General features: G+C 40.1%; 1 long non-coding RNA gene and 1 pseudogene across 8 annotated transcripts; one reads left to right on the plus strand and one right to left on the minus strand.

The window, feature by feature from the left end:
* Window positions 1-32,074: 32,074 nt before the first annotated feature.
* LOC113281869 lies at window positions 32,075-35,906 on the minus strand. Of its 8 annotated transcripts, XR_003326376.1 has the most exons (5): window positions 35,618-35,906; window positions 33,942-35,450; window positions 33,754-33,798; window positions 32,608-32,651; window positions 32,075-32,434 (listed from the first exon to the last, which is right to left on the minus strand). It is a non-coding gene; the product is annotated as an uncharacterized LOC113281869 (long non-coding RNA). The 8 variants fall into 8 exon arrangements; XR_003326373.1 differs by having other exon boundaries at window positions 32,608-34,810; window positions 35,266-35,450; XR_003326377.1 differs by having other exon boundaries at window positions 32,608-33,798; window positions 34,014-35,450.
* A 15,869-nt stretch (window positions 35,907-51,775) lies between these two features.
* On the plus strand, window positions 51,776-51,875 carry LOC113284801 (annotated as a pseudogene).
* The last annotated feature ends 20,214 nt before the right edge of the window (window positions 51,876-72,089 follow it).

The raw sequence follows: 72,089 nt of genomic DNA on the forward strand, positions 1-72,089 counted from the left end.
ACCGCAGTGACCACCGGCGCGCCCACTAGTGTCCTAGTCGATCGAGTTCCATTACATCGGACATAAGTGCTTTAAACGCCAACCCCCAAATATGGGTAATCACGCTGTAGAAAATAGCTCGAACGAGCCGAGACTGTTAAGAAGAGTCTCAAAACGCATCACGACCGACCAACTTTTCCAGCCTAGTTGGACGGCTTAGATCTTCCCACAAACGATTAAAGAAGCATCAACATGATCATTAGCGGCCCTGCTATCCCCTTGAACAACTGACTCGACGGCGGCAACCTATAGGGCGCTAAATCGATCACCCAAACTCGAGCAGGCACGCTGCATTCAAAACCCTATTTGGGTTGTGGCAGTTTACAAATGTGGCAAATCAATCGTGTCCGTCCAACTTTACCGGCTTAGTTAGACGACTTGGATCGTATCTCGAGCAACCAAAGAAGTGCCGACGTGTTCACCGTTGGCCCAACTTCTCCCTTGGTCGATCGACCTCTCCATGGAAAAACCAGATCATACTAAATCGTTTTCCCAAAGTAGCTTGGATGCGGCTGCTCTTAAACCCTAATCGGTGTTTGCGACAACGCATTACTGCCGCAAATAAATCATGGCCGTCCATCTTCACCAGCCTAGTTGGATGGCCCAGATCCAATTTTAGACAACCAACAAGATGTTAACGTATTCACCGTTGACCCAACTCCATCGTTGGTCGATCGACTTGCTCATAGCAAACTTGGAACACATAGAATCGTTCACCCAAAGTAGGGCGAACGCGCAAATTTTGAAATACTAATTGGCGTTTGCGGATGTATGTCACTGCCGCAAATCGATCTCGACTACTCCTCTTCGCTAGCTGATTTGAGTGGCTTAGATTTAATCCTAAACGACCCCAAAGATGTCAACGTGATCACTGTGGAACCACCTTTACACGTGATTGACTGGCCTACGCAAACTAGGGCTCAATGCCTCGAAATGCTCACTCAACAGGGGGTTGGCCGATCGGCACCTAAACCCTAAAATTGCATCAAACGGCGTTAAACAACTGCCGCAAATGATCACGACCACCCAACTTCGCCAGCCTAGTTGGATGGTATAGATCTGTTTTTAGTAAACAAGCAAAGCAACATTGTGAAGACCGGCCATCCTTCTTCCATATGAGGCGATCATCCAAGTAATGGTGGGCCCCTAGAGTCACCAAACTATTACCCAAAGGTGGTCGATCACGCTTCTACTTTTAAGACGCTTATTCGCGACTTATTCAATCAAGCTCAAAAACAATGATGCTTCATACACATCGATTAATTTGAGCTGCTTTACATGCGTCGAATACATACATATTTTAAACAACTTAGTTGTTTCACCTAATAGCACCATGCTATTCTCAGCGGCAGGTCCCACGACTTGACCCTTTCATTCGAGACATCAAACATGTCACAAACTGGGGGATGCTTACTGGGGTATTGGTCTGGCGGTTTACTTCGTGCAGCGTGCAACGCGCTCATTACGAGAACGTGTTAGGAAAAGACGGACGGTTAACAATGATGGATTAGTGGATGAAGGCGCGATCACGCAATGTTCACCACCTCTTACACAAACCACTTAACTTTCTCCACTTCCTACGAGATCAGGGTTGTGCTCAAATGACTTGTATAAATAGGTTTTCAACCTATTCAAATAAAAAACAAGTGTTATAAACACAAGTAGCCAGAAACCATTTTCTGATACCCAATTCATAAACAACCACACCTTCATTCAACACTGTGATCTCAAACACCTTATTCGCTTCCCTCCCTAAGATCAACCCTTCTCCTTCCCCTTGTGACCGAATTGAATCTGGAACGGATATTTCTTGGTTTAGGCCAGAGTCTTACAGATTGATTTCTCGAACCCAAAAGCATTCCCGTGCAGTGCATTTGTTTAGGGTTTAGATTCGTTTCTCATTCAACACACCCCAAATTACCAAAAACAGCAGAATCAGTTTTTACCCATAAACACCTAGTGACGAAAGTCATGACAAGTTTCAATCACTTTGAAAATTGCTTACTTTGACGAAAAATAGTTTGTGAATAACAACTATAGAATATCAACATCCTCTAAGAATGTTTCAATGATTGAAATGAGAGTTTAGATTATATAACCATTGGCGGATATAAGAATTGTATCGGAAACACATATATGTATAAGTCCTTATTCCTTGAACCGAAGTTTACGAACTTTGTTGATCAAGAGAACCGGTATGTGGTGTGATCCAAGTCCGCGAACTGGCAGAAGTTCTCGTACCGAGAATTCTTCTGGAGTTTGTGAACTCCGTCCGGGAACTCAAGTCCGCGAACTTGAGTAGGTTATATCTAAAAAAGATGTTTGTGAACTTATTCTTATATAAACTAAGGAATGCAAATTGCAAACCGTGGCTATATAGTTCATGAACCGATTCGAGTGAATCAAATCATTTTTGCTTCGGTTGTGTCTTGTGTAGTTACATAAGATTTCCTTGCAATTGAACAACTCTCTAACTAGTTCATTTGAGTCACTTGAACTAGTTATGGTGAAGATGAATATGGTTGATATGAAAGTGATCATATGGATAACCATTTGGTTGACTATTGTTGAACCAACAAATGTACAATTTTGGGTACGGTTACACAAGCCTAGAAACGTGCATTTCATTTGTGTGTAACAAGCTAGTTTTCGATCTAACGGTTGAAAGATATTAGATCGAATCTAATCAGTTTTTCATCTAACGGTGAATATTGAATGCTTTTTTACCAAGCTAACATTGATTGCAAACCCTGATTTAAAAGACTATATAAGGGAGAACTCTAACAACTAGGAAACCTATTCCCCACACCTTCTGTGTGATAGTAGTTGTGCTAAGCTAGAGTCGATTATCCTTTAACCTTTGGTTTCTTCTTTTAAACCAGGTTAACGACTTAAAGACTTCATTGGGATTGTGAAGCCAGACCGATACTACTTTCTCGTAGTTGTGTGATCTGATCTTGCTGTTTCTATCGTACGAGTACAATTTTAATAATTGGCTTGAGATTGATATCTCCGATAGGCAAGATATAAAAGTAATCACAAACACTTCGTCTCATCGTTTGTGATTCCGCAATATCTTTTTACGTTGCGTCTATTAAGATTATTGTGAGGTGATTGATAATACTAGGCTGTTCTTCGGGAATATAAGTCCGGTTTATCAGTTGGTTCCTGTTCACCTTGATTTATCAAAAGACGGAACAAAACTCATAGGTATATTCGTGGTAGACGGATTTATCTATTACCGTAGACTTTTCTGTGTGATACAGATTTGTTTATTAAAGTCTTCGACTTTGGGTCGTAGCAACTCTTAGTTGTGGGTGAGATCAGCTAAGGGAATCAAGTACGTAGTATCCTGCTGGGATCAGAGACGTATGAGCATAACTGTACCTTGGATCAGTGTGAGATTGGTTGGGGTTCAACTACAGTCCATACCGAAGTTAATTTGGAGTAGGCTAGTGTCTGTAGCGGCTTAATACAGTGTGTGTTCAATCTGGACTAGGTCCCGGGGTTTTTCTGCATTTGCGGTTTCCTCGTTAACAAAATTCTAGTGTCTGTGTTATTTCTTTTCCGCATTTTATTTTGTTATATAATTGAAATATCACAGGTTGTGTATTGTTCAGTTGATAAGCACGTAAGTACTATATTTTATACCCATATTTATATTAGTTAGGACCCGACATTTTGGCTAATGACACTCTTTTCGTGCTTTTGTAGAAAGTATAAACGAATTCAATTAACGGGAGAATAAATGATTAACTTGGAAGAATAATAGCTTTTGCGACAAATACTACTAATGTTGCAGTTCATAGCACCAACTTGGGCTGCTTTGCTGTTTTGCTGGAGTTGGCCGCTGCCTCGGTCCGGTTGAGATGCAAAAGAAATTGATTTGTTTTATGAATGTTCACCTGCACTTGAACTCCACTAGTGAGTAGTGGACATACATATATACTGTTGTGTTGGCAAGAGATTTTATAAAGAAAGCAGCAGCAGACGCGTGCCCATCTACACCATATCCTAATAAGAACAAAAGGCAAGAATATTCATTTCTACTCAAGAGAAAAGGAGTTGTGCGTTGGTTGGATATGTTTTGAGGGTACTCAGTGCTACGTCCGCAGAGGTAGAAAGAAGTTTGCTGCCAGAGTTTCGACTTGCAAGTACAGGCCAAACACGGAGCTAGTAGTGCGAGTTTGAGATGGATGTGGGTTGTATATCAAGGTCGTGAGACCAGTGAAGACACAAAGATGGACTGGATGAAGGATGATGTTCATGGATGCCGAAATTCCTTCTCCTAGCCAATTTGAGTTCACATCTTTCTACAATTGATGATTCAGTCACATGGGTGATTGCAGTAATGGTGATGCTTTTCTATACCTCGAATCGGTTATATCTGAGATGGTGCGAGATGGGGACTAGGTGCTATAACCTAGTGCGAGAAGAACTAGATGGCTGTAAACGACGGGTTTGAGAAGAATTTGAAGGGTCGGAAGCTAAGAACATACAGAGTCAGTGGAGGCGTCTCGATTGCCACAGTGGGATTTCTGTGAAACTGATGTTGGCTGCCGTAGTGGAAGCACAGATGAGTGTTTGCTCGATGGGTTTGTTCGGTGATGAAGAACTTCAGATGACCAGAGATTCAGACGTTCATGAAACAGTAGTTGGCTGAAGTTGAGTGCTGCTGCCAGGGTTGATCGTGTGCGAGAGGATAAAGGTTAACTGGTCAGAGATGCTCGGCGTGGTTATTAGCTGAATGGGTTTTGCCTAATTGCAGCAACGAGTTAACTGGTGTTGGTTATGATGGTCGTATGGGCAGAGTTTAGATCGAGCGAATAGAGATGGCAGTAAACATTTCTTCAAGGCCGGTGGATGCCAAGACTTGGTCGAAACAGGAAGAAAAAAGGCAGTGAATGATGATGATGTTCACTGCAACAACAATGAAAAATGGAGGTGCAGTAGTGATTTCTATGTGGGGCTGTGTATTCAATCGGTGGAGGAAAGTTCTGAAGGAATGGAAGAGGCTTAGATGGTCATGGAATATTAGTTAGCGGAGATGGAGGGCTGGTAGTCGCTGGTGCTTGGATAATTAGGGAATATAACCGGAATTGGTGGTAGGCAGTCGCAGGAAGGTGCGTACAAGGTTAGAACTTGATGACCGGTGTTTTGGGTACGTTGGGTACTGTTAGTATTTGGACTGGGCCTTGGCAGTTATGGCTAGGTCTTATATATATCGGACTACAGCAACACCTATATAGCTTAACAGATAGAAGAACAGGAGGGGAGGCCGGTGACAGAGGCTAGAGGAGCCGCAAATTGGAGAAAGAGAGAAGGTGGGCGGCTGTGGAGGAGTTCTTAGAACACAAGAACAAGAGACGACGAAGGCGATATGGTTTTATCCTTCCTCTTTTGTTATCATTTTTGATGCGTTTTAAGAAACCCTTTGATATGTTCTAATCCTTTTGTAGTTAGGGTTTTATGGAGAAAACTACTTCTAGCATTAAGATCATTTGAATCGATTTTGAATAATTTGGTATTAGGCTATATGAATTGAATTTCGAAATCCAATAATTATGGTTTATTGATGTTACAAAGAATACATGTTGTTGCCTCACCGGCTTTGTACGACACAATAGTCTAAGTTCATTAATTCATGTAGGTTACAATTTTATGTGTTAGTATTTGATAATCTATGCTTAGGTTGATTCTTTTGATGGTTATGCTTAGACGAAGCAAATAATAATTGTGAATCTATAAATTATGTTTTCGATAATTCTCTCGTCATTATAATTTGATAGGTCATGCTTAGAAATTTGATGGGCTATACTTAGGAGATGCGAGTTTATGATCGAAAATTATATCAATAATATGTGTTGCAATAGAACAAAGCTATAAACACATTTTTGGAATTAGAGTTCTTTTCGGTGCATAACTATAAATAGTAGTGGAATTCATATACCCTAGTTACAGACTCCTTCTCATTGTGTTTTAATCTTAGTTTATTTTGTTTCGTTCTTTTTAAATCCTTAATTCTAAAAATCCAAAAACATCATTGTCGGTTAATTTATTAGAGATATTGGTTATAGTATTTCCACCGCTCCTCGTGGGAACGACCCGTACTTGTCTCTGTCTACTAGTAAGACTCCGTGCGATTGCGGTTTATATAAATAGGTATTCTCTGGATCCTATCATCAATTAATTAGAAAATCCGACCTTTTGGTTGTTGATTTAAATTGATTGACACTTGGATATTGGTCTTTGGTACCATCTAAGTTATATCTCTAGTATTTGATAAAGACTCGCAGATTTCTATTTGCTTGAGTATATATCAAATCGAGAGATTGAGATATAAACTCTTTGATATACTTTTTATCTAGATTGAGTATGACTGTCTAGTTGATTCTCTAGAAAGTATATTGGAGTTTGTTCATACAGATTGGTAAGCGAAATATTGGGTGTGGTTGTTGTACCCCCGCTTTTTCAATATCATTAAGCGCAAGTTCACATAGAACTCTCCCCCGTTGTGTTGTCATCCTCTCGCCAAACAAAAGAACAACAACAAGGACCAACCTTTACCAGAGAAAGGTTAAAAATCGGTTTTAACTAATGCGATGCAAAAGTTGAACCCCGAAATACATATGCTTTTATGCTAAACCAAAAACGATTCAACATATTGTGATTTTTTCACATGTTAGTTTCAATTGGAACCCCTTATGATCCTTTGATAAATCCTACCAACATGGGTTAGAACTTAATCCTGCTAACCCAAAAGTCACCCAAACCATAAGGGTTCACACCATATGAGATCGAATATTAAGGTTATGAAAATTGAAATCAAACATCCCATAACATACACAGCAATAATATAAAGCATTCAAGCACAAGTTATGTAATCGAAAACTATCACAAGAAAAATTATAAAATAATAATTTTATTCATAAATAAGATAGTTTTATTCAAAATAGACCTTATACAATTATTGAAAGAAACCAAAAACTGGTGTCTATTTTCCTGGGACTTAATTAGTACCCTTCATGATCATGGGATCTCTTTCGCTTGATAGGAGTAATTTTACGAATTCCCTGGAGAGATCCTTGATTGAAGAATAATTCTTCAACCTTGTGGAAGTTGGGTTCCTCTTCGTTTACTCTTTTAGTGAGCAAAGATAATTGCTTGAGAAGGTGAGCTTGAAAAAGTAATGATTTCTCAAGACTTCGTTTCACTAATAAAACTTCCAACTTCGTTTCAGCATAGGTTCGAGCCATCTTGTGAAACTCTTTTTCATAATCGATCATACACGGAGTATGATTCGTATCCATGTAGGATGAAGTTCCATTTCCTTTAAAAATATGAAGTCCGAAAGGATCACCGACCATCTTTTCAGCATACCTTTCTGAGACCCTTGCAGAAAGATTTGCATGGTAATCAATATTGTTCATGATTCTTTGTTCCAGATAGATAAAAAGAAATCTCAACGACTACCGAAACTTTAAATACCAAAAGTTTCCAAAAACTTGTTCATCGTTTATGGAAAAAAAACAAATATTCTTTCTTAATATGGAATAATCGAAATTTATCAACACTAAGATTTTAAGGAAGTGCAATCCCTGTAATTATTTTCGTAAATCTTGCAAGTTTTACACAATTGTGCAATTGACACTGGACTCATCAAACATATGTTTGAGCACATGATGAGCCAATGTGTTTCTCAACAGATACTAGGTATCCAGTTGAGACAGATTACTCTTTACATGAGTAAGAGAGAAACTCCCCTTATCTGTTCTCTTAAGAACTTTATCCCTTTTGGTGGACAATCCAAACTTATCATAGAAATGACTATCATCAAGGTATTTAGGTATTACCTTATGTGTTGATGATATGGAGAGATTTTCACTCTTCTGTCTGTTTAGCTCCATTGTCTTCTTTTGGATGCACTTCCAAATGTTTCTAGTCTTCAGATCTTCTTTCTTTCCGCGATGAAGGGACTTTGTTGAATTTTTCAAACTAAGGAGATCAGTCTTGTTTAGGATGTTTCTTGAAGACGATTTCAAAATACATTCTTGACCAGAAAATGAATGAGACAATAGTTGACGTTTTTTAATAACATGTCCCTTGATTCCACAATGATAGCATCGTCTTTGAAGATGTTTAACACTATGGTGTGAGTTGTTTATCTTGGAATTCTCCGAGAATATCAATGCACTTCTAGGTGATGAAACTTTCTTTCGAGAGTTTTTAATACCATTTTTCTTTCTTTTTGAGGGAAACATTAGATCAGAAATATTGGAATTTTCCAAGGAGGATGTTTCCGACTGCTTTGCTGATATTAAAGAATGCATTTCATCTTTAAAGACACTTGACATGTTCTATGACAGTCCTTAGGTCAGAGTCATATGAGTTTTTTAAAGCATTATACTCATTGCAGCTGTTTTTCTCAAGATCTCAGTCTTCTTTTCTTGATCAATGCTTTTCTTTAGCTTTGATTCTAAGGAATGAATCCTTGAGGTAGACACGGTCTTGAGAGAGTCAAAATCAGCGTTAAGAGTTGTTAGATCACGATTGAGTTTATCATTTTCAGCTTTCATATGATATAAGTCTTCAAGGAGCTTTCCTTCCCTTTTTAGTGCAAGAGTGAGTTCTGTTGCACATGAGAGTAATTCTTTACTTAGTTCATCTAACTGAGAACTTCTTATATTCACATAATTATCTTCTTCTTTATCCTCATGAAGTGATTCAGAATCTGAATCCTTGATTGTGAATACAGGACTTAGCTTAACTTCTTTTTGAGAATATGAGGACATATTTTCAGAAGAGTAGGTAGAACTTGTAGAAGATGCCCCTTCTAAGCATTTGCTAAAGTTAAACCCATAAAGAGTTTTGCTCAAATCTTGTGATACGTTAACTGAGTCTTTCTTCATAAGTTTAGCCTTGCTTTTCTTATTTTGACTCATATCTTATAGGTTGGATCACACCAAACACAAATTGTTACATCTTTTCGTGTTTGCCTGCTCTGATACCAATTGAAAAGACGAGGGTACTCAAATATACCTCAATCTAAAACTTTTCCACCTATAAGTCTTTTCTCCGAAAGTGATTGTCTATGGATTGAGTCGAGACAATACAACTAATCGGTTCACACTTCGTGTGATCGTATATGGATACGAGATCGAGACAATACGACAAAAAGATAACTTGTGTGATTGACTATGGATACAAGATCGAGACAATACAACAACGAAGTATGATTACTTGATAATAGGTTCAGACTAAACCAAACACTATAGGATTGCTATTAAGTAATTAGGAATTAATGTTTGTGTATTTTACTTCTAATTATAATAAGACAATTATAATTGCGGAAATAGAAAAGTAAAAGACACAGCAAGATTTTTTTTACGAGGAAACCGCAAATGCAGAAAAACCCCGGGACCTTGTCCAGAATTGAATACTCTCAGAATTAAGCCGCTATACAAAATCTAAACCAAATTCGTATAGTTGAGACCAAGCAACTAAACCTATAGTTCACCTAGTTCCCTCAGTATCCCTGCGCCTCCAACTTGTAATAAGTCACACACTTGGAACAATTCCTTTGGTTCGTATTCCAAACAGTAAAGGAACAACAAATATGTTCGGTATCAACTCTTTTCAGCGTGATATGAGTTTTACAAAAGGCTCTTCCGTTTATCCCAATAAACTCCTTTGTCGGGTTCTTAGATCAACCAATTTAACAACTACCGAAGTAATTGTTTAGACTATGCAATCAATACTTGAAAAGACGAGGGTACCCAAATACACCACAATCTTTTTATTTGATCACAACCTATTCAATTTCTACCGTGTATAAACCTCTTGGAGATACAATCACTTAAGGAATATTTAAACACAATGTCCACTTGAAATAGGGTTAGTCCTGACTGGCCTAACAAAGTGAGAATATCAAATTCAAGTGGATAAATCCAATACACTTTGTGTGACCGTCTATGGATATGAAATCGAGACAATACTACAACAAAGTGTTCGCTTGATAACCGAAATCTTATAAGATTAATATCAAGTACCTAGTTAACTTACAAGTGCGTTTACTTTAATTATAATATAAAAACAATTATAATGCGGAAATAAAGTAAAGCACACACACCAGAATTTTGTTAACGAGAAAACCGCAAATGCAGAAAAACCACGGGACCTAGTCCAGTTTTGAATACTCAATGAATTAAGACGTCACAGAAAGTAAACCTGCAACTTCGTGTAGACAATGCTAAGTAAACTAAAATCCTAGTTACTCAGCTTCAGCAGTATTCTTGTTTTGATAATATCTAGCAGAACCGAAGTTCTCAATAGATATTTGATACTAGGTATCCTAGAAGAACATGCGTTCTCTTTAGGACTAAATCTAATATATCTTCTTAGTGGTTCTCACCAAATTTTTATACCAATCTTTCAACTGGAAGGACAAGATTCCTTTGGATCGTATTCCAAACAGTAAAGGATAAACTGTTTGATAACAAAACTCACTTTATAATCACAATACCGAAATATAGGATATAAGCACAGTTAAGGATCTTCTATTTTTAATACCTGTTAGCAGATCCGAAGCTCCTTGATTACAAGATCAAACAAGACAATGATTACCGAAATAATCAGTCTTGATTACAAGGTTTATGATGAAATCACTAACTACTTGTTGATCTAAAAAGGGTTATGTTTATTGAAAATAAACAACCTCTTAATCCCGGAAAATAAAGTCACAGAAATTTACACCAAGATCAAAACAAAAGTCTTCAAATCTTCAAAGTCTTCAACCTTCGATTTAATCTTCAAAGTAACAACCTGCATCAACAAACTTGATTCCTTATTGATTTTTCGCACAAAATGGAGCCTGTTAACAATGGAAAATCAATGAATCTATCTTACGGATCTAGAAAAACTTAGATTCGTAGAAACATCAAATCTTTGATCTAGTTTGAGTGAGCCTTATATCAGAAGAGAAGGTTCTCAAGAATAAACAAACTAGGTGCAATCAAAGATTCGACAACCGTTAGTCAATTAAATCAATAACCGAGAACTACAATAAAAATGCAATCATCTAGTTTCCCACCAACGGTACTCGTAGAGATTCTCAATCCCAAAGAAGTCTTTAAAGCGAGTGGTCATAAGAGATTTCGCCTTATTAGGTTACTTTCCTCTCCGAATAGGCGGCTCCACCAGTAACAACACAACTAGGTAATTTTGCTGGCTCTGAGGATTAGTTTGCTCGAAATGCAAACTTCAATATTTATAGACCAAGGAAGTTTGGACACCAAGGAATTTCCAAAACCGAAAATATTCTCAAGATATGCAATATATTACCAAATTCGGTTTCCATAATTCCTAGAAATGCTCTGTCCAAAATATTGACCGAAATCTCTTTGGAAAATCTTTAACTAGTAAATGCACATTACTAATTTTTATTTTCCAAATATAAAATTAAAACCCTTAATTAAAAGATTCTCAATTTATTTTCGATCCGGGATTCTCCTTTAACTATATATTAAGGAATATCTTTGAACAAAAAAAGATAAGCGTTACTGCACATGTTCAAAGTATGTCGACATCTTTACTTTGTAAGTCCTTTTTCATACTTACAATCTTGGAACCGATTTGCCACACTTCCAAACAAGTTTAGAATTGGTTCATCTGACTTCCAAGAACTATGTGATTGATTATCCTATCAAATCACCAAACATGGGTTTAACGGTTCTACCAAAACAAGTTTCGGTTCTACCTCCATGTGGGTACTAGAATTAGTCACACTAGTTACCAAAACTTGGTTGACTAGGTACTAGGATCGGTTCCCACATATATATGGTATCTAACTTGTATTTGGTGCACATATCCATAGGATCAGTTCCCAATGTCTAAAAACGTGTTGCACGTGTTCATAGGATCGGTTCCCAATAACTAGAAACTTGTTGCACCTCTTACAAGGATCGATTCCCCTTTTGTGATCGGTTGCACCTCTTACAAGGATAGGTTCCCCTTTGCCTAGAGTTGGTCATACCAATTACAGCAAATCGATCATACCATCTCAGATGATTACTTAAGAACGGTTTCACTAATAAAAGTCATACCAATACAAAAGTAAGGCCTTGTGAATAGTTTTACCAAGAACATAAGAAAGTCATGAGTGGTTATACTAAACACACATATTGGTAATTCAAAAAGATTTGCAATGAATAACAATACCAATAAGCCTAGCGATTTCCCTTTCGATTCATAACACAAGTTTATGAATTGTATTTCTTTTAAACAAATGTAAAAACATTGTTTCCTAGGACGAAATATTCACCACATACCCATACATAATCAAAATAGCATTCATACGATTATGTCGATGTCTTATATACGAAGTTCAAAAGATAAGCGTTATACATCGTATTGTATTCCTTAATACTACGTCTAACTAGAGTATCGCATGTTATGTTTTCAATCTAAAAGATTTGAAAGACACAAGATATAAAAGGAACAAGTCAATTCGTAGTTACTAACCTCAAGCTGAAGGAAAATGTCTTTGTTGTTTTCAATCCATCTTCAGATCTTTGTGAGTAACTGGAGCTCAATACTTCTATCGTTTCTAGTCTAACCTATCGAAGTTGACTCTAGTTTACTTATTAAGCGACTCGAGTTTTGGAACTAAATATGACAAACAAACTTGACATACCAACGCTTGGTAGGTTCAACCGAGCAGTGCTCTAACAATCTCCCCCTTTGTCAATTTAGTGTCAGAACTCTATTTCATATGGAGATAAACGAATTACAAAAATAACTCATACTAATCTGCATGTATTCAAAAATAATGTTGTTGACATTATAATAACAAAGAAAATACTCCCCCTAAAGGTGAGATAGGTAGATTTTCAATCCGTACGTCTTTGTTATTCCCTTTGTAGTTAAGATAACCACAAGTATCAATATGATATGTTACTCCCCCTTAGTCTATGCCTTACTCTTTTCGTTAGATAAACGTTTAAGCACCATTGTCCTTTCCTTAGTGATACCAAATCAATACCAATATCACTTGTTTACTCCATATATTTCCCCCCCTTTTTGTCACAAAATGACAAAGGTACGAACAAATAAAGGACAAACCGAAAGGATCTTACAAATCAAAAGACTTGCAAAACCTATAAGAGTTAGGCACGAGGGTTCCACACACCATTTTAGATAACCAATATCAAAACCGAAACTACAAAGTAATTTTGTTTTGATATGTTACCAAAGAAACAATTTCCCGAAGCAACTTTCCTTAATAGTTTAGCAAATCAAAAATCGACTAAGCACCTTAGTTCTTTTGCTAAACTGATTGTACAAATACAATCGCTTGTTCGATAAGACCAAAATAAAGATCAGAATTAACTCTATTTTTCTCATTAGGCTCTAATTATTCGCATCAATAACTTAGACCTTTCACTTTTAAACAAGACAATTACTAGGTTAGTTAACTAGCATTTCTTGTTAAGGTATTCGATTAGACTTGAATAACCGAAACCTTCACTTTGATAAGTCTAACTAAGATCAGAATTAATTTAGTTTCTCTTATCCAGAATCCAATTGGACCAAACAATTGATCCCGAGAACCCTTTTTATTAAGCCATAAACAATCCGTACAAACCAAACAAATCAATTTTCATAATTATTTTATCCCAACCGGAAGTAATTGAAACAATCATAGACATTATAGCACCGCAATTTCACCGAAATTTTGTAAGCCTAAACGATTGATACCATACAATAAAGAAAGATAACAATAGTTTTTCTTAACCGGAAACAATTGAATCACACACACATACATACACAAGTAATGTAATATATTAATTGTACCGAAATTTTATTAAGCAAAAGCAAAATATAAACAATAAAATCAGGCTTTTCTTAAACAGGAAAACGATTAACTAACAATTTCGTTACCTCAAATTTCGCATCCTCTTTTCCTCATTGTTTTGTCATTCTTTCGCAAGGACATAATAACATAAAAAGCAACCTTTACCAGAGAAAGGTTGAAATGATTTTAACTATTACGTGCCAATAGTAATAAGCTAATACTAAAAACTCATATGTATACTATATACACAACTTATGAGAAATAAATTGACAATAGTATAATCGTGACTCGTATATGAGATTAATTGTCATCATCCTTTTATGATTATTTGATTAAGAAACCCAGTAGGTTAGATATGAAATATGCTAAATCAAAAGTCACAAAATCATAAAAAGGTAACTAGTATGAGACCTAATATCTCATATAACGATGAAAAGACGGAGCTACATTCATTTGATCAAGAACATTTAGCACAATATTCTCAATGTCATGAGTATTGAAACTTATCATTCAAGTGTCACCATTGTGCCTATATTTTGATACCTCCCTAGTTGTCTTTAGAGAAGGCTTTGAACTCCATTTAAAAATGGGTTTTACAGGAGCAACTTTGTTCTTCCTATTATTTTCTCCTGAAATCTTTGACGAATAGCATTAGGGTAACTGAAATGTTGAAAATTCCGAGAATTAACCTTTTTCCAATTTGGAACATCAGATCTTGTATTTACAAAGTTATTTCTCCTTTTATTGTTTAAGCGATAATGAGAAAACTTTGTAGAAGCCTGATAAACAAACTTTGAACTATCATTACAATAATTCTTTTGCTCATTTTTAGGACAATGATGACCTGATTTAGCACGACAAGAATTATTGACTTCAGCCAATTTTGCGGAAACGCGTGCATATATGGCTTTCTCATTCCTTTTACGGAATCTGCACCGCCTTTCCAAGTGTCCTTTATTTCCACAATAAGAGCAATGCTTAGTAACACACGAAACATGAGGCTTAGTGTTACCTTTTTGTGGATTCTCTTTCATTGGAGTTTGACGGATTTTACGTTTTCCGTCTTTTGCTAAAGATGAAGGTGCTACAGATTTTTATTTTATGGAAGAGCAATCTTTTGTGGCAACTTTTGAAGCAATTTCTGCAGTAGAGTCTTTAGGCTCAAAGTTTGTTTACCTTTGTAGCCCAATCCTCGCGTGTCACGAGGAACTCTAGTTGACTTCAATATTGAGTCAAGTTGTTTTGTGCTACTGTTGATGGTGGTTTTTAGCTCAGGGTTAAATTTGTAAAATATTGCATCTGATGTGACGTCACTCTGCGAGGAAACGAAGCCATGAGTGTCAATCTCTCCACTGGCACATTTATTGAGTCGTTCAATATATTTACATGAAATTATCCAAACTGGCGCATGTAGCAACAATCCCAGATGCTCTATAAATTTCGGCGCCTTACCTATATTTCTTATTAATATAAGACTCACTGAGTACTTTTCCTGTGCTATGTTCCCCGGCAGAATCCTTAATATCAGTATGGCATGACGGATTTGTGTTCACTAGCAACAGAGTAGCCCGGATTTCCAAGTACCAAGGTTAAGGCCCTTGCACGAAATACTCGGTCATAAAGCAAAGAATAACGGAGCCGCGGAGTAGGAGCAGCAATGAGAGGGAGCGTGGACACGCCATAGGCTAGCCGACGCCACTTGGACACGCCCCATGCTACCTAACCGACCCTTATTCCTTTGTCGACCAATCAGGTCACTTTAAACTCGCCACACGTCCATGAGTTGTGGCTGGGCCCATATTGCCGACCCTACTCCCATCGACCAAACAGATCGCATTAAACCTGCCACGCGCACCAAAAGGGTGGCCACGCCCATGCTTGGCCGCCCCCTACTTTCATCGACCAATCAGGTTGCATTAAACTCGTCACACACACATAAGTTGTGGCTGGTCCCATACTTGCCGGCCCCATTTCCCATCGACCAATCAGGTCGCTCTAAAGCCGCCACACTCACACCAGAAGTATAGCCATGCCCATACTTGCCGGACCTATTTCCCACCGACCAATCAGGTCGCTTTAAACTTGCCACACTTACACCAAAAGTGTGGCCACGCCCGTGTTTTGGTCGGCCCTCACTTTCGACCAATCAGGTTGCTCAAAACCTGCCACAATATTAAAATAGAGATGTAAAAATTGGCTTCCCAAAAGTTGCGCCAATGCACTAACTAACATGCCAAACGTGCAATCCCAACATGCCAGACATGCCACTTTGCCACAAAAGCATGCCGAACATGGAAACATACCATAAATAGTGCACTTACGTGCCAACCCATCTTCTGTCTGTGGCCAACGCCATAACAGACTTCAATGTGGTTATCCTAACCAGAAACACGACCCCCCATGGACGAAACCCTAATTTCCAGTCGTGGTGCAAATTATGCCGCTTCAGGCCCACAACATGCCACGAGCCGTGTGAGACCCAGGAAACCCTAAAAAAGACGCCATATCATAGCCGCCCGTGGTAATCCTTACTCATGTGGCCGTTTCCACATGATGGTCTGGCTATGGTTCCTTTGGCATGGTTATGGAACCATTTGCACAAAATGCCGATACGCCACGACCACATGCCACAACCACATGCCACATGCCGCATGTACTAATCAGGGCTTTGGCACGCAAAACCCTAATTTACGAAAAGTTGCTACGCCAACCAATCCAAGTAAAATTTTCCAGAGCATTGGGATTGATGTGGCAACAGGGCCAATGTTGTCGGAGCCATATTTTGGTCTAACACCAATATGCCAAAACAGTTGCCACGGCTACGCCACTGGCATGCCGCTATGCCATGGCTACGCCAGACGCCATTATGCCAATGGCGCGACTTTGTTATACGACAAGATATGGCCATAATCAATGGCCATCCTTCCTCATGAGACGCAATCTCAGCCATCTAAGTCTGCCACCGAAATGACAGACTTGTGGCAAGTTTCAGACGACCAGCCGCTTAAATCTCATGGCCATGGCTACGCCAGGAGCCACTTATACCACCATGCCACTGGCATGCAAGAGCTATACCAGTCATGCCGCAGTGCCACTGGCATACACCAAAAACGCCACTGTGCCATTACCAGGCGCCAACAGAAGGTAGCCATAATCAACGGCTACCCTTCCTCATGAGATGCAATCTCAGCCATCCAAGTTCGCCACCGAACTGACAGACTTGTGGCAAGTTTTAGGAGACCAGCCAAGACGTGCCTAATAGCATCACATGCTATTTTCATGCGACAAGACTACCTGCTACACGTTTTCCACGAAAACGCTCGAGACATCATACATGTCACAAACTGGGGGATACTCATCGGGTATTGGTCTAGCGGTTTACAGCGTGTGGCGTGCAATACGCCCGTTATAAGAAAGCGTCATGAAGCGGGACAATTAGTGGCGGCAAGAAGTAACGGATGCAAACGGATCCACTTCTTTCATCATGGAAGCATGGGTTTCTAACGGTTATACGTTACTCCACTCTTCCATCACCCAATCGTTCCCACTTCCTACGAGACCAAGGTACGTTTCAATATGACTTGTATAAATATGCTTCACGTATTTCCACAAAACAACAAGTTTTTTGGTCGGCAACAACATAGTATCCAGAAATCACCAAGAACTGATAAGCTTTTCACTCGGCAAGCCAGTTCCACTTTCTGATACAAGTCATAAAACAAGCCACATCTTCTGAAGTAACCATTCTGTTCTCAACACTCTCTTCGCTTCCCTCCCTAATACCAACCCTTCTCCTTCACTTTGTGACCGAAGCAAGCTTGGAACGACCATTTCTTGGTTTAGGCCAGGATTGTACAGATTGATCTCTCGAATCAAAAGTACTCCCGTGCAGTGCATTGTCTACGGTTTAGATTCGTTTCTCATCCACACACCCGAATTTACCAAAACCGGCAGAAACAGTTTTCACCCACGAACAATTGGCGACCATAATGGGAGATTAAATCTCTCGTTTGCAAATTCAATTCCCGATTTCATTTCCATCCCAATTGGTCTTAGGACAAATTCAAACCCATTTTAAATTTCCTAAAGTTCGCAAGATGATTGATCTTAGGAATGGTTCAGAAACTCTCAATCCTAATTTTACTTATCCTAGTACCGAAAATACTCCACATGTTATCCCTGAATCCATTCTTTCATTCAAAACCATTATCGAGGCTATGGAATCTCGATAATTAACAATTATTCATGATTTGACGAAAATCCTGAATGATATTGTCGGGAATCAAGCTACTATTGTCAAGACGCATGATGGAGTATTTACGCTTCTGAAAGCACTCACGGATCAACTGTCAAAGGAACCAACGCGTATTCCATCTGGAGGAAACGCCATCAACCATTCATTTTGGATCAATGCTGATGGTCATAGTCCTTTTTCCAAGATTCCTATTCCTACTCCTAGTGAGGAGGACGAAGCCTATGGTCACGCTGAATAGAAAGGTATCCACCAAGCTAACTTGTCTGCTCATGGAGATCAAAAGATGTTTCCTCAAGATCAGAAAAAAGACTCGTGGGATTTATCACGTTCTCATCAGAGTCCTCGCAATTAAAAGGTGATTTTATTATGTGCGCCTGGAAAATATCAATTCGCATATTGCATCAGAAGCTGCTAAGAGATCCGTTGCTGCTTTACTCAGTCGATCCAAAACGTTCCAGAATGAAGAAGCTCGTCAAGACGTTCAGGAAAGCAGGCATATTTCTAATAAAATATCCAACCTCCAGTCAATCGCTAATAAAGGAAGAAAGAGAAAAACTCCAGCAGCGGAACAAAAACCCAAACGTGTGGTACTAACGCATCAAACGGCTTCACCCCGGAAGGTCCCATCTAAGATTCCTATGCAACAACAAGAAACTGGAGATGCTGCTCCAAACTTCCCGCTTCCGATCGAGAAAGTAATTGATCTCCTGGAAGTATGGATTCAAGACGATGCCATCAAACTACCTCATGTTAGGCGCATACCAACTGAAGAAAAAAGGGAAAATCCCAAGTATTGCAATTACCACAGGTTCGTAAATCATCCTACCAGTGAATGCAATGCTCTGAAGCGCATCGTCCAAGAAAAGATAGATTCAGAGGAATTGCTCCTGGGGACTGGAGATCCTACGTTTTTTCGTGGATCGACATAAAGATGTTACACAGACAATAAAGGATGACTGGGGACTTCTTGCGGCCAGGATTGCGTCACATAATAAACTTGGATTTGCAACCTGAAAATTCAGTTTTGTGGAGAGACCCCTAAGAGAATAGAGTATGTGGCTGTATCGGACGAGAGAAAAAAGGGAATGACCAAAACCATGGTGTTACATCCTCTACCACCGACACCAGCAATACCAGAAGCATCCCCTCTGACGTGACGCCTCTTATTACCAGAGCCAGAAGCCGCTTCGCTTCAATTTCTCTCCAGAAGCCGCTCCGCTTCAATGTTTCGCTCCAGAAGCCGCTTCAACATTCTCTCGAGAAGCCGCTCCGCTTCAATGTTTCGCTCCAAAAACCGCTTCAATATTCTCTCCAGAAGTCTCCACTCTCCCTGTCAGGGATCGTGATCACAACCAACCAAGGTTCGTAGTTGTAGATGGGGAAAAATGATTTGCTGGTTTTTACGGAATTGAGGAGACGACCGTGCGGAGGAGACTCCTTGAACCGAGCGAAATGTTCAACCTCACACACATGCACTGCAAGAAGGGAGTGCTTTAAGTTCGAGATATCAATTTGTAGGACTCCGGACTAAACCAAGACAATGGCCGTTCCAGAGTCAATTCGGTCACAAGAGAGGATGGGTCGATCTGTAGGAGGGAAGCTGAGAAATGTGTGAGATCAATGGTGATCGAAGATTGTAGGTGTATTGTATATTCTGCGTGAAGAAATAAGATAAGTTCTGATTGATTGGATTTGCTCTATTGAGAGTAATTTCTCAGACGTTGAGATGTTAATCTCTTTGTTGTCTGTTTGACGAAAAGATTGTTCTTGTTTTCAATCATGATTCAGAGACTTATTTTATATTTCTAGAATTGTAAACACCTTGATCCCATGAAGTGTGACAGTTGCTGGAGTCAAAGAGTGGGGAAGTGGAAATCGTGTTAAAACCAGTTGCTCATCGTGCAGAGACTTGGTTGATTTTCTACCCACTACTTTGATAACTCCTTCAACTGATTGCACGACTTGCTCACATTCTCATCATGTGTATGAACACATGTGCCGTAGACCGCCAGACCAAAACCCTAGTTAATATCCCCCCATGTAACCCGATTGATGTCTTGTGATTGTGGAGTCTGTAACGCAGACGTGTAGTTAGTTAGTCAGTTGCTGACTTCATGGGAAAATGAGTCCTTGTATCGCTGAGTCGAACGTGATTTGAAAATGTTCTGAGACTCATGAACCGAACGTGTCTGTTGAGACAAAGGTATAATGTATGAATAAACATTGATAGTTAACGTGAGCAAATATTGCTCATTCGATGAGTTGTTGAATATTGATAGTTGAACCAATATTCTTTGGTTTGAGAAAATATTGCTCATCTGAGCGAATGTTGCTCGTTTGATGAATTATTGGTAGCATGACCAAATAAAATATTAATTTAAATAATGAAAACTGAACCAAGTATAGTTAATAAAATGTTGACCATGAGATCATCGTAAAATTATTAGCGTTTGAATCTGGAATTATGAACCTTGGACTCGAAACCCTAATTCGATCAATTGATGATTAATTGATGGTTTTTTGAAAATTAACCACGGAGTGAAGGAGGGACCGGCTACATGGGATGTTGGGTCAACCATGTAGCACCCAGATGCTTGAGTGAGCAAATACCAAAGTCTTTTGAGGACCAGTTGGTGAAAGGATGATTAAATGCTGGTTTAATCATTTATTGAAATAATGTTCGTCTGAACCTTAGGTGATAAAACCTAATAAATTATGAAGAGATGAAGGACCGACCAAGGGATCATGAAAATCGGACCTGGTTGGTCACGGGACCGTGCGACGATCGTTTTATGAAGTTCCAAAATTGTTTGGAAGAGTTTGAACCTTATATGACCAAATTAGGTCAAATGATGAAAAATATGTGGGACCGGCCTCTTGCAAGCCAAAGAGATAACCTTGGTCGGTCAAGGTAGTATGCTCGCGTTCAAAGTGTTCGTGTCTCAGTCCTGAGAGTTTTGATATTTCCTGATGTGCGTTTGAGCAATCATTTGAGAAAATATGAAGAAATCAAGGATTTTGCTGAAATTGAGGAAACTTCATGAGATGAAGGAAAATAATTATAAAATGAAGGAATCATGAAGTGTGGGACCGGCTATGGCCGTCCGGCCAATGAGCCCGGTCCCATAACATTTTTCTAAATTTTATTATATTTTTCATGATTTTATGAAAATACCATAAAATAAAGGAGTTTGTTGAAACTAAAGAGTTTTTGTTGAAATCAAGGAGTTTCCTTGAAGTGAAGGTGTTTCCATGAGATGACGGAAACAAATAATATTAATAATAATAAAATAAGGGTGTGTGGGGCTGGCTTGGGCATGGTCGGCCGGCTGGGGCCCGGTCCCGTGAGTTCTCCCTAATGTTATGTATTATTTCATGATTTGAAGGAATTTTCATAATTTGAAGGAAACATCATGAAATCAAGGAATTTCATGGGATGAAGGAAACATAAAAATAATAATAATAAAATAAGGGGCATGTGGGACCGGCTAGGGCATGACCGACCGGCTAGGGCCCGGTCCCACGAGTTTCCCTAATTTTATATTATTTTTCATGACTTGAAGGAAATATCATGAAATTAAGGAGTTTTCATGAGATGAGGGAAATAATAATAAAATAATGAGAAATCCTGAGGTGTGGGACCGGCCACGACTAGGGCATAGCCGGTCAGCTAGTAGACATGGTCCCACGACACCTTTCCCAATTTTATATTATTTCCTTGATGCGAAGGAAACACCATGAAACTGAGGAGTTTCCTTAAAACGAAGGATATTTGTTCAAATGAAGGGATTTTCATGAGGTCAAGGAAAATAATGAAAATATGATAAAATATAAAATTGGGCGTGGGATTGGCCATGGCACGACCGGCCGGCCGGTGGGCCCAGTCCCCCAGCGCCTTGATTAATATTTTATTATTTATTATTTTGTTCCTATTTTGCATAGGTTCATCGTTCCTTCGTATTTTGGAATGCTCGTTCGTGCATTCAGATGCTCGTTAGTGCATTATTGCTAAGTACACTTGCACCATTTTGGTCGGGGCTTACTCGATAGTGGCTCAGATGCCCGTATGTTGAGTATTTATTACTAACCCATGGAATTCTGCTGGGAAGAACCATGAATTGAAGTAATGCAATATTATGGAAAACATAGAATATTTTCCAGGGATTCAGTTAATGAATCTAATGATTCAGGAATAATTAATTGATGGTACGATCGTCTAGGAGCATTAATTATTCATGAATTGAGTGATATGAGCATGTTGAAGCGTCATATTTCTTTTACATAGTCAGGGAAAACGTTGCTACATCCTGAAGGCGTTATTGCTCTATACTAGCAGGCAAGCTGTCTTGGAGCCGTCCAATATTTCGATTTTATATAGAAGTAATTACCGAAATTGCTCAGCATTCATGAGATATGTCGTTGCCTCAGCTGAGAGACTACATATCTACATATACTCTGAGAGACAGTATTCTTAGTCAGAGATTCTTGTGGCATGAGCTTTCATGCTTCAATGAGAGACATGAGCCTCAATACTCATCTGATTGCTGGATCAGGAGCATGTACAATTACGGGTTTACAATTTTAGCCCTTGTCGAAAATCCACCATCTACAGTAGTTGTGGCCACTTTTTGATCCATCTCTCCAAGCTCGTGGTCGTGGACAATTTACTCGCTTACGCATCCAGCCAATCCCTTTGCTTCCATGGACGCCCATGCAATTTCTGCCAACCTATTTTGTTTCCATGACAATGTAGTCCCTTCTGATCACGTCTACTGCCAAGAACTGTTGCTGCTCGTTTGTTGATACCAGCCAGAGGTTTACCATAACAAAAACCACTACAAAGGTAATCCATACTTCTCCATATTTTAGTTTCACATGGAAGAAGTATAAGAGTCGCCAGTACGGATGCAAGATGATATCTTTATCATGGTCAACTCACCGACCATACAAGATAGAAACGTGTAAACCAAACTTGGGGACTGAGGCTCTACACGGAATCCCTTCATTATCAAAGCTCAAGAGACACGGTCAACCCAAATGTCATAACCACGACAAAGTCATCTACTCTTCAAGGGTATAACGTAAGAATATCATCACCTCTCTGTCTAGAAGGCGCCTGCAACACATTACGAGGCCGCGGCGGATCCCAGGCCTGCTCGGAGAAAACAACTTCAGAAACTAAAGAGAAATGCGACTGGGGACTGCTCATTGCAGTCCATCCTGGAAACCATCAATGACTCCAAAAGCAAGCCACAGAGATACATTCACATATCCGGCCACGCCATCGGATCTAACATAAGTATAACTGGGGACTGCTTTCCGCATCCTGTTCCATGCAATAGTCCAAGATTCAGAGGATGGTTCAAAGGATGTCGCTTGGAACGAAGTCCTTGAAGACTTGATAGCAACACCTCGGCAACGGAACTTCTCTCAACTCATCTATTTCACCCAATGGCTCCAGAAGATTTCGAACATACAAGCATCCACAACATATCATAATCGCACTCAGAAATTCTAGGTACCAAATAATCTAAAATCAAGGATGAACCAACAACACAACCACAATCTCCAAGATTAGCCCTGAAATTATTTCATCCATCCATCCCAAGAGCGTAATAGAGTTTGGTAAATTTTGAAATCCACTGGAGAGGTTAGATACTCATTCTTCTAGAGTCAGAACCTTATTACACATTTTGGAGAAGATCGATGGTATTGTTGGGTGGATACATACGAGAGCACCTACCTTGAGTTCTCCTGGATTGCCTTGCTATTTATTATAGATATTGGAGATTGCTTTGTTGCCATTAATGCTCGCTCTACCACCGCTAACAAATGACGAAGGGGAGCCAGATGCTGCAGATGAAAGCACGGAGCCGGACGAACAACAAAAACAGAAGAGAGTCAATACCCCTTTTCATACGAACACAGTTTCTAGAGTTTGAACAGAATAAGGATTCCTTATTGCTCAATGAACGGGAATAGATGACTAGGCGCACCACACTCATGCTTCATAGCTGAACAAGTAGTGTGCCAATATCTCCGCTCCATGACCGAACCAGCAGCGCGCCAACACGAGGAACACCAGTCGCTCAACCTACAACTCTCCATGGCTCCAGCACTCCGTGGTCAATCCAACTCTCCATGGCTCCAACACTTCGTGGTCAAGCCAACTTTCCATGTCTCCAGCACTCCTTGGTCAAGCCAACTCTCCATGGCTCCATCACTCTATGGTTAAGTTAGCGCCAATGCTCCAGCATTCCCTGATCCATCCAGAAAGACTTCCAAGTGCCATTTCCACCGTTTCACGGAATGAAGCCATCAACGCCATCATCACCGTTTGGTATCCAAAGTTCCAACGCCATATTTTCACAATTTCACGGACTGAAGCCAGTTTCATCATTCCATGGACTGAAGCCAGTTTCCATCATTCAATGGACTTAAGCCAGTTTCCACCATTTCATGGACTGAAGCCAGTTTCCACCATTCTAAGCTAGCAGCGCCATCCACCATTCCGAGCAAGCAGCGCCATTCCGAGGTCAGCAACGTCATCTCTGTAGAGCCAAGATTGAAGCGCCATTTCTGCCAGGGTTGCAACGCCTTCCACTGTTCCACGAACCAAAGCCACTGGCACCCTCTTTTCCATTCTGTGTTTGGGCCAGCCAACAACGTTATCATTACCGTTCCATGACTAAGGTATCAACATCATCATCAGCGGTTCATGGAAGAAGTTGCATCGCCAAGATCGGCGCTACGGGGCCAAGCCAGAAGTATGTCAAGCCACCAGTGCAAAGATTATGGATTCCTCATGCCTCCTGCCAAAGGTTAGCCAAATTTTCCTGGAAACCTCTTCATGACTTGCCATTTTGATTTTATCCTTGTCTGTCACCATCTCATGCTTACCCCGCAAAATAGCACTGTTACGGGCTTAGCAGGGGACTTAATGTTGATGATGGTTTTTAGCTCATGGTTAAATTTATAAAAACTTGCATCTGATGTGACGTCACTCTGCGAGGAAACAAAACCATGAGTGTCAATCTCTCCACTGGCACATTTATTGAGTCGTTCAATATATTTACATGAAATTTGACCAGACTGGCGCATGTAGCAACAATCCTTAGTATCAGTATGGAATGACGGATTTTTGTTCACTAGCAACAGAGTAGCCCAGATTTCCAAGTACCAAGGTTAAGGCCCTTGCACGAAATACTCGGTCATAAAGCAAAGAATAACGGAGCCGCGGAGTAGGAGCAGCAATGAGAGGGAGTGTGTCCATGCCATAGGCTAGCCGACGCCACTTGTCCCGCCCCATGCTACCTAACCGACCCTTATTCCTTTGTCGACCAATCAGGTCACTTTAAACTCGCCACACGTCCATGAGTTGTGGCTGGGCCCATATTGCCGGCCCTACTCCCATCGACCAAACAGATCGCATTAAACCTGCCACGCGCACCAAAAGGGTGGCCACGCCCATGCTTGGCCGCCCCCTACTTTCATCGACCAATCAGGTCGCATTAAACTCGTCACACACACATAAGTTGTGGCTGGTCCCATACTTGCCGGCCCCATTTCCCATCGACCAATCAGGTCGCTCTAAAGCCGCCACACTCACACCATAAGTATAGCCATGCCTATACTTGCCGGACCTATTTCCCACCGACCAATCAGGTCGCTTTAAACTTGCCACACTTACACCAAAAGTGTGGCCACGCCCGTGTTTTGGTCGGCCCTCACTTTCGACCAATCAGGTTGCTCAAAACCTGCCACAATATTAAAAAAGAGATGTAAAAATTGGCTTCCCAAAAGTTGCGCCAATGCACTAACTAACATGCCAAACGTGCAAGCCCAACATGTCAGACATGCCACTTTGCCACAAAAGCATGCCGAACATGGAAACATACCATAAATAGTGCACTTACGTGCCAACCCATCTTCTGTCCGTGGCCAACGCCATAACAGACTTCAATGTGTTTATCCTAACCAGAAACACGACCCCCCATGGCCGAAACCCTAATTTCCAGTCGTGGTGCAAATTATGCCACTTCAGGCCCACAGCATGCCATGAGCCGTGTGAGACCCAGGAAACCCTAAAAAAGACGCCATATCATAGCCGCCCGTGGTAATCCTTACTCATGTGGCCGTTTCCACATGATGGCCTGGCTATGGTTCCTTTGGCATGGCTATGACACCATTTGCACAAAATGCCGATACGCCACGACCACATGCCACATGCCGCATGCACTAATCAGGGCTTTGGCACGCAAAAACCTAATTTAGGAAAAGTTGCTACGCCAACCAATCCAAGTAACATTTCCCAGAGCATTGGGATTGATGTGGCAACGGGGCCAATGTTGTCGGAGCCATATTTGGGTCTAACACCAATATGCCAAAACAGTTGCCACGGCTACGCCACTGGCATTCCGCTATGCCATGGCTACGCCAGGCGCCACTATGCCAATGGCGCCATTTTGCTATACGATAAGATATGTACATAATCAATGGCCATCCTTCCTCATGAGACGCAATCTCAGCCATCCAAGTCCTCCACCGAACTGACAGAATTGTGGCAAGTTTCAGGCGACCAGCCGCTTAAATATCGTCGCCATGGCTACGCCAGGCGCCACTTATACCACCATGCCACTGGTATGCACGAGCTATACCAGTCATGCCGCAGTGCCATTGGCATACACCAAAAACACCACTGTGCCATTACCAGGCGCCAACAGAAGGTAGCCATAATCAACGACTACCCTTCCTCATGAGATGTAATCTCAACCATACAAGTTCGCCACCGAACTGACAGACTTGTGGCAAGTTTTAGGCGAGCAGCCAAGACGTGCCTAATAGCATCACACGCTATTTTCCTGCGGCAAGATTACCTGCTACACGTTTTCCACGAAAACGCTCAAAACATCAAACATTTCACAAACTGGGGGATACTCATCAGGGTATTGGTGGCGGTTTACAGCGTGCGGCGTGCAATACGCCCGTTATAAGAAAGTGTCATGAAGCGGGACAATTAGTGGCGGCAAGAAGTAACGGATGCAAACGGATCCACTTCTTTCATCATGGAAACATGGGTTTCTGACGGTTATACGTTACTCCACTCTTCCATCACCCAATCGTTCCCACTTCCTACGAGACCAGGGTACGTTTCAATATGACTTGTATAAATATGCTTCACCTATTTCCACAAAACAACAAGTTTTTTGGTCGGCAACAACATAGTATCCAGAAATCACCAAGAACTGATAAGCTTTTCACTCGGTAAGCCAGTTCCACTTTTTGATACAAGTCATAAAACAAGCCACATCTTCAGAATTAACCATTCTGGTCTCAACACTCTCTTCGCTTCCCTCCCTAATACCAACCCTTCTCCTTCACTTTGTGACCGAAGCAAGCCTGGAACGACCATTTGTTGGTTTAGGCCAGGATTGTACAGATTGATCTCTCGAATCAAAAGTACTCCCGTGCAGTGCATTGTTTAGGGTTTAGATTCGTTTCACATCCACACACCTAAATTTACCAAAATCGGCAGAAACAGTTTTCACCCACAAACAGCTACTATCAAACTTTTTCAAGTCTGCTTTTAGACCCATATTTTCTTTTTCCAATGTTTATATTTTTTCGAGAGCATTATCTATATCAAACTTAAATTTATCAATTTGAACTTTATAATCTATTTCAGATTCGGTAGAATTACTTACCTTAGTTCTCTTCAGGTTCTCCAACTCTGTGTATAGCTTCACTTCTCGATCATGAATTTCTTCGATTTGCTCTCTGTAACATTTCATGCATTCACGATAATTACCACCACCAATAACCTCTATATCGTTGTTCAATTCATCAAGTTCCTTTTTAAATCTTTCATTCTCTTCACGAAGATCACATTCAAGTGCCTTTGGCTCTGGAGTTACTTCAGTATCCTTTTCAGGTGTGCATTCAACAGTTGCATGGAAAGCCTTGTTATTTTGATCCTTGGAACAATTAGAGCTATCACCATTATTTTGTTATTTATTCTCTACACGTTTATGTGATTTTTGAGAAGGAGAAGATGCATCTTTAGAAGAACTCCTTTTCTTTTGTATTAATAACTTTCTAAATTGTCGTGCGGCTGTATCGACACTACAATTCTCAGTTTATGTCTCACAAGAATTTTCTGCCGAAGAACTAGTCTTAATTGCAACTTTATGGGTAATACCCACTTCATTCTTGGATTGGTATTCAAGGTCAAAGATCTTTATTTTACTAACTAGAGCGCTTCTAGATAGTGTGGATAGATCATTTGATTCCATGATGGCATGCTTTTCAGATTCGTATCTTGGTGGTAAAGACCTTAGAGTTTTACACACAATATCTTTATCTGAAATAGTTTTTCCTAAAGCGTAAGAGGCATTCATTATTTCAGAAAGTTTTTGATCAAACTCATCAAAGGTATCGTCTTCATCCATACGAAGGTTTTCCCATTTAAAAGATAGGGTTTGAAGCCTAGCTTCTTTTTCAGAGGCATTCCCTTCAAATACGACATTAAGAATATCCCAAGCCTTCTTTGATGTTTTACACTTGTTACATGATGATGGAGGTCTCGAGTTAAAGCATGAATAATGACATTCAATCCATCGGAATTTTTCTTAGAAAGCAATTTTTCTTCATTATTGAACTCCTTTAATTCCTTTAGTCTAAACTCAGTGGTTGAGTTGTTGACCAGTACTTTTGGGTGTTCATATCCGTCAATAACTATAACCCAAGTGTTAAAGTCACGAGATTGAAGAACAGATTCCATTGTCATTTTCCACCATAGATAGTTAAAGCCATCAAACCCTGGCGGTACATTAACTGGATTAACCAATTGATTCAAAACTTATAGGTTGGATCACGCCAAACACAGATTGTTAGATCTTTTCGTGTTTGCCGGCTCTGATACCAATTGAAAAGACGAGGGTACCCAAATACACTACAATCTTTTTATTTGATCACAACCTATTCAATTTCTACCGTGTATAAACCTCTTGGAGATACAATCACTCAAGGAATATTTCAACACAATGTCCACTTGAAATAGGGTTAGTCCGGACTGGCCTAACAAAGTGAGAATGTCAAATTCAAGTGGAGAAATCCAATACACTTTGTGTGATCGTCTATGGATATGAAATCGATACAATACTACAACAAAGTGTTCACTTGATAACCAAAATCGTATAAGATAAATATCAAGTGCCTAGTTAATGTAAAAGTGTATTTACTTTAATTATAATATAAAAACAATTATAATGCGGAAATAAAGTAAATCACACACACCAGAATTTTGTTAACGAGGAAACCACAAATGCAGAAAACCCCCGGGACCTAGTCAAGTTTTGAGTACTCAATGAATTAAGACGCTACAAAAAGTAAACCTGCAACTTCGTGTAGACAATACTAAGTAAACTAAAATCCTAGTTACTCAGCTTCAGCAGTATTCTTGTTTTGATAATATCTAGCAGAACCGAAGTTCTCAATAGATATTTGTTTTCATAATATCTAGTAGAACCGAAGTTCTCAATAGATATTTGATACTAGATATCCTAGCAGAACATGCGTTCTCTTTAGGACTAAATCTAATATATCTTCTGAATGGTTCTCACTAACTTTTTCTACCAATCTTTCAACTGGAAGGACAAGATTCCTTTGGATCGTATTCCAAACAGTAAAGGATAAACTGTTTGATAACAAAACTCACTTTATAATCACAATACCGAAATATATGATATAAGCACAGTTAAGGATCTTCTATTTTTAAGACCTGTTAGCAGATCCGAAGCTCCTTGATTACAAGATCAAACAAGAAAATGATTACCGAAATAATCAGTCTTGATTACAAGGTTTATGATGAAATCACTAACTACTTGTTGATCTAAAAAGGGTTATGTTTATTGAAAATAAACAACCTCTTAATCCCGGAAAATCAAGTCACAGAAAGTTACACCAAGATCAAAACACAAGAAAAAAAATCTTCAAAGTCTTCAATCTTCGATTTAATCTTCAAAGTAACAACCTGCATCAACAAACTTGATTCCTATTGATTTGTCGCACAAAATGGAGCCTGTTAACAATGGAAAATCAATGAATCTATCTTACGGATCTAGAAAAACTTAGATCCGTAGAAACATCAAATATTTGATTTTGAGTGAGCCTTATATCAGAAGACAAGGTTCTCAAGAATAAACAAATTAGGTGCAATCAAAGATTCGACAACCGCTAGTCAATCAAATCAATAATCAAAAACTACAATAACAATGCAATCATCTAGTTTCCCACCAACGGTACTCGTAGATATTCTCAATCCCAAAGAAGTCTTTAAAGAGAGCGTCCGTAAGAGATTTCTCCTTATTAGGTTACTTTCCTCCCCGAATAGGCGGCTCCACCAGTAACAACACAACTAGGTAATTTTGCTGGCTCTGAGGATTAGTTTGCTCGAAATGCAAACTTCAATATTTATAGACCAAGGAAGTTTGGACACCAAGGAATTTCCAAAACCAAAAATATTCTCAAGATATGCAATATATTACCAAATTCGGTTTCCATAATTCCTGGAAATGCTCTGTCCAAAATATTGACCGAAATCTCTTTGGAAAATCTTTAACTAGTAAATGCACATTACTAATTTTTATTTTTCAAATATAAAATTAAAAACCTTAATTAAAAGATTCTCAATTTATTTTCGATTCGGGATTCTCCTTTAACTATTAAGGAATATCTTTGAACAAAAAAAGATAAGCGCTACTGCACATGTTCAAAGTATGTCGACATCTACTTACAATCTTGGAACCGATTTGCCACACTTCCAAACAAGTTTAGAATTGGTTCATCTGACTTCCAAGAACTGCGTGATTGATTATCCTATCAAATCACCAAACATGGGTTTATCGGTTCTATCAAAACAAGTTTTGGTTCGACCTCTATGTGGGTACTAGAATTAGTCACACTAGTTACCAAAACTTGGTTGACTAGGTACTAGGATCGATTCCCACATATATATGATATCTAACTTGTATTTGGTGCACATGTCCATAGGATCGGTTCCCAATGTCTAAAAACGTGTTGCACATGTTCATAGGATCGGTTCCCAATGTCTAAAAACGTGTTGCACATGTTCATAGGATCGGTTCCCAATAACTAGAAACTTGTTGCACCTCTTACAAGGATCGATTCCCCTTTTGTGATCGGTTGCACCTCTTACTAGGATCGGTTCCCCTTTTCCTAGAGTTGGTCATACCAATTAAAACAAATCGATCATACCATCTCAGGTGATTACTTAAGATCGGTTTCACTAATAGAAGTCATACCAATACAAAAGTCAGGTCTTGTGAATAGTTTTACCAAAAACATAAGCAAGTCATGAGCGGTTATACTAAACACACATATTGGTAATTCAAAAATATTTGCAATGAATAACAATACCAATAAGCCTAGCGATTTCCATTTCGATTCATAACACAAGTTTATGAATTGTACTTTCTTTAAACAAATGTAAAAACGTTGTTTCCTAGGAAGAAATATTCACCTTATACCCATACATAATCACAATAGCATTCATATGATCACTACAAAAATGCTGAGTTTTAGTGACGTCAAAAGACCGTGGCAATTGATCAGAAATCCGTGGCAAAAGATAATTTGCCACGACAGGCTTCTCGTCACAAATACTCCAGTAGCTAATAATATTTGCCACGATCCTAGCCACGGTTTTTGTCCCGTCACTATTGGTACAAGGCCATTTGCCACTGATTTACATCGTTACAAATTAATAATTAGGATGCACACGTTTGTGGTAATTTGCCAAGGATTTGACCAGCACGTGGTTGTTGGTTCAGCTATTTGCTACCATTATGTTGTTAGGAACGAACATTTAATTTCAAATTGACATGGAAATAAAATTTATTACACTACAATCATTCCAACATCATTTATTCATTCAGATTGACATGGAAATAAAATTATCACGCTGCAAACATTCCAACATCATTTATTCATTCAGAAAAGAATTACAAGGTCATAATTTCACTGGAACCAACACAAAGAAAACCTAAGCATAACAGAAATTCAAGACTAGTACAGAGTTTCCAACAAACGTTGGACATTACTCTCAAAAGATGGATGATGCAACATTCCTTTACTTGCAGATTGGTCTAGTCAGGAGTTTTGATGTTTTCCCTGAAATATACCCTCAAAAGTATAAAGTTATTTCTCTTCCCAGCAATAGGAGTTTACTTATATCTTGATCCAGGCTTATAAAATCAGTAAGGAATCACCTGTTGAATGAACATGACTCATTAGTCATTCATAGCTTCAGAGTAAGCTAAGCTTGTTACAAAACTAAAATTGATATGTCCAAAGTGATACACCATTACTAAAAAATAAAGGTACTATGTTCATCAAAGTGAACATTTTAGAAATCTAAGTTGAGAAGCAGAAAGAACCTTACTTTTTGCGGACTGAACAAAAAGCTGGATACACGTTCAATATTAGCTGTAAATATGAAATGAAGATTAAAGATAAACATATAGACAGGTCATAAGATCAGAAACAATAAGATCTAAAGCACAATAATCAAATCTTCAATGCCAGAGCGATCAGATTCCTTTGGTTTCTCCTCGGAGACTGAGATAAGACAAACTTGTGATGCAAAACAATGGTAAAAAAGGAAAAGTCAAACATAGGCACATTACAAAAAAGATTGTCGATAATGAGGGTTTTACATGCACTAAAGGACATGAGATATGTCCCTATAAACATTGCTTTCTGTTGTGTCTCAGTAATCTGAAAAACTTGTCTTTACCATCCGATGTTGTAGCTTGGATCGATCCATTAACACGAACATAATCTGTTTACATGATCAAGACCTAGGAACTAGAGTTTAAAATCTAACAAGAATACAATTATGTCGATGTTGATGACTTCAAACTCAAATAGTAACAGTAACCATTCTGGTCGCCGTAAATAACAAGAAGGCTTTTGTAGTTAATATCATGACCAAGGCTACATGATGGATAACCTAGTTATCCAGAGTAATTACCTACTAACTGGCCCTGAAAATTGAAGGCAGAATAACTAACCTCTGGTCTTGCTAGTTCGGTGAGCAACACAATTTAAGTAGCCACACCACCCTTTTCACATGGGGATAATCATGGTACTTTGTTCTACAATTTTAGGACCAGCTCCACCATTCTGACATGAGACTGGGACATGTCGTTAACTATAGCCATTAATAGACATGGACTCCTAAAATTCAGGCATATATTTAAATCTAGTTCAAGTTTGACGCCTATATATAATGATGATGATTATAACAACATAAAATTTTCTTTCTCGTTTTACAGTAATAATAAGACTTATCATACAACTATTTTTGCATATACCTGACATCATAATCATTAGAAAAAAAACATAACAAATGCAGTCCCAAGAAAGGGAAGAAAAAAGAACCCTGATTAACGAATACTGAAAGCTCACAAAAGTAAGATATTGATGCATGCAAAGTGATGCACCATTACCAAAAAATATAAGTACTATCTTCAACAAAATGAAAATATTTAGAAATGAAAGCCGAGAAGCAGAAATAAAATCTTACTTTGTTGCAAACTGAAGAGAAAGCTGGATACACGTCGGAGATTAGCTGTAAACACGAAATGAAGATTAGAGATGAGTAAGACCAGATTATTGTACGTACTCAATAACATGACCTAATACAAATTCATACTGCAATGAATGAGTACATCTGCTTATTAAAATACATTATGAAGAGAAAACAGAACCAACCACTTGAATCGTTAAAACACTGTTTCTTAAATATGATCAAAAAAGTCAACGAACTTTGGGCCTTGTACATACAAATGTCTCGGGTTTCTCCGTGAAGGTTCAGGGTTCAGGGTTCATTATGAAGAGAAAACAAAACCAACCACTTGAATCGTTAAAACATTGTATCACTTAAATATGATCAAAAAAGTCAGCGAACTTTGGGCCTTGTACATACAAATGTCTCGGGTTTCTCCGTGAAGTGCAGAAGTTCATTGGTTTTTGGATCAACCACCAATTTTCCAAACTCACTCACTCAGTCACCGATTCGACCAAAACCTGCAACAAGATAAGTTGGAAGCATCATGAAGAGTTATGAAATGTTTGAAACGCATTGCAAACTGAAATAGTTCATGTCTGTATTCATTGCCTTGCTTCATAAAATCGTTCTTATCCAACCAAACTCCTATGAGCATCTGAAATTTCAGATCAACTATAAGATGATCTTATTAAGAGATAAAGAAGTTCAAATGTGATTATCCTTTCCCTTGATAAGAAGATCTCTAAAATGAACCCAAAAATTTAGACCTTGTGGTGATACAAAAGCTACAGCTTCCTAAGAAGTAAGAAAGCTAGGAAAGGAAAGAAGCCCAGAACATTCTTATAGTTCCCACAGAGTTACTTCGGAGATGATGTTCCACTTCAATTTCATCAACTTCACAACTTGCAACATCAAGAAAACGGTATAACAGAGATTCCATAACTCTGTTTGGATGCCAACACAACTCTCTCTATCGCTGCCGCATGTAACTATGCTAGTGATGGTTCATCTAGTGCAGCTTTCAATTTATTGGAACAAAATCTTGAACGAAGATGAGAATACAGTAGGAAGTCTGAATGAAATGTTCGTACCAACATGCATAAGAATAAAAAAAAAGAATCACAAACGAATTATCAAAGCAACAATGGAAAGCAAACTGCAGAAGTATACAAAGCTGCTTCATTCTCCAACAACTAATTTTGCTTTTTAGACAACAACATATATTCAATAAGTGTGAATAATTGAGTATTATCCAGTCACAGTTATACTTCTACACGAATATACAACAATGAACCACATGAAAATTGATCATAAAACAAATTTGTGTATGTACCCTGCTGAAATGCTTGAGACTACATTACCTAGAAACATTCTGTATATAACCTCAGTAGATCCCAATCTAGTTACAATGCATAATAACAGTGTCTATGTTCTATCAATATAACACAACAAGCAAAAGCAGTGTAAATCATAAGAGTAACCCATCAGTACATACAGTAGATGAATAACACAAATGAAAACCCATACCAGTAATTCTTCTAAAAACCTGTTCCTATCAATCTTTAGGATGTTCATCTTTTTCTGATGAAGTTAAGAATAACCACCACCACCACTTCATTGACCTACTTCTATTTTATTTTATTTTATTTTATTTTCCCTTTCCTCATCTACTCAACATAGCAGTCAATTCCAGCAATTACGAAATCCCATATCTATTAAATTAGAAAAATTAAACTAATACAAATTAGATTTCAAAATTGAATTATAAAATCACAATAAACAAGGAATTAAATTTCCAGACATAAAATTGGAAAATCTAGAATTTTCAAGAGAAGCAAACAGAGAAGGAGATATCCTTTACCATACGATATTTTAGTACCTAGGGTTTGTAACACCATATTATCATTATCCAGGTTATCGTCGAAGAAGAATAAGAAGAAAGGAGGAAACTCAGAATAATTTCAGTTTTGATTTGATTTTAATGTTATTTAAGGTTAAGTTGGTTAACACGATTTAGGATTTCATAAGAAAACAATTGATAACAAGGTGAGAATGATTCTCTAGTAGGTTGGAACAATGGAGTCGACATGAAGTATTGAAGCTTAGATTTAGCTTTTTTCTTCCCTCGAGGAGGAGACAGAGCTACGTTTTTAGGTTTTTTTATGTTGGTTTTTGGTCGATGGTAATGGGACCTGATAGGAGGAAATGGGTATTAAGATCGTGGCGCGATATGTGCAGTTCCTTCCTAACATGGCCACAATTCGCCGTATTAAACGCCCACCAGTTACCACGGCTTACTATGCCGTGACTAAAATTCTATTAACACGTTCATAACATACAAATATAGGTCTACTTTCAGCCCGAAGCAAATACTCTGCAAGCCGTGGGAAATGAACACTCTACTGCCACGCCTTAGGCTAGGTCGTGGCAATATGTCATCAATAGCCACAACTAATGTGAATCCGTGGCAAGAAGCCCGTGGCTAAAAGTTGACATTTTTGTAGTGGATTATGTCGATGTCTTATATACGAAGTTCAGAAGATAAGCGTTATACTTCGTATTGTATTCCTTAATACCACGTTTAACTAGAGTGTAATCATTCATAGCTTCACATGTTATGTTTTCAATCTACAAAATTTGACAGACACAAGTGTTGATGGTGGATTTTAGTTCAGGGCCAAAATTTTAAAACCAGTATTTAATGCGCTGACATCCTGCAAAGGGTAAAGCCGTTTAACAAGTGAGGAGTACCTCTTCACTTTATTTATTCGAAACATTTCAATAAATACACAAAATTCACCCAGAATGGTGCATGTAGCAACAATCCCAAATATTCTGTGAATTTTTAGCAATATTAATTAATGCATGATTTGCCTAGTATTTCTTGTGTCGTTCCTAGCAGAACTTTCATCATTGGCATGGCATGACGACCGAGCGTTTACTCTCAAGAGAGTAACATGAATCTCCAAGTATCAGTGTTGAGATGTGCACGAAATACCCGTACAGGCTACACCATCCTCTAACAAAGAGGATCTCGTATCGGCGCTTTTGTTAGCCCGGTTGAGCATGTTTAATTTCCCTAAGGGAAATCTGGACTGTCTGTATCAGTCTCAGAACGATCACGACCACGCAAGTTGGCCGCATGATTTAACCAGCCTAGCCGAACCCTAGCAGGAATAGGAAATTACCGTGTTGACCACCGGAGGGCCCACTTATGCCCTAGCCGGTCGAATACCACATCACACCCCCCAGCGCATCAAACGCCAGCCCTAAAATAGGGTGGTCACGCTGCTTTGGAAGAAGCTCGATGAACGTAGACTGTCCAGGACAGTATTAAACCATCACGACCGTCCAACTTCGCCGGCCTGGTTGGACGGATCATATCATCCCGTGAGTGATCAGAGAAGTGCTAACACACACATTGGCGGGCCTACTTCTCCCTCACCCAATCGGATTTCTCACGACAAAGTCATGGAGCAATGAAATGATTGCTCAAACCATGGCAGGTGTGATGCTTCTAAGGGTCGCGAAAAATTCTACTAATGTCTTAAATCGATCACGACATTCAACTTAGCCAGCCTATTTGGATGGCTTAGATCACATTTAAGCCCATCAGGAAGATGCACATATGTTCACCATCAGCCCAACATGGGCCCCACATGATCGATCTCCCCAAAGGAGAAGCATGGCTTGCCAAACCGTTTGGTCGAAGTCGCGTGTGCGTAGCTGTTCAAAAACCCTAATTAGAGTTTGCGGCAATGTACATATGTCGTAGTTCGATCGCGGCCATACATCTTCGTCAGCCTAAACGGAGGGTGTAGATATAGACTCAGGAGGTCCCAAGGATGTCAACGCCATCACCATGGGCCCACCTTTGCATGTGACCGGCCGGTCTAGGCATATTATGGCCCAGCGCCTCGAGACGCACACCCAAAGGTGGCGTACCACACAAATTTTAAATCCTTTGCGGCAATGAATTTCTGTCGCAAATCGATCACGACCACTCATCTTTGCCGTTCAAATTGAGTGGCCTAAATCGAATGCTTGTGAAACCAAGAGGTGTAGACATGCTTGCCGGCAGGCCGTCTCCACACACGCCTGGTCGGCCTCTCCAAAAATTAGCGCCACGCTAGGATTAGATCAAGCCATAGAGGGGATGTTTGCGCCTCTAAAAACCCTAAAGTCCATCCACGGCAGCAAATATGTGTCCTAAACGATCACTCGAAGATGGTTGGACGTGCTGCCATTTTAAGACGCTTAATCCGCGACTTTTTCAGTCAAGCTTTAAAACAATGATGCTTCATATATATTGATTGTTTTGAGCTGCTTGCTTAAAAGTGATGCACTACATGCATCGAGCATACACGATATTTCATGAATATCAACTCCTTAAATAACTTAGTTATTTAACCTAATAGCACCATATGTTATTTCCTGCGGCGGGTCCCACAACTTGACCCACTCATTCGAGACATCAAACATGTCACAAACTGGGGGATACTTACTGGGGTATTGTTCTGGCGATTTACAGCGTGCAGCGTGCAATGCGCCATTACGAGAACGTGTTAGGAAAAGGTGGACGGTTAACAGTGATGAGGGAAGTGGACAAAGATGTGATCGTGTGACAATCACTATCCATACACGACCCCACTACTCCATCACTTCACCTCCTCCACTTCCTACGAGATGAGGGTTGCGCTCAATGACTTGTATAAATAGGTCCTTCACCTATTTTCAAATAACACAGAAAAACCAAGTGTTGTTACAGTATCCAGAAAACACCCAGAACTGATAACTTTCATTGTGCAAGCCAGTTCATCATTCTCATACAAGTCATAAACAGCCAACACCTTCACAATCTCAACACCTTCTTCGCTTCCCTCCCTAAGATCAACCCCATGTCCTTCACTTTGTGATCGAAGCAAGTCTGGAACGACCATTTCTTGGTTTAGGCCAGAATTGTATAGATTGATTTCTCGAATAAAAAAGCACTCCCGTGCAGTGCATTTTTTTAGGGTTTAGATTTGTTTCTCATCCACACACACCCAAATTTACCAAAACCAGTAGAAACAGTTTCACCCATAAACAATTGGCGACCACAGTGAGAGATTAATCTCTCGGTTGCGAAGTCAATTTCTTCAATACCCAGTTCAATTTTACTGATTCCAAAATGGTGGATCTTAGGTCTGGATCAGCAACCAATCCCGATGGAACTAGCGCTGACAGCACTCTCGGCGTCGATATCCCGGTCAGTGGCGTTACCATACAGCCCGTCAATGCGATCAATGCATCTCGTGGAATTACGTCCTCTACCACCAACACCAGCAGAGCAGGAGATATTCCGTTGGGCGTGACACCTCCTATCACCAGAGCCAGAGCAGCTGCAAACCCCAGCATTTCTTCAAGTGTAACGCCTCCAGTTGTCACCAGAGAAACTGCCACTCCTCCGTCAGGACGAGGGGTTGGGGGATCCAGAGGAGGACAACCCCCTATTACAATGGTGGATTTGATGGAAAGACAAGAAGTTCTTGCTAGATCCCAAACGGACATGGCTACGACTCATAAAGAGGTACTCACTTTTCTCAATAAATTGACCGAGTGATTTCCACGAGAGTCACGACAACCCCTGGAGCCAACAAGGAGCGCAGTCAATACACCCGGAGCAGACACTTCAATGGCGTGGCACTACATGGATGAAGAAGCTCGTGTTGCTCCTGAACGTCCAAGGGAAAGGGACCAACCATCCGACTTCATTATGCGTGAGGACCTGGAGCGACTCCTCCAAAACCGGGACAAAGGAAATCCAATGGACATGCACCATCATCAACCTCCATACCCTCAGGATGTGTAACGAATTCCCCTTCCAAGAGGATAAACCTCTCCTCAGTTCTCCCTTTATGATGGTACTGGTAACGCACGTGAACACATCTCTCGGTTTTTGGAATCTTTAGGGGAACACGAATATAATCATGTTCTCCGCCTGAAAGAGATCTCAAAGTCACTTACTGGAAGAGCGTACACCTGGTACAACAACATCGCACCTAACATCATATCCAATTGGAGTGAGATGGTCAGTGCCTTCTACAGGAAGTATTTCTTCGTGTCTGAGCAGATCACCTTTTCAGACTTGGGGAGAATGTTTCAACGAAACAACGAGCATCCAAACGACTTTGTTAAGAGATCTAGGATTCAAGCGTCGGATTGTCATGATCTGAATATCACCGAATGCTAGTTAGTGGAGTCATGCATTAATGGAATGGTGCCCATATACCGTGCTTTGTTAGAGAATCTGGGTTTTCAAACATTTTCTGAGCTCCATGAATCCGTTAAGTGTTCAGCCACAACGGCCCCAGCATTGTTGGAAAGAACCAGAATTGTTCGAAATGAAGATGCACGTGAGAGTCGAGGAAGCAGGCATCTCATCAATAAGCAATATAACACTGGGCCTTCCGTGAGCGTGGTAGGCGAAGGAGGAAAAAGGAAAGCTTCAATAACAGAACAACAACCCAAGCGTGCGGCTCCAGCGCAGACAAATTCATCTCGAAAGGGTGCGGGCCAGACTCTTGTATAAGAAGCTGGAGATACAGTTCCGGACTTCCCATTTCCCATTAATGAAGTCATAGAACTCTTGGAGGCATGGATTCAAGATAACGCGATCAAGCTCCCCCCTATCAGAAGTCCGCCGACCGAGGAAGAGATGGAAAATCCCAAATATTGCCATTACCATAGGTTCATCCATCACCCGACCAAGGATTGCAACAAATTGAAGCACATTTTTAGTGAAAAGGTAGAGGCAGGAAAACTTCAGTTAGGAAACGAAGGTGTTCATAGATATCCTCTTCCTATTAGGAGCTGCATGAATTATGGGGATTCTGTTCGCAAGACTGTACAGTCTATGATGGAGCATTTATGTGAAATCTTGTATTTCTCCAAGGCACATCTTCAAGATATATTTGCTTCCCTCAACCGCATTGTATCAGGCAGGCGTTTGTATCCAGAAAAGGAAACAATTTCGAAACCTCAGTCTTTCCTGGAATATGCAACTAGCAAGGGGAACTGGGGACTCTTGACCGTTAGTTGTTTGAAGGATGTCGAGTTCGACAACACATTGACTGATGCGACCTCCGAATTCAATATCATTACTGTCAAGACTTTGAAAGACGCAAAGATTTCGAAACAAGAAGCTATTCGCAGCTCAACCGTAATCAGGAATTCAGAGGGAGAATTTAGAGATGCCTATGGATACATTGATCTTGATGTTAAAGTGGGTGATGCCCTGACGCATGCAAAATTTTACATAGTCAAAGATTATCCAAATTATGATATGGTCCTGGGACGCTCGTAGGTACACGACAACAAGGCAACGCTGGGAGTACGTCCTTTGCCGATTTCAATACCTGAAAGGATCTCCAACAAGCCATCCAATCCCGAAGACTATTTGCTGCCGTATCGATCACACACAAGTGTGACGCAATTACCTGGAGAGAGCCCGCCGGCATATGTTAGGATATTCCGGACCCAAGTAAGTCTCATCGAACAACCTTTTTCTCAGCCAGTCACTCCTCCCTCTGATAAGTCTCTGGGACTCGCTTCAATTAACAATCCAACCTCCACTAGGAGATGTGAATGGGATGTTGGTCCTTTCAAACGCTTTTTCAAAAGTTTAGAAGTTGTCTCGATTTAAGATGACGAGTCCAAGGACCAAGTAGGTGTGCAACGCCCAAATCCATTTCAAATTGGAGATTTGGTAACAAAGGCGACCATGTTTCAAGTTGGAGGTGTGACAGTGAAAATGACCGCGCAGTCTGATTCACCTACGGAAAGGGAAGATGAGCCATACCTTGTGGCAGATGTTATCTTAGGCGGTTACTGCAAACTCATCAATGCCGACAAACTGGATGGTGTGACGATTCACTCATGATGGATCGAACCCTACAGTACCTAAGACGGTGTGCTACCACTTCCCCCAATCACCAATGAGCGTGAGAGACGAGAGACGAGAGATTTGCAGCACCATAGGGTATATATATAGCGACACCATAACTTGGTATGCAAGATTAATACTTGTAAATCAATTCATACTAAATATATCAAATACTAAATATAACCCTAAATACTAAAACTTTCCATATAATATTTGTATACTCTAATGATGTGATTGTAGATAGTGATAAAAGTGGTTCAATTCTCAGACTTGCGAAGGATAAAATATAGACTTAAATTCTAAAACAAAAATAGAAAACTCAAACAAAGATGATGTTGTTATCAATATTAAAAGAACACTGAGGCTAAGATTCCACTATTTTCCAAGTTCAAAGTGATTTAAATCCAATATTTATATTTATTCAATTTTTTCGTTTAATTTGATTCTAAGATGTTGCAACAAGTAGATTTTTAAAATAACAAGTGTAAATCAAAAGCATGGGATATCAAAAACCTAAGTCCAAGCATATACCATCAATGGAAATCACAATTGTTGAATAAAAATCATTAAAACAATTCTCAAACAAGGCAAATAATCATATAAATAATTGTAATAAATAAGATAAATAGAAAATACCACTCTTTATTGGAAAAATAGCTTCCTCTATCTCCTCAGCAATGGGGTTTATCTCCTCATATCAAAAACAGGTTCAAAATATTTTTCCATTGCTCAAAAGGTGTTTTCAAAGGTGAAGAGACTCAAAGGGAGTAAAATAGTTCAATCGCAACGTTTATATGTGTTGAAGATCGACTGTTACAAGAGAAACAGAAGGAATAAGACTGCTACAGTAACGATAGAAGCGAAGTTTTGTAGAACAACGACAGTGTTCTGCGACAGTTGGGCGTGGGTTGATGTTCTTCGTGTTCTTCAGCAGCACCAACAGAACAACTTTCCTGCAACTCGTGATTTTTGTCTCCTCTGGTTCTCTAAACTACCCCAAACTGTTCGTCTCCTTATATGAATCTCACAGCACCTATATATACCCAACAGGGTCGAGTAAATCCAAAAATAATCTTGTTTTCTTTCGCCAAAAGTCTCGGAAATAATCTTCTCCTCCCTGTTGCTTTACGCGTCTTCCTGTTTCCTTTTTTACGCATAGTATGAGGTGGAAAATCTCCTTAGGATAACATCAAATCTTCGTAGGATATTCTCCTCAGTTTCTTTACACGCAACTTCCACACACCAAACAGAATCCGATATTATAACATTCCCTGTTTCACCAAAATTCCGTGTAAGCTTCCTTATTTTTCTCGATTCGAAAGTCCTACTGCTCCTGTCTTGTCGCAACAGTCCTACCACAGTCCATTCCCGTGAAGTTCTCGACGAAAACCTTTCCCAAATCCTTCCCAGAGAACTTCGCAACTCAAACTCATGTTCCATGTTCTCTTCAAATCAATAATCAAGCCCAACTCTGTTGATTTAAAGGCCTATACTAGACCTGTAAATCCAAAACAGGCCCACTGAAACCAATTCTAGCAATTGAATCTCCTCAAAAACCTCCCGAAAATCCAACCCTAAAATCTGTTCGTGACTGCACATATTCCCGCCAATTCACAAAATTCAAAAGGTAGGGGATGACCTCCCCTTATCCGTGGCTGGTCTTCCTTTAGCAGATGCCTGAAAATGGGTCACCCCTTAGTAATTAGGTTACCCCTTATCCAAAGTGGGAGTCAGTATAGTAATTTTCTCCCACGAGCGCAAAAACCACTTTTTTAGCCAATTTCGCCACAAAAGCTTATTTCTCCAAAAATACCTACAGGGACATAAAAAGCCATAGTAAATTTAAAGTCGAGCACTAATAATATATACAATTGAGATTATATAAGACACAAAAACGTGCCTATCAAATACCCCCAAACTTATTATTTGATAGTCCTCGAGCAAATCAAATAGAAAATAAAATCCTAACTCACTGTCGCAGGCACCGTCGATTGCATTTAGCGTATGCAATAAGCCTTTAAACCCCTAGGTGGCCCTAGTGGCCGAGTTATAGTCTCGAGAGGGCTCACCAGAGGTATACCCACACAAACTTTATACTCCAGACCCTAGATATCTACGCAGAACCTTGGAAAGCACTAAAGAATCTCCTTGGTTGGCATACTTATTGACTACAGGAAGAAATACCCTGATGCGAAATTCCAATTGTTTTACACGAGTTTGCACTCAAGCATATTAAAATTCATATAAAGTGACAGAGCTCTACTCAGATAGTCGCACTATGGACATCAATATCCGGAGTCAAAACTAATCACATGGATAGATCAAGAAGATGGAAATAGAGAAAAACATAGATGGTTTTGATGTTTACTAAGTGAACGGTGTTTCTCATATCTGTCTGAAGGCCTCCGCTAAAATGAACCTATCTTAATGGACTGAGATACTAGTCTGACTAATATCAACACAACTGGCATATACAAGGGAACCAATGATTGATAATCCTAACTTTAGGTCAACACAGCTGGCATATACAAGGGTACCAGTGGTCGACTTTATTGAATTTATTCCTTTTGGTCAAATGGTCTGGTCTCTTTTTTTTTTTTTTTTTTTTCTTTCATGGTATCTCAAGCACTCTAATTCACCCTAACATTGGTAACAACTTGAATCGTGAGCCCCACCTAATCACTTAGAGTAACATAGTTTAAAAACAAAATAAAATAAAAATAGAAGTGAAAAGGACTCAACGAGATATGGTGAAACTATCATGTTATTTCTAACACCTGAGCTCTGTGCTTTTATGAATAGACTCTTTTAGATGTTTCCATCTAATCAGATTGGTTCCTCAACTCCTACAACCACAATGCTTCCATCCACTTAGGTTTGTTAGTGTTATCCTTAATATGCATAAATTTCTAGGCTCTGAAGTTTATTTAAAACAAAAAGTTTCTACCCCACCCCCCAAACTTAAATCTAACATTGTCCTCAATGTTTCGAATGAAAGAACAGTAACATGAGGAAATAGTAAAGCGAGATTTCAGAAAGATAGTACCTGGGTGAAGTGAAACCAAAAACCGACAAAAATATTATACAACATACAAATCGCCTCGATGGTCAATCAAGGGTAAACAGGGTCCTCCAGAGGGACCTCCTCAACATCACCTGTAGGAAAAGGCTCTAAAAAGGGCTTCAATCTCTGACCGTTAACCTTTGAAGAACTAGTACTATCTGATGTCTCAATCTCAATAGCGCCATGAGGAAAAACAGTACGGACCACAAAAGGACCGGTCCACCGAGAGCGCAGTTTCCCGGGGAATAGATGCAAACGAGTGTCATACAGAAGAACTTTTTGACCTGGAGAAAACGACTTCCGTAAAATATTCTTATCATGTACAAGTTTCATTTTGTTCTTATACTCCTTAGCACTATCATATGCATCTCTACGAATCTCGTCCAACTCATTGAGCTGGAGCTTTCTGTGAGCTCCTTCCTTGTCAAGTGAAAAGTTTAGCTGCTTAATAGACCAATAGGCTCTATGCTCTAACTCAACAGGCAAGTGACATGCCTTGCCAAATACTAAACGGTAGGGTGACATTCCAATGGGTGTCTTAAACGCGGTACGGCAAGCCCATAAGGCATCAGTAAGCCTCGACGACCAGTCTTTCCTATTGGGATTAACTGTTTTCTCTAAAATACGCTTAATTTCCCTATTGGAAACCTCTACCTGACCACTAGTCCGTGGGTGATACGGGGTAGCTACTTTGTGGGTAATACCATCTTGTTTCATTAACAGAGCAAACGGTCTATTACAAAAGTGTGAACCCCCATCACTAATTATAGATCGCGGTGTACCAAAACGTGTAAGTATATTCTCTTTCAAAAACTTAATTACGACCCTATGATCATTTGTTTTACACGGAACCGCCTCAACCCACTTAGACACATAGTCTACAGCGACAAGTATGTAAAGATAACCCAAAGAATTAGGAAATGGACCCATAAAATCAATGCCCCACACATCAAAGACCTCAATCACTAAAATAGGGTTCAATGGCATCATATTTCTACGGGAAATGGTTCCTAACCTCTGGCAACGATCACAAGAAACACAATGACTATGTGAGTCTTTAAACAGTGAAGGCCAGTAAAATCCACACTGCAATATTTTTGCAGCAGTCTTCTTAGCACTAAAATAACCCCCACAAGCATGTTCATGACAAAAGGAGAGAATACTGGACTGGTCACACTCAGGTACATATCTCCTAATAATCTGGTCTGGACAATACTTAAACAAATAAGGATCGTCCCAAAAGAAATGATTAACCTCGGCTAAAAACCTAGAACGATCTTGTTTACCCCAATGTTGAGGGGTTCGGACAGTAACAAGATAATTCACTATATTTGCATACCAAGGTGATTGGGAAACAGAGAACAATTGTTCGTCAGGAAAGATATCCCTTATAGGAAGGGCATCACTAGGGGAACTAAAAACTAACCTGGATAAGTGGTCTGCTACTACATTTTCAGCACCCTTTTTGTCTTTAAAGTCTGGAGAAAATTCTTGTAACAATAGGATCCACCTAATCAATCTAGGTTTGGTGTCCTTCTTAGACAAAAGGTATTTCAAAGCAGCATGATCGGTATAGATTACGATCTTAGAACCTAATAGGTAGGATCTAAACTTATCCAAAGAAAACACGATGGCTAGCAGTTCCTTCTCGGTAGTTGTATAGTTCAATTGGGCATCATTCAGAGTTTTGCTAGCATAGTAAATCACATGAAGTAATTTGTCTATTCGTTGACCTAACACAACGCCTATAGCATAATCTGAAGCATCACACATAATCTCAAAGGGTAGGTTCCAGTTTGGTGCCTGGACTATGGGAGCGGTAGTGAGTAAATTTTTAAGCTTCTCAAAAGCCTCTAAACAAGCATCATCCAAGACAAACTTAACATCTTTTGCAAGCAAACTGCAAAGAGGTCTAGAAATCAAGCTAAAATCCTTAATGAATTGACGGTAAAAACCTGCATGCCCTAGGAATGACCTAATGTCTTTTACGGTTTTTTGGACCTGTAAAGTCTTAATAAGGTCAACTTTGGCTTTGTCTACCTCTATACCCTTTGAAGAAATGATGTTCCCTAAAACAATTCCTGATGTAACCATGAAATGGCATTTTTCCCAATTAAGCACTAAATTCTTTTCCTTACACCTAGTAAACACTAATGTCAAATGATGCAAGCACTCATCAAAATATGAACCAAATACTGAAAATCATCCATAAAGACCTCTAAAAACCGTTCTACCATATCAGAAAATATGCTCATCATACAACGCTGAAAAGTCGCAGGGGAATTGCACAGCCCGAAAGGCATGCGTCTACACACGAATGTACCAAAGGGACAGGTAAAAGTGGTTTTCTCTTGGTCTTCTGGGGCAATAACGATCTGATTATATCCGGAAAATCCATCTAAAAAGCAATAGAAACTATATCCATCTAGTCTCTCTAACATTTGGTCGATAAAAGGAAGGGGAAAGTGATCCTTCCTTGTGACCTTGTTCAATTTCCTATAGTCGATACAGACACGCCATCCCGTGGTCACTCGGGTTGGGATTAACTCATTATCCTCATTCTGGACTACAGTGATACCTGATTTCTTGGGAACAACCTGAACGGGTCTGACCCACTTACTGTCTGAAATTGGGTAGATAATACCCGCATCTAACAACTTAAGCACCTCTTTTCGAACTACTTCTTTCATGTTAGGGTTCAGTCGACGTTGTATCTCCCTAGACGGTTTGGAGTCTTCCTCTAAATGAATCTGATGCATACAAACGGTAGGACTAATACCCTTAATGTCTGCTATAGACCACCCTAAAGCTTCCTTATTATCTTGAAGTACTTTTACTAGCCTACTTTCCTGATCACTATCCAAGTCGGCAGCAATAATCACAGGTAAAGTCTCAGATGGGCCTAAGAACACATACTTCAAGTTATTTGGTAGTGGTTTGAGGTCCAACTTGGGGGGCTCTTCTAAGGAAGGAACTGAGGTAGTCTCGGAAGCTGGTAATGGTTTGAACCTAGCTTTCCATCTATCAGTGTCTAACACAGGGGTAGAATCTAATAGAGCATTCACTTGTTCAATGGTACTATCATCGTCAAAATCTAAACCAAAACGGGATAGACAACTCTCTAATGGGTCTTCAGACAAGATGTTTGGTAATGACTCCTGAACTAAGGATTCTATCATATTCACCTCTTTAACACATGTGTCATCTAGATCATAAGGTAGCTTACTGACATTAAAAATGTTCATTTCGATAGTCATATTACCAAAGGATAAATTTATCACACCATTTCGACAGTTTATGATCGTATTAGACGTAGCTAAGAATGGGTGACCTAAAATCACAGGTATCTGGTTCTCTGGGTCAGGGACAGGTTGGGTATCTAGGACCACGAAATCCACTGGATAAATAAACTTTTCGACCTCAATAAGAACATCCTCGATAACACCTCGAGGAATTTTGACAGACCTATCAGCTAACTGCAGTGTTATCTGAGTAGGTTTCATTTCATCAAGTCCTAGTTGTAAGTACACATGGTACGGCAGTAAGTTCACACTGGCTCCTAAGTCAAGTAAAGCTTTTTCTACCCGGTGTTTACCTATTGTACAAGCAATGGTTGGGGAACCTGGGTCTTTGTACTTTGGAGTGGTAGTGTTCTGAATGATTGAACTTACATGACTAGCTAAAAAGGCTTTCTTATGGACGCTAAGTTTTCGCTTTCGCGTACACATATCCTTAAGGAACTTGGTGATGAGTGCCAAATAATGTATATATTTATCCCTTTTTGTTGGCATTTAACTCATCTTTTGTGCAGTAATTCTACATTTTATCCCATATTCTGTATTTTCATTGTTTTCAAGAATAAATATTTTTCTTACTTAATTTTGCATTTTTAGGTAATAAATAAAGTCTGGATAACTTGCGGAGCGGAAAAGAGCTGAAGAGTGGTGAAAAACCGGAAGAAATTACGCAAGGAAGCCGCAAAGAATGGAGCGCACGTCCAAAAAGCTAGGAATGGGCTCAAGAAGGAAGAATTGTTCTTGAAGAAGATATGGGCTTGGCATACCCAAGGCCCAAAACCCTTACCCAAACCCATTTTCTATATCCATACCCGCCTCCATTCTCAACCGTTAGATCGGATCCATCTCATCATCCAATGGTCGATCCCTCGTAGAGCATCAAAATCTGAAGTCTCTGCAAAACACCATAGTACCTAAATTCCAAGCCTTCAGATTAGATCACATTTAGATCCTACGGTCGCTTCTTTGCCTGCGCATCAAATAGCGATACTTCCGCTAAACACTACAGCACCTAACCTCGATCTTCGCCGTTAACTTCGTTGTATCAAGACATCCGACGGTCGCTACCAGACTCTTCAGGGGTAGCCATCCGATTCACCTACCAGCTTCGCATCCAGTGACTCAGATTCGCCAACATCGAATCTTGATATCCCGCCTAACACCCAAGTATCGAACACCTATACCCTTCAGCCAAACGCACCTTACCCAAATTCTCATCTTCCTCCTTCGAGCAGTCGAGCTCTGCTCCTGCCAACTCCACCACCATCACCCTGCCACAACCACCACTTCCACCAACTGCCAACAAACATCATCATCATCACTCACAAATCCCTCTAACGTGCCCATCATTTCCTATTCACTGATTTCCCCTAGTCTAGGGTTTTGAAAATTAGGGAAAAAGAATTGATGGACATGGAAGAGAAATTAGGTGAAGCTAGAGACAAACTGACACATGGGAATGGAGTAGGAGAACAAGAGGAAGGATGGGTCAGTGTGGATTGAAGAGAAATCGCATCAAAGAAGGTAAAATCCGAAACCCTAATTTCTCTGCCAAATTAGGTATTTGGGAAATTGTCCCAAATTTTCAATTGAAAAAGCATGGAGAAGAACAGAGATGATAGGGGTATGGTTGAATTAAATGAATTAGGTGAGAAACCCTAATTATGTACTGTTTGATTTTGGGGATTTTTGGGAAAGAACCCTAATTTTGTAATTTGGGGGAAAACCCAAATTGGGTTTGTGGGTATAAATAGAAGGGACTGGTGTGATGTAAAGGCTTATGCCTGGATTAGCCAGAGCACCACCTCAGAGGCCTGGACTAGCCAGTGCCCTCAATTATCCATGTTCTGTGAATTTCTATTATAGTTCTTAATTCAGTTAATTTCCATTTCAAATGTTAATTATGTTTATCATGTTTTTGTAATTGCTCACCATGTGTGTGTTGTTTGAATTACCTTGTATGATGTTTATTGTTGTTCACAAGATTAGCATGAGCTAAGTTGCACTGGCTAAGGCTCAGATGAAGCCTAGTGCACTGTTAAATGATGAATTGCTAGGATAGTCGTCTTAATGCTTGTCTTGCTTGAGTAATGGGAAGAAGTCAGTGCTCTGATATGCCTGTGATTGGCTGTGCTGTCAAAAGACAGTCAATACTAGGGGCATATCAGTGAGCAAGCTGATTCTCCTCCCATTCTAATGTATGCTTAAGATCCTAATTTCAACCTAGAATTGCATTGCTTGATTAGGACACAAGGTGGATTCTAAGCCCTTAGCTTAACCACAAATCCCTTTTACAGTCACTTATAAATTCAATTCTGTTTTGCTCCCTGCTCAGCTAAATTTCTTAGCTATCTTGCTGTTTATTTCTTGTATTTTGAAGCTTGTTGTGCACTGAAATCAGTGCACTGCCTTCCCTGCCCTTGGCTCATAGCCTTGGTTCCTTGCTGTTTTACCATCTCTGTTTCACTGTCACTGCAACCTTGTGACCTTGCATTTAGTTTTGCATCAATTATTAGCATAGTGAAACTTCATAACACCCCAAGTCCCTGTGGAATGACCCTGTTCTTGCACACAAGCTACAACTGACCCTGTGCACTTGCAGGTATCACTGTAGGCTGTCTTTTGCTCTTATTTTATACATATCCCAAAGCCTACCACTTGGCATAAGCAGGAATTTGCCTAATTGCATCTAATAAAGGAAGGTTTATGGTAACTTGCTTAAAAACCTCCAATATGTCATTAAAGCTCGATTCCTTCTTTGTTGATGCTAATAGCTGGGGAAATGGGGCTCTAGGCACAGAATCAGACCTCTCAGGAACCGAATTGGCATCATCGGAAATTTTAGCAGTCCCCTCAGTTAGTGGTCCTGAGGGATGAGATCCTGAGGGGTGAACTACAATATGTTCACTATCGGGCATGGTTACCTGATTGTCTACTACTCTACCACTCCTAAGGGTTCTAATAGCATTCAATTGATTCGATGGTTTTGCACCTACTTCATGAACTCCTCTAGGGTTGGGGGTAGTCTGACTAGGGAGCCTTCCGTTATCTCTCTCACTTAAAGTCTTAGCTATTTGGCCGACTTGAAGTTCTAGCTTAGCAAGGCTCTGAACATTAGTTTGAAAGTTCTTCTTGGTTTCCTGTTGAAAACTAATTTGGCTATGTGCTAACATATCCTGAGTTTTTGCTAACATCTTAATAGATTCCTCTAAGCTAGTCGTTTTGTTTTCTGGGCCTGATGAATTCTTAGTGTAACCAAAACCTGGGGGAGCATTAGAATTACTAAACTGACCTTGACTCTGGCCCTTAGACCATGAAAGGTTTGGATGGTTTCTCCAACCAGGATTATAGGTTTTTGAATATGGGTCAAACTTTTGACGGTTATCATACCTAGTGTTATTATAGAGAGCATTGGCTTGCTCTTCATTATTCTGTCCTTCCCAAAAAGGCTCCAATCTACCACTAGTGTGACCCACTTCTAAAGCTTCTAACCTTTTCGCTATAGCAGCAATTTTGGCATCTGATTCAAAGCTTCCTTCTACCCTATTAACGTTTCCTCTGCCTAGAAGAGTTGTTTTCTGGGGTACCCTATTGCTTTCCCATTGTTGGGTCTTTTCGGCGATTTCATGCAAATATGTCATCGCATCATCAACTGTTTGGTTTTCAAACCCACCTGTACACATGGACTCTACTGTAGTTGTGGTGGGATAATCTAAACCCTCATAAAGGATCTGAACTAACCTAACCTTTTCTAAACCATGATGAGGACATTGGGCTAATAAATCATTGAACCTTTCCAAATACCTATACAAAAATTCTCCCTCCTGTTGTGTAAACATGCAGATTTGCGTCCTAATAGACAAGGTTTTGTGCCTAGGGAAAAACTTGTTCAAAAAGGCAGATGTAAGTTGTTCATAGGTTTTAATTGATTCGGAAGCCAAACTATACAGCCACGGCTTGGCTTTATCTTTTAATGAAAAGGGGAATAACCTGAGTTTTAAAGCATCATCATCAAGGTTTCTAATTTTCAGGGTACTACAAATTTCCTCAAAGTCCCTAACATGGAAATAGGGGTTTTCATTTTCTTTTCCTAAAAAGATTGGGAGCAACTATAAGGTTCCAGGCTTAAGTTCATAATTTGCTTCAGTTTCAGGTAACCTGATACACGAGGGACGAGTAGTCCTAGTAGGATTCAACAAGGCTTTCAGAGTTGCCATTTCTGGCGCTATTGGACTATTAGGGATTCTTTCCTCAAACGGACGTTCAAAAACGGAATCTTCACGAATCGGACTTTCTAAATTTAGGTAATCAAGACGCTTAGAACTACTAGGTTTCTCTTTAACAAATCTACCTAGGGCGTCTCTTTTACGTTCAGGCATGCAACAGAATAAGGTAGGGAATTCTATGCAAACACAAAACAAGGCTGACTCAACCAAATCAAACCTAAATTTCTACCAAACAAAAAGCATGATGGCTCTACTTAGATTGTTTCTAGACCAGCTTCTATTCTTTCAAAAAGAAACTCGTTACAATCTGAGCAAACCCCTCTGGAATCAATCCGAGTCAAAGTAAGTTGAATCGAGACGAGGGAAGCTTAGTGGAGCTTTGATACCCAAGGCCTCACCGGTTACAAGGCGGCGCAGTCACGCATTCAACTCACAGAAACCTTCAAGAACTTCGAAGTATGCTCAAAAGAGTAACCAATATTCTTCGAACGACTTTCCTATTAAGCTCGTTTCCCTATAGGTCTCGTTCTAGTCAAAATTTTAGGCTTAGGTTCGCGTTTGGTTTCGTTTTTCTAAGGCGGGCAAGAAGAGAACGGTGATGAAATCTGAACCCTTATCTTGTATGGACAGTCCTTGCCCTTTATAGGAAATTAAAGCAGCCGTTTTCAAGTCCTCAGCATATATGCAAACGAAGGAATACAGTAAACCCGCTGACAGGTGATTCGCGGGTGTTTCGAAAAACTTACCTCCTGTACCAGACGGGCGAAGAACCGCTGAAGTCGACTCGGGCCACGACTCCTATTCATGTACGAACCCGACGGGCCTAGGCGATATCGTAATCACCGTCATTCTCTGCACACAGTTTATATTTAAACCAACCCTTCCTTAGGGTTAAAAAAAATAATAATGTCCAAAATCCAATGTCCAAGTGTCCAAAAAAAGAAAACAAAAATTACAAAAATAAGAAACCCTAATACAGTTCTCTCTCTTTTTTTTTTATAAAGAAAAATAAACAAACCCTAAAAAAAAATCTATAAAGAAATTGTCTTCTTCTCCGTTCTTTTCGCTTTAAGCTTTCGCTCCAAGTCTTTATGCTTTAAGTTCCAGTCTTTACGAAATCACCAAACTCCTTGGCTCAATTCGCTTTATGATCCAAAACCTGTAGACAAAAGATAAATACCCAAAAACGTAAAAAAGAACAAAAAAAATAAAAACCTAAAAAAATAAAAAATAAATAAATAAAAGAAAACGAAGTCTAAAAACCCTAAAAGCAAATCCGCGTCGGCGGCGCCAAAAATTGATGTGATTGTAGATAGTGATAAAAGTGGTTCGATTCTCAGACTTGCGAAGGATAAAATATAGACTTAAATTCTAAAACAAAAATAGAAAACTCAAACAAAGATGATGTTGTTATCAATATTAAAAGAACACTGAGGCTAAGATTCCACTATTTTCCAAGTTCAAAGTGATTTAAATCCAATATTTATATTTTTTGAATTTTTTCGTTTAATTTGATTCTAAGATGTTGCAACAAGTAGATTTTTAAAATAACAAGTGTAAATCAAAAGCATGGGATATCAAAAACCTAAGTCCAAGCATATACCATCAATGGAAATCACAATTATTGAATAAAAATCATTAAAACAATTCTCAAACAAGGCAAATAATCATATAAATAATTGTAATAAATAAGATAAATAGAAAATACCACTCTTTATTGGAAAAATAGCTTCCTCTATCGCCTCAGCAATGGGGTTTAGCTCCTCATATCAAAAACAGGTTCAAAATATTTTTCCATTGCTCAAAAGGTGTTTTCAAAGGTGAAGAGACTCAAAGGGAGTAAAATAGTTCAATCGCAACGTTTATATGTGTTGCAGATCGACTGTTACAAGAGAAGCAGAAGGAATAAGACTGCTACAGTAACGATAGAAGCGAAGTGTTGTAGAACAACGACAGTGTTCTGCGACAGTTGAGCGTGGGTTGATGTTCTTCGTGTTCTTCAGCAGCACCAGCAGAACAACTTTCCTGCAACTCGTGATTTTTGTCTCCTCTGGTTCTCTAAACTACCCCAAACTGTTCGTCTCCTTATATGAATCTCACAGCACCTATATATACCCAACATGGACGAGTAAATCCAAAAATAATCTTGTTTTCTTTCGCCAAAAGTCTCGGAAATAATCTTCTCCTCCCTGTTGCTTTACGCGTCTTCCTGTTTCCTTTTTTACGCGTAGTATGAGGTGGAAACTCTCCTTAGGATAACATCAAATCTTCGTAGTATATTCTCCTCAGTTTCTTTACGCGCAACTTCCACACACCAAACAGAATCCGATATTATAACATTCTCTGTTTCACCAAAAGTCCGTGTAAGCTTCCTTATTTTTCTCGATTCGAAAGTCCTACTGCTCCTGTCTTGTCGCAACAGTCCTACCACAGTCCATTCCCGTGAAGTTCTCGACGAAAACCTTTCCCAAATCCTTCCCAGAGAATTTCGCAACTCAAACTCATGTTCCATGTTCTCTTCAAATCAATAATCAAGCCCAACTATGTTGATTTAAAGGCCTATACTAAACCTGTAAATCCAAAACAGGCCCACTGAAACCAATTCTAGCAATTGAATCTCCTCAAAAACCTCCCGAAAATCCAACCCTAAAATCTGTTCGTGACTGCACATATTCCCGCCAATTCACAAAATTCAAAAGGTAGGGGATGACCTCCCCTTATCCGTGGCTGGTCTTCCTTTAGCAGATGCCTGGAAATGGGTCACCCCTTAGTAATTAGGTTACCCCTTATCCAAAGTGAGAGTCAGTATAGTAATTTTCTCCCACGAGCGCATAAACCACTTTTTTAGCCAATTTCACCACAAAAGCTTATTTCTCCAAAAATACCTACAGGGACATAAAAAGCCATAATAAATTTAAAATCGAGCACTAATAATATATACAATTGAGATTATATAAGACACAAAAATGTGCCTATCATCTAACAATTTCTCACGGGAAAGTCATGGAGCAATGAAACGATTGCTCAAACCATGACAGGTGTGATGCTTCTAAGGGTCGTGGAAAATTCCACTAATGTCTTAAATCGATCACGACCATTCAACTTAGCCAGCCTATTTGAATGGCTTAGATCGCATTTAAGACCATCAGGAAGGTGCACATATGTTCACCATCATCCCAACATGGGCCTGTGGATGGGGAAAACGGTTTGCTGGTTTTTTAGGAAAGTGAAGAATCGAGTGTGTGGACAAGACTCCTCAACCGAGAAAATTGCTGAACCTCACACAGATGCACTGCAAAGGGAGTGCTTATATTCGAGAGATCAATCTGTAGGACTCCGGCCTAAACCAAGACAATGGCCGTTCCAGAATCAATTCAGTCATAAAGAGGGAGATGGGTTGATCTGTAGGAGGGAAGCTGAGAATTGTGTGGGATCAATGATGATCAAGGATTGTGGATGTGTTGAAGGTTTTTGCAAATTTAATGAACTGCTGAAGTTGAGTTCTGTGAATAAGTTTTTATCGAGTTGTTGATGAATGATGATCCTCCTCTATTGTCCTCGATTTGGACTTATTTATATTGCAAGAATGATGAGCACCCTGATCCTTGTAAGTGTGACGGTTTCTTGAGTGAAAGAGTGGGAAAGTGGAAGATCGTGGTGAAACCAGTTCCACGTCGTGCGGAAACTTGGTTAACCGTCCACCCACTACTTTGCTAACTCCTTCAACCGTTGCACGACTTACTTACATTCCCATCGTGGATGAATCCACGCGTCGTAGGCCGCCAGACCAAAACCCTTATTGATATCCCCCATGTGACGTGATTGGTGTCTCACGAATCGTGGAGTCTGCATGACAGACGTGTATTTGATTAGTCACGTTGACTGATTAGACAATGAGTCTAGGGTTTGTTGAATTGAGCATGAATGACAAATTGCTCAGTAGAACATTCGAGTAACTGAGCAAGTATTGATCGACGAATTACTGTATATCGATTGTTGGATCAGTATTCGAGCAATTGAGCAAGTATTGCTTGATTCGACGAATTACTGAATATTGATAGTTGGATCAATATTCGAGCATTGATCAAGTATTGCTCGATTCGACAAATTACTGAATATTGATAGTTGGATCAATATTCGAGCAATTGAGAAAGTATTGCTCAATACGACGAATTACTGATAAATTAATGAATATTGATAGTGAATCAATATTCGAGCAACTAAGCAAGTATTGCTCAATTCTACGAATTACTGAATATTGATAGTTGGATCAATATTCGAGCAATTGAGAAAGTATTGCTCAATTCGACGAATTACTGATAAATTACTGAATATTGATAGTGAATCAATATTCAACTGAGCAAGTATTGCTCAATTCGACGAATTATTTATTTATTGGTGACGTGACCCAATAAAATATTAATTAAAATATTGGTAGACTACCGAATATTATATAATTAATCCGCGTGTTGTTTAATGGATCAACATAAATTTATTTAGTGTTTGAACTTGCTCAGAATAATGATTTGTTGAGCGTTTGTTCGAAAACCCTAATTTTTGATCAATTGCTCATTAGTCGACGAATTGCTGAAAATAGGTCATGAGCGAAGGAGGGACCGACCGCATGAGACTATGGACGTCCATGTGATGCCCAATTGTTCGAGTGAGCGTACACCAGGGTCCTGAGTTGGCCAGTTGGTGAAGGAATGACGATTAATGCCCGTTTCATCATTTATTGAAATAGTGCTGGATTGAGCATTAGGTGATAAAACCTAATTATAGAAAAGTGAGGGACCGACCAAGGTGGCATGAGACCGGCCCTTGGTGGTCGTGGGATCGATGATGGGCGTTTTCACAAACTCTGAGTTGGTTGTGAAGAGTTTGGACCCAATATGAGCGATTGCGCAAATTTGGTCAAAAGTGTGAAAACGTGTGGGACCGGCTCTGTGCAAGCCCTAGGGGTGACCTTGGTCGGTCAAGAAGGAATGCACGTGTTACCATGATGTCCATGTTTCCGTACTAAGAGTTTCAGTATTTTTTGATGTGCGTTCGAGCAATATTTTGGATTTTCAGAAAAGAGTTCGATCTTTGACTGAAATCCTCGATTTTGCTCGAATGAGCAAGTATGCTCGTTTGATCAATATTTTGTGAATATTAAAATAATAATATTTTAATATATTTTCGTGAGTGACCTAGTCGATCATGTGATCATGTTGACTTTTGGCTTTTTCATGGTTTGCGCAATATTTGAGAAAATATGGAGAAACCATGATTTTTGCTGAAACAGGGAAGTTTCACAAGTTGGGAAAAATAGAATTTATGAAAGATTAGGGATTGCAAGGTGTGGGACTGGCCACGGCTAGGGTATGGCCGGCTGGCTAAGTTGCACGGTCCCGCAACACCTTTCCCTATATATATTATTATTTTTCATGAAACCACGAAAATATGGAGAAACCATGAGTTTTGCTCAAACAAGGAAAGTTGTTATAATGGAGGAGTCTTCATGAGTTCATGAAAGAAACAAAAATAAGGAAAAATAATGGAGGAAGCATGGGACCGGCCACGGCTAAGGCACGGCCGGCCGGCCGGTGGGCCCGGCCCATGGGCGCTTCTCCATTATTTTAATGTTATTATTTTCTCTCTCCTTTTTTATGCAGGATTCCTCATTTTTCCATGTTTTCGCATGCTCATTCGTGCATTTGGGTGTTCGTTCGTGCATCATTGTCGAGTACACTTGCACCATTTTATGGGGCTTACTCAGTGGTAGTCCAGATGCCCGATTATTGAGTATTTATTACTAATTTATGAAATTCAATGGAGAATGATTCATGAATCTGAGTGATAAAAGTGAATAGTTTTTTATTATCAATCCATAGGATCAGCCGTGGATGCGACCATGAATTCGGAATAATAAAATTACCTATTACCATTCCATGAGATCAGCCGTGGATTCGATCATGAAATCGGAGTAACGAGATAATATAACATAGTTGTTTATTGTCATCCCATGAGATTAAGTCGTGGATTCGACCGTGGAATAGGATCAAAAATAGATCATTCTGGGAATTCAGTGGTGAATGTCACGGAAGAATTAATCTATTGCAAAAAGGATATTAGCGTCACATCCTAACTAAATGGTGCATAGTCAGGGAGTCACGGGTGTTCGCTTACGGCCTGAAGGCGTTAGTGCTCTCAATCTTACGAAGAACCGCCTAGATCTATACACGGTCTCTTTACATAGTCAGGGAACAGTGAGCGTCACCGACGTCCTTGTTTATGGGTGAAAACTGTTTCTACTGGTTTTTGTAATTTTGGGTGTGTGTGGATGAGAAAAGAATCTAAACCCTAAACAAATGCACTGCTGTTGATGGTGGTTTTTAGCTTAGGGTTAAAATCGTAAAACCATACATCTGACATGACGTCACTATGACCATTAGCACATTTATTGAATTAACCAGCATGCCTATGTAAGAATTACCGGGGTACCTTTTTCTTCTTTTTTTACATGAGTCATGTTCCACGGCAAAACCCTTAACATTGACTAACATCATCCATGCCAAACCCTAATTCTCATGCTACCGCGCCAAGGCATGCCAACCATGCCAGCCACATCTCCGCGCCAAGGCATGCCAACCATGCCAGCCGCACCACTGCGCCAATGGCAAACCATGCCAGCCACATCTTCGCGCCAAGGCATGCCAATCATGTCAGCCGCACCACTGTGCTAATGGCAAACCATGCCAGACACGTTTACCGCGCCAAGGCATGTCATCCAATGGCATGCCAAACCCTTGGCCTTAGCCATGCTGGCTGCACCATGCGCCAATGGCATGCCAGATCCTTGGCCCCACCATGCCAAGCCAACCGCACCTTGCCTTGGCCCTACCATGCCAAGCCGTCCAAACCCTTGGCCCCACCATGCCAAGCCAACCGCACCTTGCCTTGGCCCTATTCATGCTGGCCGCACCATGCGCCAATGGCATGCCAAACCCTTGGCCCCACCATGCCAAGTCAACCGCACCTTGCCTTGGCCCTACCATGCCAAGCCGTCCAAACCCTTGGCCCCACTATGCCAAGCCATCCGCACCATTCTGCCTTGGCCCCACTATGAAAAGTCGTCCGCACCATTATGCCTTGGCCCCACTATGCCAAGCCGCCCGCACCATTCTGCCTTGGCCCCCACTATGCCAAGCCATCCGCACCATTATTCCTTGGCCCCACTATGCCAAGCCGTCCGCACCATTCTGCCTTGGCCCCACTATGCCAAGCCGTCCGCACCGTTCTGCCTTGGCCCCACTATGCCAAGTCTTCCGTACCATTCTGCCTTGGCCCCGCTATGCCAAGCCGTCCGCACCATTCTGCCTTACTATACCATGCCGGCCTTCCCTATGCGGCTACCGAAACGAAGGTGTGCGACGATCAACGACCACCCTTCAATCCTAGATAAAAATCCTAGCCGTCCAAGGTCGCCAGACAACGCATGGTAACCTTTGGCCCAAAATCCTAGTTTTAGCCACGCCAAACCGCGCCAAGGCATGCCATGCCACATGTGCCAATGGCATGCCAACCACCTTGCCGCGCCATACCATGCCGACCTTCCCTATGCGGCTACCAAAACGAAGGCGTGTGATGATCAACGACCAACCTTCAATCCTAGATGCAAATCCTAGCTGTCCAAGGTCGCCAGACAATGCATGGTAACCTTTGAACCAAAATCCTAATTTTGGCCACGCCAAACCGTGCCAAGGCATTTCATGCCACATGTGCGAATGGCATGCCAACCGCCTTGTCGCGCCACGCCATACCGGCCTTCCCTATGCGGCTACCAAAACGAAGACATGCGACGATCAACAGCCACCCTTTAATCCTAGATGCAAATCCTAGTCGTCCAAGGTCGCCAGACAACGCATGGTAATCTTTGGCCCAAAACCCTAGTTTTGGCCACGCCAAACCGTGCTAAGGCATGCCATGCCACATGTGCCAATGGCATGCCAACCACCTTGCCGTGCCACGCCATACCGGCCTTCCCTATGCGGATGCCAAAACGAATCCCTGCAACGACTAACGACCACCTTTTCATCTAAGATGTAGATCTTAGCCGTCCAAGGTTACCAGCTAACGAATGACAACTTTTGGCCCTAGTTTGGTCGCGCCTAAACAAAGCCAACCCTAAATTTTGGCCGCGCCTAAACCAGGCCATATAAAATCCATACCGAGCATGCTTTCATGCCACTGGCTACCAAACGAAGGGTTGCAATAATCAACGGCTACCTTTCCTCTTAAGATGCAAAATCTCGACCGTCGAAGGTCACCGAGCCGGAAAGTCTCCCAAAATCGACTTTCCAAACGACAACAACATGCTACATGTTTTCCATGAAAACACTCGAGACATCAACGCATGTCACAAACTGGGGGATGCTCATTGGGTATTGGTTTGGCGGTTTAAAGCGTGCGGCGTACACTACGCCCGTTATAAGAAAGTATCATAAGGATGAGGCGGTTAGTAAATACAGGGAGTAATGGTGAAACGCTTTCTTTTATGAAACATCAATTCCAGGCGTTACCGGTTACCACCTCCTCCCATTTACTCACCCGTTTTTCATTTCTTAATGAGACCAGAGTACGTTTCACTTCGACTTGTATAAATAGGCATTACCTATTTCCACCGAACAACACGTTCAGGTCAGGAGCATACGACGCTCAGAAAACATTTTCTAGCTTTCCATCTGTTAGCTTCCCACTTTCTGATACAAGTCGTAGAAAACAACTACTCTTCCAGAATCAACTATTCTGGTCTCAGCACTTTCTTCGCTTCCAGCAAGTCTGGAACAACCATTTCTTGGTTTTGGCCGGATTTGTACAGATTGATCTCTCGGATCTAAAGTACTCCCTTGCAGTACACTGTTTAGGGTTTAAATTTGTTTCTCACCCACACACCCGAAATTACCAAAATCAGCAGAAACCGTTTTCACCCTCAAACAATTGGCGACAACAGTGGGAGATTGATCTTTCGGTTACAATGTCAATTTTCAATCCTTGATCCCATACTTCGACCCAGACGTCAGGACGGTAGAGGCAAACGATCCGCTCAGGGATCGACGACTCAGCTACCAGACGACCCGATATGATCCGCTCAGGGATCGACGACTCAGTTACCAGACGACCCGATTACCAGTCATGACACCGCAAGGGGCGATGGGGACTTCCCAGATGTTAAAAGCAAACGATCCGCCCAGGGATCGACGACTCGATTATCAAGTGAATCAGGGATGACTGGGGACTTTCCACAATCACGGTGCTTCCCACAAAACTCGGACTTGCACCTGACTCATTTTTCGTTAGCATATCCAAAAAACCGAGTAAGTCTTTCCTAGACAAAATACATGGTTTACTATTTCAAGTTTTCACGGGAATGATAAAATCGATAGCCATGTTATGTTTCATCCCATGTCATCTACCGACACGCAACATTCACGGTTTCATATCTTCCCTGGGATGTTTGTGTCAGTTACAATCATAACCAAAAACGACATCATCCTAAAACAGTTCATCCCGAATAATAATCCAAAACCCTCATAGGTAACACTTGTCTATCAACCCAAAAATATAGAAAATCAAACCATAAACCAGGCGCTTTGTTTAACTTCGAAAAAAAAAAGGAAAACCCTAACGCCTGGTTCTTCATGGAATCAGTCACCTACCCGTACGTACCCACTTTGCATAATAATGATTACCCGTCACTATTCATGAGGTAGCCGACGTTACTACGGTGATATTCAAAGAGAAATTGTTAATGATGAATTATTATACAAGTTTATGAAACGCATACCTACGTCTAGGGTTTACACCAGTTCAGAAGAACAATATTTCTACAGATTTATGGAAGGCATACCTATGGCTAGGATTTGCACCAACACAAGAAAAACAAGAAAACAAATTGAAAGAGAAACGCTGGAGTACATACCTGGAATATGCTTTCCCACTGTATTGGTACCGTGCCACGCCAAGCCAGCGCCACGCCAAGTTAACGCCTTGCCAAGCCAGCGTCCACGCCAAGCCAGATCCCATTCCAAGCCGATCTAGCGCTAACAACTTGCATCTTTCCAGCGCCAGCAACTTGCATCCCTTCCAGCGCTGAAGGCTCATCCAGCGCTAACAGCTTTCATATTTCCAGTGCCAGCAGCTTGCATCTCTTCCAGCGCTGACAACTTGCATCCTTCCAGCGCTAACAACTTGCATCTTCCCAGCGCCAGCAGCTTGCATCCTTCCAGCGTTGCTCTTGAACGCTCAGTAGAAGGGAATCAGCAATCCAATTTCATCACACGTAGATATCAGGAATGACTTATCCAATATCGAGGCAAGGAGATCAGCAGCCCCCCTGAGTTCACAAAGACTCTCTTCCTGTTAGGAGATGCATGATTTCGGGGGACTTCGCCCACAAAATTGTGCAGTCTATGGTGGAACATTTATGAGAGATTTTATATTTTACCAAGGCACAACATCAAGATATATTTGCAGCCCTCAACCGCACTGTGTCAGGAAAACAGTTATTTCCAGCCAAGAAGTCGTCCCCAAACCCCTACCTCTATTGGAAAGCACGATAGATGGAACTGCTGAAGACTGCCTGTGATAGATTATCGAAGAGGATAGCCGGGGATGAGATAGTAGCTAAGTATCGGGAGAAGAGGCTTCGAATTCAGCGCAGACGGTTAGCCACTGGGGAGAAGCTTCTCTCTCGTCCTCATGGTATAGCTTCGGATTCAGATGCTGAAGAAGAAGAACTCGTATGGGAGCCAAGGGAACGCAAAGTTAAGCTACACCGGCTTACCAGGGAGATTGAACGATTAGTTGAGGCTGATCTTAAAGATGAACGCGAAAAAGAAGAGTACTGGGACGCAATGTACAGCGATCCTGATGAGAGAGAGGACTTTGGTGAAGATTCTAACAGTGATTCTGAGGAAGAGCTTGAAGAGGGTCCTACGAAGGACGATGATGGTGATGACGAGTCCTACGAATTCGATGATTAGTCACGAATTTTCTGAGATTATTTACTTTCTGTTGAAGTTGACATTATCTCCTTATTTGAGTAATTTGACCGTAGAGATATTTGGAGATCATTATTTATTTATTTGTTGAACAATCCTTTATCACATCTATATCAATTTTTCTTCATCCCTTCAATTGAACGAATCTGTATCCTCGTGTATGAACATTAGTCATGATCTTCGGAAGTATGACTATACGAGCAAACTGAGGAAACGTGATTTTCACAAACTGTTCTTAGTCAAAGTATGACTAGTTGAACTGTTAGTCCCCAGTATTGTCGCTCTTCTAGTTTATCACGTAATCCCATTTGAGATCCTCTCAGTAGAAATCGTAACTGATTTGACCGTTTGTAGAAGATAAATATCCTCCGTCTTGAGTTTTGACTTCTAAAATTTAGGGTTTCATACTTATACGACACATATTCTATTGTACATCATCAGAAGAAATTTTGATCATAATCATACCTCTCATCATCATGTCTGGCAGCAGTGCTTCTTCTCGAAATGGATCCTTGACGAAGCATGAACCTGGGACGCCCATCCCGATGAGTATAGAGTGTTTTTCGTCATTTTCATGTAATCAGAAATCCTGATCAAAGAAAGTGATCTGTTGCAGGCCAATCAGGAGAGCCAATCTTGTCTGAGACCTAAGCGGAATGTCAGGGCTCCCGCGCGTTATATGTCTATTCGTGAAGCTGAGACTGGGACATCTGTAAGTCTTCGACCGAAGATTTCCTTTGATCGAGCATTGTCCAGGTTTTCTAAATGTTTTGTCGTTGCAGGTTTACGTTCATGTAGTTGTCGAATCTAGGAAGAAGAAGAATGTAAAATCCATGGTTGCAGCTAATGGTGATGGCGTCATTCATGCTGAGAACTCGGAGGACTCTGTAGATGTTGATCCCAGGGTTTCTGCTCGTGAATACCAATGGCTGAACACCCGTTCGATACTCCCATGATCAATGTTTCCCCAGATAATCAACTGGTTGGTGGTTTCATCGTCCCTAAATGTTATGCGTCTCGTTATACCAAAATCTAGAGAAGGTATGGGCATATTGCTACTACCGAAGTATGGAGAGGTTTTCCGCAGACTCTATTAACTACAGTCGCTGGATTATTTCCCGTCATTGACGAAATTAACAAGATAAAACTACAGGATGTCAAGAATGAAGAGTTGCACAGACTGGACGATATGATATCTGTTTATGGGTGAAAACTATTTCTGCTGGTTTTGCTAATTTGGGGTGTGTGTATGAGAAATAAATCTGAACCCTAAACAAATGCACTGCACGGGAGTGCTTTTGATTCGAGAAATCAATCTGTACAATTCTGGCCTAAACCAGGAAATGGTCGTTCCAGACTTGCTTCGGTCACAAAGTGAAGGAGATGGGGTTGATCTTAGGGAGTGAAGCGAAGAAGGTGTTGAGAATGTGGAGGTGTTGACTGTTTATGACTTGTATCAGAAAGCTGAACTGGCTTGCAGAATGTAAGCTATCAGTTTTGGTGTTTGGATACGTTGTATCAACACTAGGTTTCTGTCTTGTGTTGTTTTGAAATAGGGAGGAGAACCTATTTATACAAGTCATTGAGCCTTACCCACGTCTCTCATGGAAAGTGGATAAAGTGGAGTGATGGAATAGTGGAGTTGCGTGTGTTAGTGTCACACGATTAGTCTTGCCCACTTCTCTCATCATCACTAATCGTCCATGTCTTCCTGACACGTTATTGTGATGGCGCGTTGTGCGCTGCACCCTGTAAACCGCCAGATCAATACCCCAGCATGTATCCCCCAGTTTGTGACATGTTTAATGTCTCAAGTGTGTGGATCGTGGGACCCACAAAAGGTAGCATGTGATGCTAGATTAAATAACTAAGTTATTTAGGAAGTCGATATTTGTGAAATATCGTGTGTCTTCCATGCAGGTAATGCATCGAATATAATCAGCATGTGTGAAGCATCGTTGTTTTAAGGATTAACGGAGTAAGTCACGATTAAGCGTCTTAAAATAGATGCATGTTTATCCATCTTCGAGTGATAGTTTGGAGGCTGTACAGGTAAGTCCTGACTTGGCCGATCACTTTGTGTGGAAGAATGGTGGACGGTGATCATGGTGACGCCTCACTGGTCGCCAAACTCCTATCTTAGGTTGTCCGTCCAAGCTGGTGAAGTTGGACGGACGAGATGGATTGCGACCCACATCTGCGAATGTTGGATTAGGGTTTAGGAGGTGCTCAAACACCAACCTTTAGCTTGGTCGAATCCAAGCATGGGATATGATTGTAGATTTTTTTGTGGTTGTAGTAATGAGGTTTCGAACTCTCGGACTTGTGAAGGATAATTTTTTTAGAAAATAAATATATATACAAATATTGACAAATTGGTAGAGAGTTACTGGGACTAAGGACTTGGCCAATTCTCATGCATATGGTACATTTTATTTATCCTTAACAATTATCGCTCAAAACATAAAATGTAAGGACTCTTATTTTGCCAATATAGATTCTCAGAATATTAGTTATAAATCATAAGCATGGGACATCAAACATTTAAGCAAGCATGACGCATCAAATAAAATGATAACTAATTAATCAAAATCATTTTTCATTTTTAAATCAATGCAAAAGTCATAAAAAGAATAAATTAAATTTACCAGAATGATGAAAATCGCCTCCTCCGTTGTCCCAATGTTGGGTTTAGCTCATCATGGTGAAATACCTCTCAAAATATTTTATTAAGCTCAATTGGTGTTTACAATAAAGAGAAGAAGAGAAAATGGTGTGAAACTGTAATCTGCGACGCACAGAAAGCGTCCAGAATAAACGATAAAATCTAACTGTTGTTGTCGCTAAGGTTCTAAGACCCACACCTACGACCCACGAGCCACTGTCGTTGTCACTGTTGAAGAACGACTGTTCCTGAGAGTCTGTTCTTCGTGTTCTTCATCTTCATCAGCAGCATAAAACAGCAGCAGGAAGCTTGTTGTTCATAGTGATTTCTTGCTCCTGAGTTCTCCTCAAGCCCCCAAACTCTCGACAACCTCTCTGTAGCACATTAGGAACATATTTATACGTAATTGAACCATTGAATCTCCTCCATTAAATCCAAATAATCTTCATTTACTCGGCTATTGAAGAAAAATATTTCGGAATATTTTCTTCCCTGAATTATCTCTATACGCGTCTGGAGCTGTAAATGGTGAGTAGATTTTCTTTGTTTATCTCAAACACACTTCAGAATATAGCCAAGCCCCATCCAAACACGAGCAGCACACTTCCAACTCATCAAAACCCCGTGAAATATTTTTCATGCACGCGTCTGCTCTGATTTCATCTGATGGATTTTCCAGCCAAATTTGATCGCATCCAACACCCATATCCTTCTTGTCTAGCCCAGCAGAAGATACCCAATGAGTTTCAGCCATTGAATCGGCCTGAAACTCCTTCAAAAATCGATTGGCAAATATGCCAGTAAATAACCAAATTTTCCCGCCAATTTTGGATTTTGAGTTTGGGAAGAAAACTGGCCTCCCCCTAATCCAGTTCTGGTGTCCCTTTAGCAATTGGGGCTGAAATAGTAATTTTTGGGTGGAAATAGTTTTTTTCTTGGTTCCTCCGGGACATTTCTGTGACGTTTCCAGTGCATTTCTGGGGTTCCTTTAATACTTTATCTTGGGGGTGTAAAACACCACTTTTTGAGCCCATTTCGCCGCAAGGGCTTATTTCTCTAAAATTTCCTACAAGAACACAAAATAACACAATAAGTACTTAATCGAGTCTAACAATACAGAATATTGAGAACAAAATAGACACATAAATGCGTCTATCAAATACCCCCAAACTTATTATTTGCTAGTCCTCGAGCAAAACTAAAAAATAAAACCGAGTTAATCTTGGGTGGGTTTAACAGAGGTGTACCCACAAAAACCATGACTTCTAATTGGTCACAAGTATCCAAAGAGCTATGAGGACATACATATTCTCAACCTATCTCCAAGTAACTAGAATGCCAGAGAAATTAAAGGTGTCATCTCTAAAGCTGACTGAAGAAAAGGGGAGACACATCTGCATGACTGCTAGATAAAGAGATATCCGCTACACAGCTAGATAAACATTGTAAGATGCGTCCGCTGCTTTACAGCTGGATAAGATTAGGAGAGAGATAAAGATGAGAGGGACATCTGCTACACAGCTGGACTAATTACGTGTGATGAGTTAAACCAGTGCTAGAAAGATCTTGTGCCAGATTGAAAGCAGACTAACAAAGCAACCAAAATGCATCTTTCTTCGACTCTCTCACAGTGCTCAGTAGAAATAACGTCTTCTTCGATCTTCAATTGTTGATGATAAACTCTCGAACCTCATAGAACCTTGACAATTAACTCTTCTCTTCGATTTCTTGCTTGAATTATAAATTTCTTCTTCCCTATGGCCTTATTGAACAAAAAGAACGTAATGATGTTTTTTTTTTTCATTTTTCATTTTTCATTTTTTTTTTTTTTTGTTTTTTTACAAGACAAAAATTTACATGGCCATGAGAGAAGGACTTTAGAACTTGGATCTTCACAACTTGTGATGTCTTGGTATCATGAACTTCAACAACTTATATCATTTTCTCTTGTAACTTCTTGTAACTAAGTCTTCAACTTTGATTTTTGAATTATTCTTTTCTATTGTTGCTTCTAAACCTTAAACGTCTTCAACTTTTTCATAAATTTTGATGTCACTCCGCTTGTTGATGATGATAAGTTTCTACTGGGAGAGAGTCGTAATCCAGTAACTAAGACTACATTGTGAGGTTGCTCTGTCTTTCTGGCATTTCCTTCTGACCTACTTGCCTTTCCATCATGGATGGTTAGTCCATCACGGTTACCCTCTAAAAGGAACAAGTTCTCTCCTGAATTTCAAGGATCTCAATGTCTTTTTCTCTAATGTCTCAATAGGTTGTTATCTCCAGCATTCCAATTTCTATCTTTTCGGTGAGAAACAGTATGTAAACTTAGCTAACCGGGTACTATGTGACGCTAGAATTTTCAAAAATGCGACTAAAATGTTTCTCCCATACCCCCAAACTTAAATCTAACATTGTCCTCAATGTTCTAAAGATGAAATTAAAAGCATGAACAAGGAGAAATTGTTACCAATGAAGCAAAAGAGATAAGGAAAGATATTACCGTGTCGCATGAGCATGGGATACCTCCTAAGAAGTGCTAAGTTTAAAGTCTTCAGCCAGACTTAGGAAAGGATTAGTCAACTCGAACCATAAAATAACAGTCGAAATAACTGTGGGTCTTCAAAACGAAATAGAGCTGACCAAAGGAAACTACAATAACCCAAGAAAGTGAACAAGGATAGCATGCCCTTATCTAGTTTCCTGATTAAGATATTTATATCTAATTGTGGTTCAGGTTCAGGTTCTATGAAAGGGTCTAACTAAAATATTTTCCTCGGATGCATTTCCTCATAGGTTGGATCCAAATTATTAGGTCCTAGAGTCTGGAAAAACTCAAATAAGAACTTAGAATCACAAAATAATAATAACCTAAATAACTGAGGATCCTCTAAGTCAATCAGGTTTGACTTAAATAATTTACCACAGTGAGAGTAGTGGTCATTCTTAAGCAAATGTGTCGATTCTAATTTCCTAAGGCATTTAGGTTTAGTCTCAAAACTTAATATTCGACACATTTGAAATCTATAAGTTCCCACATTTGGAAGAAAACTATTTGGTGGGAAAACAAAATCAATCTTGGTATTATTTCCTGGGTTAACCACATCAACCAGAGGATGGGTTTCTAACAGTTCAGACTCTTGTTGGATATCATTAGGTTCTGGAAAACGAGTATGAAGATAATCTTGTAAGATGGTTGAGGCATTGATGTCAAGTCCCAAGTGAGGGACCTTACTAAGAGTTAAAGCACATGGAGGATGATACTCACCCCCAAACTTAGAGTTTTCAGTGTCTCTAGATAGACTAGTCACAACTTCCCTAATTTGTAGGTCATCAGATTCTTGAAAATGGGAAATTGATTCTTCTAAGTTGTAATCTTGCGGTGCATCCTCACTCACCTCTACGAGTTCATCTAAGACTATTGTTTCTAAATCGTATGACTCTAAAACAGTATTCTCAGGATAAACCGGTTCCTCTAAACTTTTCTTGGTTTCGTAAACAGGACATACTACATCGTCTGAAATGGGGGTATCTCTAGTCAAATCCTCGTCCTTTTGAATAGGTGAATAATTTTTAAAATTATTAGGATCTGAACCAGAAATAATATAATCATTATAAGGCTCAACTGGGGTAACAAATTCCTAATCACTATTCCCACACATTTCCGATTCTTCATCATAATATAATTTTTGATATCTAATAATTCTCAATCTTTGTTCCAAACTAGGCGGTCTATTTTTATAATACTTCTCGTAGATCGTTAGAGGTGATTCCTCAATAAAAGTTGGAGTATCCATATATCGTTGCCCATGCATATATTCACCAAGAGTCATTTCCGAAGACGTCTCTTGATAACGAGAATTTCTAGACATATATTCTCGCAACGTCATCGCAGGTGGCGTCTCCTCAAAAGGATTCATCACCAAAGAAATATAAACTACAGAGGGATTCTATACAATCACAAACAAGGCCGACTCGACTCCACCAAAGCAAACCTAAAGATTTCTAGCAAACAAAAAGCATGATGGATCCACTTAGATTGTTTCTAGACCATCTTCTATCTCTCGAAGGGGAATTCGTTACAGTTTGAGCAACCCCTCTGGATCAATCCGAGCTAATGTGAGATGAAACTGAGGCGAGGGAAGCTCAAAGGAGATTTGACACCCAAGGCCTCACTGGCGTTACAAGGCGGCTTGTTTCAACTCCCAGAAGTCATCATGAACTTTGAAGTTGCTTAAAAGGTAACCAATATCCTTCGAAAAATCTTCCTAACAAGCTCGATACCCTATAGGTCTCTTTCTAATCAGATTTTAAAGCTTGGGTTCGCGTTAGGTTTTGTTTTCCTAAAACGGGCAAGAAGGGAACGGTGATGAAATCCGAACCCTTATCTTGTTTAGGCCAGGCCTTGCCCTTTACTAGGAAAATAAAGACAGTCCGGTTCGTCCTCAAACAATTATCACCTTAAGGCATACAGTAACTCGCTTGCAGGGGATTCGCGAGTGTTTCGATTGGACTTACCTCCCGTACCAGACGGGGGATGAACCGTTGTCGTCGACTCGGGCCACGACTCCTATGTCGTGTACGAACCCGAGGGGCCGAGACGATATAGTAATCGTCGTCCTTCCCTGCACACAGTTTATATAATTTTTTTTTATTTTTTTTTTAATAAGAATACCCTTCCGTAGGGTTAAAAAAAGAATAAAGTCCAATTTTCCAGAATAAAGTCCAAATAAAAAGTCCAAAAATTACAAAAATTATGAAAGATAAAGCTTATTTACAAATCCTAAAAAAAAAAAATTATGTCTTTTTTTTTCTTCTCTTTTAGCTTTAAGCTTTTTGTTCCCAAGTCCTTAGTATTCCACTTCGAACCTGTAAATCAAAGACACAAAAAGAAACGTAAAAAGGAACAAATAATAGTAAAAATAAATAATAAAAACCTAAAAATTCTACCTAAACACAAATCCCCAGCAGCGGCGCCAAAATGATTAAAGATTTTTCGTGGGGTTGTAGTAATGAAGGTTCGAACTCTAAGACTTGTGAAGGTGAAGGATTTTTAGATTTATAAAAATTCTATACAAAAATATTGACAAATCGGTAGAGAGGTACTGGGACTAATGATTCGGCCAATCTTCATAACATAGGGCTCAATGATTTATTCTCAATAATAATCGTTCAAAACATATATGGACTCTTATTTTGCCAAAGTAGATTCTCAAAACATTGATTGTAAATGTTAAGCATGGAACATCAAATCACCTAAGCTAAGCATGACCCATCTAATCAAATAACACCCAATTTAATCAAATCATATTTCAATTAATTTTTAATGCAAAAGTCTTAAAAAGAATTAATAAAATTACCCATGTATGAAGCTCGGCCTCCTCCGTCGTCCCAGTGTTGGGGTTTAACTCATCATAGTATAAATGCTCTCAAAATAATTTATTATGGCTCAAAAATGGTTTACAAATGATGAGAAGAAGAGAAAATGGTGTAAAACTGTAATCTGCGACGCACAAAAAGCGTCACAGAATGAACGATAAAAGACAAGTGCTGCTGCTGTTTAGACTGCGATGCGACCCACGGTTGTGCGTCTTAGACACTGTTCATAAACGACTGTCCTTGCGAGTCCGTTCTTCGTGTTCTTGGTGTTCTTCATCAGCAGCAGCAGCAGCAACAGAGTTTCATCAACTTTTGATTTCTGCTTCTCTGGACCTCCTCTCGACCCCAAACTCTCGACAACCTCTCTGTAGCACATTAGGAACATATTTATACGTAATTGAACCATTGAATCTCCTCCATTAACTCCAAATAATCTTCATTTACTCGGCCATCGAAGAAAAATATTTCGGAATATTTTCTTCCCTGAATTATCTCTATACGCGTCTGGAGCTGTAAATGGTGAGTAGATTTTCTTTGTTTATCTCAAACACACTTCAGAATATAGCCAAGCCCCATCCAAACACGAGCAGCACACTTCCAACTCATCAAAACCCCTTGAAATATTTTCCATGCACGCGTCTGCTCTGATTTTATCTGATGGATTTTCCAGCCAAATTTGATCGCATCCAACACCCATATCCTTCCTGTCTAGCCCAGCAGAAGATACCCAATGAGTTTCAGCCATTGAATCG

This window comes from Papaver somniferum, chromosome 5 (genome assembly GCF_003573695.1).
Source record: "Papaver somniferum cultivar HN1 chromosome 5, ASM357369v1, whole genome shotgun sequence".
NCBI lineage: Eukaryota > Viridiplantae > Streptophyta > Magnoliopsida > Ranunculales > Papaveraceae > Papaver > Papaver somniferum.